This window comes from Scyliorhinus canicula, chromosome 7 (genome assembly GCF_902713615.1).
Source record: "Scyliorhinus canicula chromosome 7, sScyCan1.1, whole genome shotgun sequence".
Classification (NCBI taxonomy): Eukaryota; Metazoa; Chordata; class Chondrichthyes; order Carcharhiniformes; family Scyliorhinidae; genus Scyliorhinus; species Scyliorhinus canicula.
In genome coordinates, this window is record NC_052152.1 from 104,940,391 (window position 1) to 105,000,396 (window position 60,006).

The following is a 60,006-nucleotide window of genomic DNA, read 5'->3' on the forward strand; positions in this document are numbered from 1 at the left end:
TGTTATTATGCTAGCATCTCAAATAGTTAGACAAATATTTAACTAATAGGAAGGGAACAGAGCATCATCTCAACATAAACAAAAGGGGTGGGATTTCCCATTGAAGTTTCCCCAGTGTCATGGCCAGAGGGTAGTAATGGGAAAATTAGTCAGGGTGCACATCCATCATACACAGGACTTCCTTGGAAATGACAGTAAAACCGGATGTTGAACAGGGATTGTGCCAACTCACAGGCGATGCAAAAGCTGAAAATGGATGAGTTTAAAACAGAGTTTTCCAAACCCACATGGTTGAGGGTCGGGCAAAGACCCAGTTTATAATCATACAACAGGACTGCGAGACGTCATAAAGACACAAAACTTTTAATAATAGATATATTCAAACCATAAAATGGGCTTAGATCTATAATCTACCAAAGCTAGATTATAGCAAATTTACTGCTGTTAAATATTTAACCAGTTTGCATTATTTTCCAATTAGGCAGGGAGTTGCAAAAAAATACAACTCAACACTTAACGAAAACAAACTTTTATTTTGTTTTTTTTGAATGAGGTTAGGAGGTCTTTAATGTTCCTTTATTCTTTGACGTAAAGAAGGCGGATATATTTTTCATTCCAGTCTTGTCAACTTTTGCCAAAGATTTCTGCGCGGCTGTCATCTTGGAGAGCTAAGGGGAAAAAAATCAACATTACTGCAAAAATAACTGCAGAACTTCAATTACGTTATTTAAAGCTCTCAAAAAGTATCATGCCTATCCTGGGTTGAGCTGGTTTAGCTCACTGGGCTAAATCGCTGGCTTTTAAAGCAGACCAAGGCAGGCCAGCAGCACGGTTCGATTCCCGTACCAGCCTCCCTGGACAGGCGCCGGAATGTGGCGACTAGGGGCTTTTCACAGTAACTTCATTGAAGCCTACTCGTGACAATAAGCGATTTTCATTTCATTTCATGTTCATTTTATTAAATAAATAAGGTATTCAATATTGATTCGTACTGATTGAAGTGTTCTGTATAATGCAGCTCTTGGGAAATTTATAAATCATAGAATTTACAGCGGAATTGACCATTCCGATCTGGTCTGTTCTCCAGATCATTTTATATTCTTCCTTTTCAAATATATACAATTCTCAAAGTTAAGGGGGTGGATTCTCCATTTGAGTTGGCGCCAGGACTGAATTGCGAGTCCTGATGGGGGCGCCAGTGCCGGAGCCATTCAGGACATGTTAATGGGCCAGCACTCTCGCCATGTGAAACGAGTGGGATTCCAACTGACACAGGCGTAAGCCCCCAATGAATTCTAATGTTACTATGGCACGCAAGTCATCCCTTTCCCCACACCAAGCGGGCGCAACCTCACCACCTGTCTTGTAGGATCACCTCCTACATTTAGCATATATTGTCCATCCACAATTGTCCTTGGAAAGGTGGCTGAGGCGGAGAAGGAAACATTGAGGCTGGACATGAGGCCGTTTTTTTTTTAAAAAAAGGTTCGGCATAACTTCCTTGATATTGCAATCTACACCTCCACTAATAAAGCAAAGGATCCCATCTGCTTTTTTTTTTTTAAAAAACAGCCTTCTCCTACCACCTTCAAAGATTAATGTGCAAATACCCTCAAGTGCCCCTGTCCTTGCATTTTCCACACAATTGTACCATTTTGTTGATATTGCCTCTCACCTTCCTACCAAAATGTGTCACTTCACATCTGCATTAAACCTCATCTACCATGTGTCTGCCGATTTCCCCAGTCTACGTCCTCCTGAAAGCCGTTACTATCCTCCTCATTGTTTCCCACATTTCCAAGTTCCGTGTCATCAGCAAACTTTGAACTTAATTCCTGTATAGCCAAATCCAGATCATTAATATGTATAAAAAGACCTGTGGTCTTGCCACCAACTCTTGAAGAATATCACTGTATAATTCCCTCTACTCTTGCTTGCCACTATTTTCTGTTTACTGCCCCTGTGCTAATTTTGTATTCACACTGCCACTGTCCCTTTAATCCAGGGCTCGGCCAATGTTGCGGCTTGAGGGCCACCCCTGACTATGTAAATTGCACGGTGGGCCATAAATGCTCAAGAAATGAACAATTCATATTCAAACAAAGACGATATAATGGTTTTAAACCAATGGGCACGATTTAATGGAAATGAAATACTATAGCCAAATTTAGATGTCACTAAAATATGTGGGACAATAAGTTGCAATGAGGAAATGATATGGGACTGTTTAGCACAGGGCTAAATTGCTGGCTTTGAAAGCAGACCAAGGCAGGCCAGCAGCACGGTTCGATTCCCGTAACAGCCTCCCCGAACAGCCGCCGGAATGTGGCGACTAGGGGCTTTTCACAGTAACTTCATTGAAGCCTACTCGTGACAATAAGCGATTTTCATTTTCATTTTTTCATTTTCATTTAGTGCTACAACAGTGGAGAAGATGTGTGGAGAGATCAGTTCAGTCCATAAGAGGGTCTTTCAGGAATCTGGTAACAGCGGGGAAGGAGCTGTTTCTGAATCTGTTAATGCAAGTTCTCAGACTTGTGTATCTCCTGCCCAATGGAAGAGGTTGGAAGAGAGAATAACCCGGGTGGGAGGGGTCTTTAATTATGCTGACCGCTTTCCCAAGGCAGCGGGAGGTGTAGACAGTCAATGAATGGAAGGTGGGATGGCGTGATGGACTGGGCTGTGTTCATGACTCTGTAGTTCCTTACGGTCTTGGGCCGAGCAGTTGCGACACCAGGCTGTGATGCAGCCAGATAGGATGCTTTCTATGGTGCACTGTAAAAATTAGTAAGAGTCAATGCGGACATGCCGAATTTCCTTAGTTTCCTGAGGAAGTCTAGGCGTTGTGCTTTTGACGAGAGTGGACCAGGACAGATTGTTGGTGATGTGCACACCTAGGAATATGAAGCTGTCAACTTATTTTAAAAAACATAGTTGGATTAAAGATAGTCAACATGGCTTTGTAAGGGGCAGGTCATGCCTTACAAGCCTCATTTGAATTCTTTGAGGATGAGACGAGACACATTGATGAAGGTCGGGCAGTGGATGTGGTGTATATGGATTTCAGTAAGGCATTTGATAAGGTTCCCCATGGTAGGCTCATTCAGAAAGTTAGGGGGCATGGGATATAGGGAAATTTGATGTCTGGATACAGAATTGGCTGGCTGAAAGAAGACAGCGAGTGGTAGTGGATGGAAAGCATTCCGTCTGGAGGTCAGTGACCAGTGGTGTCCTGCAGGGATCTGTTCTGGGACCTCTGTTCTTTGTGGTTTTTATAAATGACTTGGATGAGGAAGTGGAAGGGTGGGTTAGTACGATTGCCGGTGACACGAAGATTGGTGGAGTTGTACATAGTGTCGAGGGCTGTTGCAGGTTACAACAGGACATTGACAGGATGCCGAGCTGGGCTGAGAAGTGGCAGATGGAGTTCAACCTAGATAAATGTGAAGTGATTCAATTTGGAAGGTCGAATTTGAATGCTGAATACAGGGTTAAGGCAGGATTCTTGGAAGCGTGGAGGAACAGAGGGATCTTGGGGTCCACGTACATAGATCCCTCCAGGCGGAATACTTCCCATCCACTACCACTTGCTGTCTTCTTTCATGTCATCAGCAAATTTATAGATCGAGTTGGAGCCGGATTTTGCCATTGTACATCAGGAGGGAAAATGTTTGTTCACACACATAGATGGAGCCAAACAAAACACCTTGCAGATATTTGGGATCTTCGTTCCATTCAAGGAAACATAAAACTTGCCTAGTATTTTGAACTGTATTTTTCCTTGAAGGTGGAATCACATTGGAGATCAAAGAGCTCAAGTTGTAATTCTTGAAGGAGTTTATCATAGTCAAATGAGAGAACGCTTGACGCCAGTTCCAGTGTCCTCTCTATTATCCCAAAGTCAGAGAATTTACAAGAAGGTGCTCTGTGCAAGTCTCTCAAAATGCTGCTGCACATCTCGGTCTTTTTCATGGTGGCACTTCCAAGAATTTCAGCTTTGGAAAGTTGGCAAACTATTTGCTCTTCATTTGTTTTGATAACAAGTCTAACTTGACTGTGAAAGCTTCCACAGTGGAATACGACTTGTGCACAAAGCCTTTCTTGCCTTGCCCCTTCTGTGCAAAGGTATTCACACCAATAGCAAGGCCACACATTCTGTTGGAATTCCTCAATTCATAGAAATAATTTTCTTTCCTCTGCAGGGGCCGGTGTAGACTCGATGGGCCGAATGGCCTCCTTCTGCACTATAAATTCTATGATTCTATTCATCTCCAGAAATCTGCAAATGTCATCCCTAACCTCCCACACTCACTGGAATACAGTTGCAGCCAGCAGACAAGTCCTGGTGTTCAGCCTCAGGGTCGTTGAGAAGGGACATGAATTGCTGATGATTAACGTACCAGTCCCATGTTGCTGATGAATCATGGCCATGAATCGCTATCAATTAGACTACAATAGACCCAGGCATAAGGCGAGTGTTTAAAACTGCCACTTTTAAGACCTTTGGAAACCATTGGTCCAAAATCACCTGTTCCTCCAAAGCATGCTACACTTAGCTTCTGCATAAACCTGAACTTTTCATTCTTCCTCCTCCAAGCTTGTGGCGGTGCTTTCTTTCTGAATCTGTGACTTTGTTCAATAGATTGTGGCTTATGTTGTTTCTAGGGTCGTATATCTTCCTACCTTTAGAGGGTGGTAAAAGCAATCATCAATTTCAAAAGGAAATTGGATATGGACTTCATAAAGAAAGATTTGCAGGGCAATGGGAAGAACAAGGAAGTGGGATTAATCAAACAGCTCAATCAAACCCTCTTCTGTGGCATGTCAGTGGGGTGAAAGCATCCTCTTTATTTTATATCATTAAATATCACCACTCACCAGCCAACCTCACTCCCTAATCTAATTTTTTCACAACTTATTTCATCCTCTGCAACTTTGGACAAAGTTACCGCCAGAAACTTGGTGATGTATTGAAAGAGATGATTGATCGGTGACAGATTTAGAACATAGAAATGGCAATTCAGTCCTGGCTGCCCACTGAAGAAATGTTCAGACCAATAGGAGACAGCACCACCTGACCCTGATCAAAAATCATTGCCCAAGAGCTGCTATTATAGAGATCACTTTCCAACCTGGTGCTCCGGTTTCCTCCCACAAGCCATGAAAGACGGCTTGTTGGGTGAATTGGACATTCTGAATTCTCCATCTTTCACCCAAACAGACGCCGGAGTGTGGCGACTAGGGGCTTTCACAGTAACTTCATTACAGTGTTAATGTAAGCCTACTTGTGACACTAATGAAAATTATTATAAAATGAAACATGGCTACAATTCAGTTTGGAAAGCACATTGCAAGGACTGCATTGTGCTTCTAAAGACTGTTTTCCATTATTAATGTTTATGGATAGGAGCTTACAAAACTATTTTACAAATTCGTTAAGTGATTGCAAAATAGTTGAACAGAATTTTAATGTTCAAACTGCTCACTGGCGAATTGTCCCCTTAGCTCAGGTGCATTCAGGCCAATTGTGTCGACGCCGAGATCAGCTTGGCATGAACTGGGCAGGGGGCCTGGGGTCTCCGGCCTGGGCAGGGGGTCTCCGGCCTGGGCAGGGAGCCCGGGGTCTCCGGCCTGGGCAGGGAGCCCGGGGTCTCCGGCCTGGGCAGGGAGCCCGGGGTCTCCGGCCTGGGCAGGGAGCCCGGGGTCTCCGGCCTGGGCAGGGAGCCCGGGGTCTCCGGCCTGGGCAGGGAGCCCGGGGTCTCCGGCCTGGGCAGGGAGCCCGGGGTCTCCGGCCTGGGCAGGGAGCCCGGGGTCTCCGGCCTGGGCAGGGAGCCCGGGGTCTCCGGCCTGGGCAGGGAGCCCGGGGTCTCCGGCCTGGGCAGGGAGCCCGGGGTCTCCGGCCTGGGCAGGGAGCCCGGGTCTCCGGCCTGGGCAGGGAGCCCGGGGTCCTCCGGCCTGGGCAGGGAGCCCGGGGTCTCCGGCCTGGGCAGGGAGCCCGGGGTCTCCGGCCTGGGCAGGGAGCCCGGGGTCTCCGGCCTGGGCAGGGAGCCCGGGGTCTCCGGCCTGGGCAGGGAGCCCGGGGTCTCCGGCCTGGGCAGGGAGCCCGGGGTCTCCGGCCTGGGCAGGGAGCCCGGGGTCTCCGGCCTGGGCAGGGAGCCCGGGGTCTCCGGCCTGGGCAGGGAGCCCGGGGTCTCCGGCCTGGGCAGGGAGCCCGGGGTCTCCGGCCTGGGCAGGGAGCCCGGGGTCTCCGGCCTGGGCAGGGAGCCCGGGGTCTCCGGCCTGGGCAGGGAGCCCGGGGTCTCCGGCCTGGGCAGGGAGCCCGGGGTCTCCGGCCTGGGCAGGGAGCCCGGGGTCTCCGGCCTGGGCAGGGAGCCCGGGGTCTCCGGCCTGGGCAGGGAGCCTGGGGTCTCCGGCCTGGGCAGGGAGCCCGGGGTCTCCGGCCTGGGCAGGGAGCCTGGGATCGCCGGCCTGTGCGGCTCAGTGTTCCACACTATTCGCAAATAAAATGGAAAGCGTCTAAAATAATTGAGAACGGACTTCTTCACAGATTCTGTTTTTCAGTACAGTCCAAACAATATCACGGGTGCAAGAGTCAAGAGAGGAAGCTCCTTACCTTTGTTTCTTTTGAATCAGAGTTGAACTTGGTGTAGTCTTCGTCAGCCTCCACTAGTTTGTCGGCCAGTTTTCTTTTCTGTAATGGCAGTTTATGAAGGTTTTTGTTGAACAAAGTTACGCAACACTGACAGGATGCATGCTTCATTGCAGGAAAAGAAAAGCTCTTCGCCAAAATAAAACCCTCTAAAATACGCAGTGGATGCAGGATCTCTACCAAGTGTTGAATTCGGGCAATTCATGCACAAGTAAAATGAATTTCATGCAGATCTTCGTGCAAAGGTTCAACTGAGCTGAACTAAACCAGCAATAACTTAGCATAATGCAGCATCTTTTCTTACTGTAGAAACGAACGTTTTCCCACTAAATATTCAAATTGCGTTACACAAAATCATAGAATTAGGTATAGATCTTGAGCATGCAAGTTCTTGAGCAGGATTTACTGCAGTATATTTTAACAGGGGTCGTGTTATTATTGCTTCTGATAACCAGAGATTCCTCATTTACTTACCTTGGGATACCTTTTGTACTGTTAATGAACGACCCCTCATTAAACTTAGCACAGGGAACATACCGTTTAATGGGGCTCTCACAAGCAAGTGAAATAATAGAACAGAACCATACCACTTCATGGCCCTCTTCTGATACACGTTAATTGACCCCCAGTTTGGCTTCACCTGCATTGTGGGGTAGATTCAGCACTAATGGAAAAACCTGTCTTTACTTGTTCAGAAGTCACGATCATGGTGAGCGAGAGAATGAGCGAATAGGTGTGCGTGCGTGTGTGTGAAAGTGTACTTCTATTATGACTGGCAGTAAAGCCATTCCCTAATGTAGACCGGTAAGTAGCAACAATGGTGAACGTTCATGCTGGACGGAGACAGCAGAGTTAGCCTCTCGCATTGCTAACTGTTGTCTAGATTAGTTGCCACAGACGCATCTCAGTCGCAGAACCCAGTGTGGGGAGGGTAGTAGTTGTACTGTCACCAGGAGCTTTATGTTACAAGGTTTTTGTTGTATTATTTGTTTCTTTGAGAAGCTGGCAATGCTAATGAGGCACTTCTTGCCTCTCCCTCATTACTCTGAACTTATTAGGCACATAGAAAGAACCAGAGACGTGGTAGATTTGGCAAGTTTCCATGAGGTGGATTGGCCATGCTAAATTGCCCGTAGTGTCCTAATAAAAGTAAGGTTAAGGGGGGGGTTGTTGGGTTACGGGTATAGGGTGGATACGTGGGTTTGAGTAGGGTGATCATGGCTTGGCACAACATTGAGGGCCGAAGGGCCTGTTCTGTGCTGTACTGTTCTATGTTCTATGTCCATCACTGGAGAATATCAGAGCCCCAGTTAGGTTTTGATCACAGTCTGGTAGCAGCTGCTAGCCTGGAAATGATTAGATTTATTACATTCAGGTGCTCCAATGCTATGATTACCAGCTGGATATATAAAAAGGGACACAGGATGCTTCATGTACTTGTTAAGAAAAACTGTACATGGAAGTCACATACATACAAATGGGAAACCAATCACTGAGGGCAGAATGTTACTTGGGCACCAAAACAACAGATTCACTGAGTGTCTCATTCAAAAGGCAGAGCCTTGGTCAGCACCTCTCAGTCAACACCATTTTATTATTATAAAATGACACCCCATTGCGACTGACCCTTGGTTAATGTCACATCCCAGGCGACTGTCCCTCAGTCAATGCCACACCCCATGGCGCCTGTCCCTCGGCCAACGCCACATCCCAGGCGACTGTCCCTCGGTCAATGCCACACCCCATGGCTCCTGTCCCTCGGCCAACGCCACATCCCAGGCGACTGTCCCTCGGTCAATGCCACACCCCAGGCGACTGTCCCTCGGCCAACGCCACATCCCAGGCGACTGTCCCTCGGTCAATGCCACACCCCAGATGACTGTCCCTCGGTCAATGCCACACCCTATGGCAACTGTCCCTCGGTCAATGCCACATCCCATGGCGCCTGTCCCTCGGCCAACGCCACATCCCAGGCGACTGTCCCTCGGTCAATGCCACACCCCATGGCGCCTGTCCCTCGGTCAATGCCACATCCCAGGCGACTGTCCCTCGGTCAATGCCACATCCCAGGCGACTGTCCCTCGGTCAATGCCACACCCCATGGCGCCTGTCCCTCGGTCAATGCCACACCCCATGGCGCCTGTCCCTCGGTCAATGCCACATCCCATGGCGCCTGTCCCTCGGCCAACGCCAAATCCCAGGCGACTGTCCCTCGGCCAACGCCACATCCCAGGCGACTGTCCCTCGGCCAACGCCACATCCCAGGCGACTGTCCCTCGGCCAACGCCACATCCCAGGCGACTGTCCCTCGGCCAACGCCACATCCCAGGTGACTGTCCCTCGGTCAATGCCACACCCAATGGCAACTGTCCCTCGGTCAATGCCACACCCCAGGCGACTGACCCTCGGTCAATGCCACACCCCAGGCGACTGTCCCTCGACCAACGCCACATCCCAGGTGACTGTCCCTCGGTCAATGCCACACCCCATGGCGCCTGTCCCTCGGTCAATGCCACACCCTATGGCAACTGTCCCTCGGTCAATGCCACACCCCAGGCGACTGTCCCTCGGTCAATGCCACACCCCAGGCGACTGACCCTCGGTCAATGCCACACCCCAGGTGACTGTCCCTCGGCCAACGCCACATCCCAGGCGACTGTCCCTCGTTCAATGCCACACCCCATGGTGCCTGTCCCTCGGTCAATGCCACATCCTATGGCAACTGTCCCTTGGCCAACGCCACATCCCAGGCGACTCCCTCGGCCAACGCCACATCCCAGGCGACTGTCCCTCGGTCAATGCCACACCTCATGGCGCCTGTCCCTCGGCCAACAACACACCCCATGGCTACTGCTCTCGGTCAATGCCACACCCCATGGAGACCGACCCTCGGCACACCACCCCATAGGTTCACCCTGATGCCAAAATGTCCTTTAGGTTTGTCGCTGGGAGTTGGTCAACCTGAGACAATGCAGTGCTAGAGGAGTAATGAGCCTCAGACAGTGCAGCATCCACAAGTACTGAACCTCAATGTCCTGTTCAGTGTATTATGAACTTGCATCAATATTTTATAGTTTTAAAAACCACAAAAGGGTACAAAAGATGGCTAATGATCACCTAACCTATCTCATGCATTGAAAATCTCCATCATCTCAAGATGGAGCAATAGGAGTTCTCCAGGCAGATGTTGGCTCAATGCCTTTTCCTGAAACTAATACAAAAGAGTAATTTCAAATTGAATGGACCTAATAAAATACAAATACACTGCTGTTTAAACTCTCAAGGTGTGAAAGCCATCACACAGGATATATAATTGACCGGCTACCCACCTTATTTGGAAAAGGACTTTGGACTTGTAACAGGTCAGGTGGATAGTCAGCCAAGTTTGTTGCCCACCTTTAAAACAGCAAGAATCAGTTCTGCAGAGGCAAAGACACCTTCAGGATGCCTTGAACCAACCTGGAGTTAACTGATCAGCCAAAGTAATGAACATCAATAACTTTAAAGGGAGAGAAGGGCGCTCCCCAACCTATTACAATTTCAAGTTTACCTGGGTACCATCCTTCTGGATATTCAACTACAAGACGCCTTGCAGCTTATTGGGAAACCTCTCCTTACAAGACCTTCACTTCAGCCAAAAGCATCAACTCATTCTAGAAACTACAGACCCGCCACAAAGAGATCCTGAGATCAACATACTTTGTAATCTTATTATTTTTCAACTTGATTTGTATCACGTTTTTGTGTGAGTAACAGTGTGAAATGTCGACTGAATCTTTAAAAATCTGAGGGCGGGAGAATAAACAACCTTCTTTATTTCTTAAAAACTCACAGAAAATGCTGGAATAATTTAAATTGGAACAATTACTCGGAGTAGGAGAAGACACGTTAAATAAAAAATCTCTGATCATGGACAGTAAGAAAACACATTAAAAAACTCTTGTCTGTGACACTCAAACAGATTGGGAGGGGGGGGGGAAAAGGGAAGAGAGAGAAGTTTTCTAAGACGCCTGGGTGGTGCAGCATCCACAAGAACAGACCCTCGGGTGATGCAGCATTCCATGAGTATACAGACCCTCGGCTGGTGCAGCGCTCCGCGGGTACTCTAGGGGCGGGGGGTAGGGTTTTGAGAATAGTTAAGTGGATTGGACATGTTAAATTGCCCTTAGTGACCACAAAAGGGTAGGAGGGGTTATTGGATTATGGGGATAGGGTGGAAGTGAGGGCTTGGTGCAGACTTGATGGGCCGAATGGCCTTCCTCTGCACTGTATGTCTATGTACTAATACAGATTCCCGGATGGTACGGCATCCACCACAAGTACCGATCCTCGGGGGGGGGGGGGGGGGGGGGGGGGGGTGCAGAATTCCATGAGTACAGATCCCAGGAGGGTGCAGTGTTCCACGGGTATAAACCCTCGGGCGGTGCCGCATTCCGCGGGTGCAGACCCTCGGGCGGTGCCGCATTCCGCGGGTGCAGACCCTCGGGCGGTGCCGCGTTCCGCGGGTGCAGACCCTCGGGCAGTGCCGCGTTCCGCGGGTACAGACCCTCGGGCGGTGCCGCATTCCGCGGGTACAGACCCTCGGGCAGTGCCGCGTTCCGCGGGTACAGACCCTCGGGCAGTGCCGCGTTCCGCGGGTACAGACCCTCGGGCAGTGCCGCGTTCCGCAGGTACAGACCCTCGGGCAGTGCCGCGTTCCGCGGGTACAGACCCTCGGGCAGTGCCGCGTTCCGCGGGTACAGACCCTCGGGCAGTGCCGCGTTCCGCGGGTACAGACCCTCGGGCAGTGCTGCGTTCCGCAGGTGCAGACCCTCGGGCAGTGCCGTGGGTATAGTCCCTCGGGCAGTGCCGCGTTCCGCGGGTACAGACCCTCGGGCAGTGCCGCTTTCCGCGGGTACAGACCCTCGGGCAGTGCCGCGTTCCGCGGGTACAGACCCTCGGGCAGTGCCACGTTCCGCGGGTACAGACCCTCGGACAGTGCTGTGTTCCGCAGGTAGACGATCGGGCAGTGCAGTGTTCCGCAGGGACAGACCCTCGGACAGTGCAGTGTTCCGCAGGGACAGACCCACGGACACTGCAGTGTACCGTGAGTATAGATCCTCAGGAAATGCAGTGCTCCACAAGTACAGACCCTCGGACAGTGCAGCATTCCGCAGGGACAGACCCACGGACACTGCAGTGTACCGTGAGTATAGATCCTCGGGAAATGCAGCGCTCCACAAGTACAGACCCTCGGACAGTGCAGTGTTCCACAGGGACAGCACCTCAGACACTGCAGGGTACCGCGAGTACAGACCCTCGGACAGTGCTGTGCTCCACAAGTATAGACCCTGGGGCAGTGCAGTGTTGCCAAGTACAGACCTCGGGCAGTGCAGCTTTGCCAAGTACAGACCTCGGGCAGAGCAGTGATGCCGAGTACAGACCCTCAGGCGGTGCCGCATTCCGCGGGTACAGACCCTCGGGCAGTGCCGCGTTCCGCGGGTACAGACCCTCGGGCGGTGCCGCGCTCCGCGGGTACAGACCCTCGGGCAGTGCCGCGTTCCGCGGGTGCAGACCCTCGGGCAGTGCCGCGTTCCGCGGGTACAGACCCTCGGGCAGTGCCGCGTTCCGCGGGTGCAGACCCTTGGGCAGTGCCGCGTTCCACAGGTAGACCCTCGGGCAGTGCCGCGTTCCACAGGTAGACCCTCGAGCAGTGCCGCGTTCCGCGGGTACAGACCCTCGGGCAGTGCCGCGTTCCGCGGGTACAGACCCTCGGGCAGTGCCGCGTTCTGCGGGTACAGACCCTCGGGCAGTGCCGCGTTCCGCGGGTACAGACCCTCGGGCAGTGCCGCGTTCCGCGGGTACAGACCCTCGGGCAGTGCTGCGTTCCGCGGGTGCAGACCCTCGGGCAGTGCCGTGGGTATAGTCCCTCGGGCAGTGCCGCGTTCCGCGGGTACAGACCCTCGGGCAGTGCCGCGTTCCGCGGGTACAGACCCTCGGGCAGTGCCGCGTTCCGCGGGTACAGACCCTCGGGCAGTGCCGCGTTCCGCGGGTACAGACCCTCGGGCAGTGCCACGTTCCGCAGGTACAGACCCTCGGACAGTGCTGCGTTCCGCAGGTAGACGATCGGGCAGTGCAGTGTTCCGCAGGGACAGACCCTCGGACAGTGCAGTGTTCCGCAGGGACAGACCCACGGACACTGCAGTGTACCGTGAGTATAGATCCTCAGGAAATGCAGTGCTCCACAAGTACAGACCCTCGGACAGTGCAGCATTCCGCAGGGACAGACCCACGGACACTGCAGTGTACCGTGAGTATAGATCCTCGGGAAATGCAGCGCTCCACAAGTACAGACCCTCGGACAGTGCAGTGTTCCACAGGGACAGCACCTCAGACACTGCAGGGTACCGCGAGTACAGACCCTCGGACAGTGCTGTGCTCCACAAGTATAGATCCTGGGGCAGTGCAGTGTTGCCAAGTACAGACCTCGGGCAGTGCAGCTTTGCCAAGTACAGACCTCGGGCAGTGCAGCTTTGCCAAGTACAGACCTCGGGCAGAGCAGTGATGCCGAGTACAGAGCCTTGGGCGGCGTCGCACTCCGTGGATACAGACCCTCGGGCAGTGAAACATTCTGAGAGTATAAACCTTCGGGAGGTGCTTGGTTCCGTGAGTACAGACCCTCATTTGATGAAGCGTTCCGAGTACAGACCCTCCAGTAGTGAAGCGTTCTGAGAATACAGATTTTTAAGTGGTGACGCGTTCGGAGAGTACAGACCTCGGCAGTGAAGCGTTGAGTGCACAGATCCTCGAATGGTGAAGCGTTCGGAGAGTAGATCCTCGTGTGGTGAAGCGTTCTGAGAGTACAGACCCTCGTGTGGCGCAGCGTTCGGAGAGTACAGACCCTCGTGTGGCGCAGCGTTCTGAGAGTACAGACCCTCGTGTGGCGCAGCGTTCTGAGAGCACAGACCCTCGTGTGGCGCAGCGTTCGGAGAGTACAGACCCTCGTGTGGCGCAGCGTTCGGAGAGTACAGACCCTCGTGTGGCGCAGCGTTCGGAGAGTACAGACCCTCGTGTGGCGCAGTGTTCGGAGAGTACAGACCCTCGTGTGGCGCAGCGTTCTGAGAGTACAGACCCTCGTGTGGTGAAGCATTCTGAGAATACAGACCTCGGGAGTGAAGCATTCTGAGTGTACAGATCCTCGTGTGGTGAAGCATTCTGAGTGTACAGATCCTCGTGTGGTGAAGCATTCTGAGAGTACAGACCCTCGTGTGGTGAAGCGTTCTGAGAATACAGACCTCGGGAGTGAAGCATTCTGGGAGTGCAGACCCTCGTGTGGTGAAGTGTTCTGAGTACAGACTCTCGTGTGGTGGCCCATTCTGAGAGTACAGACCCTCGTGTGGTGACGCATTCTGAGAGTACAGACCCTCGTGTGGTGGCCCATTCTGAGAGTACAGACCCTCGTGTGGTGGCGCATTCTGAGAATACAGTGCCCCGAGTGGTGAAGCATTCTAAGAATACAGACCCTCACTGTAATGGCTCCTCTTGCATTGCAATATCTGCCTGGAATATGCCTACATTAAGTCCAGGAGTGGGGGATGAAATCACAATAGGCTCCGTTACAAGGAAGTAAATACGTAGCATTACACAATGTATCTGAAGTGAAACAGCAGACTTTACCAAATGACTATTCTGCTGGCTCAATTTCTAAAAATGACTTCATGGAATATTTAAAAAGATTGGCATGTTCTACTGTTTCTGCCAAAACATTTTAAAATATGAAATATTATTTTATACATTACATTCATCGCTCTCGAACTGCTTGAGTAATAAATTTTAGTTGTACTTATGCCAGTAATATCATGCTACTACTTTTTAAAAGGTTTCTATAAAATGCCTTTCAGTAAATCATGACCAATACAATAGAAACAAACCTTTGATGGTGGCTCGCTCACTGCCGTTTTCGTCGAAACAGCTGGTAATCTAACAAACAGAAATATAAATATTAGTACGAAATCAGAAACTCCAGATGTTGTAAATATTAGTGCCATGAATAGGGCTGTGGTTGTAAGATGACTCCGCAGTTTTGTTAAATGTTACATCCTCCATGGCCTCAAGATGTCCCAAAGACCTTCACAGCCAATCAAATATATTTGAAGTGTAGTTACTGTTCTATGTAGAAAACATTGTAACCTATTTGTGCACAAGCTCCCATAAACAGAAAAGGAATAAATGATGGAGTGATGTGTTTTAATTATGGTAAAGGATAAATATTGGTCAGAAACTCCAGAATAACGCCCCTATGCTTCTTAGAGTTCTTCGAGTAGTGCCAGAGTATCTCTTATATGCGACTGTGAGGGCCCAATGAGGTGTCAACTGCACTCGATCCTAGGTGGCGGCTTGAACCCACAAACTCTGACTGAAGCAAGTGTCTGATTGAAGTGTAAGGACTCTATTTACTCTTCAGGACTCTCTCAGTTAAGGATTCACCACATCAAGACCCCCTAATTTTGGTGGGGTCACTCCCGGCGGTAAAGGAGTGGTGGAGTGAAGGGGCCTAGACTTTGTCCAAACGGCAGAGAAAGTGAGACGGGCGCATCAGAGACGCCCAACCCGTTGAGTCATCAGGAGAATTGGGGCAGAAGCTCCATGGGTGACCAGAGAAAGCAGTGGTGTGCCATTAGAACCAGGTTCTGCCACATCTTGCCCAATTTTGCCAGAATTTGTCCAAATTTCAGTCCCCAGCTTACAGTTGAACGTCCTAGAATGCCAATCATAGATTCTGTGTTTATCTGGCTCACTCCCAGTCTCATTCACCCTCAACATGCACCCTCACCCATCCTCACAGTGGATGAGTGTGGGTGGGCACCTTGAGCCTGGGAGTGAGCTGGGCACACGCACACTCTCACCCTTTCACACTCAAATAGTTGTCTTTATTTATTTATTACTCATTGCTGTGATTCTCTTTTGCTCGGAAAGTTGATTCTTTTCATATGTCAGCTGTTTTTAAAAAAAATACATCTTTCCAAAGTTCACTCATTGCCACCCCCGCCTCTGCCCAGATTGAGAATGATTGAAATGTGTGCCCCCACCCCCATGCGAAAAAGGTTGGATTTAGGGAATAGACAGGAAATTAGAGCACAGGCCACATGATTTTAGTAAATGGTGCCACGGGCCCAAGGGAGTCAAAGGGATTACTCCTGCTCCTAAAATGAATGTTCCTATGCACTAATCAAATTAATATCTGTTTTTTGTAAAGTGAAGGAATGCTACTGTTCATTCAAAACTTAGCAGTAAATAATTTCTAACTTTACTCTTCGATACTTACTCCAAGTATTTAAGGAATTCCACACTTAGATCAACAGGAATATAATCCGATAGCAAACCATGAGCATAGCGTAGATAATCCTCTGAAGGAAACAAAATTTTAAAAAAAAATTTTAAAAATTGGTGCACAACTCAAAGATCAGTAGCACGGGCAAATTACAGAGAAGTAATTAATTTATTGGTTAGTATATTCAGTAGTTGTCAGTGCTTTTTTTCTTTGGTTACTTTTTCAGCATTAACCGAACAGTTAAATAACCTTAATGTGAAAGAAAATAATTAAATATGACTGTTAGCCGACATGGGGGGGGGGGAAGAGAGAGAGAGAGAGAGAGAGAGAGAGAGAGAGAGAAAGAGCTGTTGGCTGCATTTATGAAGGAGATGGTGGAAGCGGATCCGTGGAGATTTTTCCATCCACGGGGTAGGGGGTATTCTTTCTTTTCACCGGTGCATATGTGTTTTCAAGGATCAACTTCTTTATTATGGCAAAGTCGTTGTTGTCAGGGTGGGAAAAGTAGAATATCCGGCGATTGTTACCCCGGACCATGCTCCGTATTTGGTAGATGTGATCCTGGAGAAGAGGCTGGCACAGAGGCCAGTGTGGAGGGTGGATGTGGGGCTGTTGGCGTATCAGAATTTTGGTGCAAAGATTGGGAAGATGATTGATAACCATGTGGGGTTTAGCAGGAATTGGGACGGTCTTGCCGTCAATGGTCTGGGAGGTGCTGACTGTGGTAGTGAGGGGCGAGATCATCTAATTTAAGGCTCAGGTGGACATGGAGGCAAGAGGGGAGCAGCAGCGGCTGGTGGACGAAACTCAGGAGTTGGATGGGAATATGCTGAGGATCCACTCAAACTCCTGGTGAGGAGGAAGGAATTGCAGGCACGGTTTGACCTTCTGTTCACAGGGAAGGCAGTTCGGCAGTTACGCTGGGCAAAGGGGTAGTGTGTGAATATGGGGAGAAAGCCAGTCGTTTGCTGGTGGGCTAGCACCGCGGGTAGGCAGCTGCACGTGAGATTGTTCGGGTCCGGGATGGGGCTGGGGAGTTGGTGCCGGAGCAAGTGAACAAGACATTTGAGGAGTTCTATAAAAAGTTGAATAGGTTGGAGTCCCCAGAGGATGAGTCCTTTTGGGGGGGGGGCACCGGGGCCAGATGAGCCCCCGGTGGACTTTTCTAAAAGGTTTTTGGATAGACTGGCGCCACTGTTGGTGGAAATGTTCAAAGATGCTGTGGTTAAGGGGGTACTCCAGGAGATGATGGGATGGGCATCCGTCTCGTTGTTGTTGAAAAAAGATATAGCCCTTGCAGTATCCAGTGCCTTCAGGCGTTTCTTTATATGAAAATTGCTTGTTGTCACAAGTAGGCTTCAAATTAAGTTAATGTGAAAAGCCCCCAGTTGCCACATTCCGGCACCTGTTCAGGGAGTCTGGTATGGGAATTGAACCGTGCTGCTGGCCTGCCTTGGTCTGCTTTAAAAGCCAGCTCTTTAGCCCTGTGCTAAACCAGCCCCTCGATATCAGGTGGAGTGGATCGTATTGTCTGAAGACTGACACCCATGATGCTGGGACCTCTGGAGGAGACCGAGATGGATCATCATCAGCCGTTTACCGTCAGCTGCTGGGGGAGGTGAAAATTGGAGGGTTTTGTTATTTTGTTCTGATTTGTTGGGTTGTGTGGTTAAAATGTTAAAAATCAAATTAAAATATATTTTAAAAAACTTTATTTATAAGTGGCTTTTGACCTGAAATGGGCTTTGCTTAATTGGAGAATGAGAAGGTATAAGTTAGAAGTTAAAGTGTTTCCTTTTATCGTTAGGAATTGTTTAACTGTTAATTGTAAGCTCATTTCTGTCATGTTAATGGTCCTGTGTTAAGAATAAAGTTTGTTTTAATATAGAAAATCCCGGTTTGTCAGTGGAATCACTCCTAGGGGTGAAGCACCCTTTACTCACAGTTTACAAATTGCTAAATTATTGGGGTTTCTCATCCAGTTTCCTAACATACGTTGGGCTCTGGTCCAGTATCCGATATCCTAAGACTACATTAATGACTACATTAATGCAGAGAAAGAATGTACTATAGCCAAATTTGCAGATGACACTAAAATAGGTGGGAAAGCAAGTTGCAATGAGAAAATAAAAAATTTACAGCTGAATATGGATACGTTAGGTGAGTGGGCCGAAGTTTGGCAGATGGAATTTAATGTGGATAAGTGTGAGGTTATCCATTTTGCTCAGAGGAATAAAAAGGCAGTTTAATATCTAAATGAGAGAAACTTCAAAATGTTTTGATGCAGAAGGATCTGGGTGTCCTCATGCATGAATTGCAGAAAGTTAGCATGCAGGTGCAGTTTGTAATATGGAAGGCAAATGGAATTTTGGCATTCATTGCTAATGGAAGGAGTATAAAAGTAGGGAAGAGTGCTGCAATTGTATAGGGTGAGATTGCATCTGGAGTACTGCGCACAGTTTTGGTCCCCTTCCTTGAGGAAGGATCTGAATGCATTAAAGGCAGTTCAGAGAAGGTTCACTGTATTGACTCCAGGAATGAAGGACTTGGCTTATGAAGAGAAATTTAACAGTTAAGGTTTACACTCACTGGAGTTCATAAGAATGAGAGGAGATCTAATTGGAGGTATATAAAGTGCCAAAGGAGATTGACAAGGTCGGCGTAGAGTTGATGTTTCCCCTTGTTGGATCACAAGAATGAGAGGCCATAGTTTTTGGCTAAGGGGTGGCACATTTCAAACAGAAATTAAGAGGAATTACTTCATTCAAAGGGTCATAAATCTGGAATTCTCTATCCCAGAGTACAGAGGAGGCCGGGACACTAAACAAATTTAAGGGAGAGATAGATAGGTTTTTAATTAGTGAGATGATGGGTTATGGGGAGTGGGCAGGAAGATGGGGATGAGGCAGAGTTGATATCAGCCCTGGTCATATTGAATGGAGCAAGCTCAAGGAGTTGAGTTGCCTACTCCTGCTCCTAGTTCTTATTATGTACCGTCACCATACAGACTGCAGCGGTTCAAGATGATTCAACATCACCTTTGCAAGGGCAATTAGGGACAGCCAATAACTCCAGTCTTGCCAGCACAGCCGTCTGGCTGCCTTAAAGATTGTGTGCACAAGTTAGCCTCTATACGTTACCGTGCACTTACGGCTATACAAAAAAATTTGAATGGGCTGCGTACTTAAACAAGTCACCCTCTTACTCACAAAAATAAATTTGACACTACATTTAATTGTCAGTGGCACCCACTTCCTACGAACGAATAAAAGATTGAATTTTTTAAAAAAATCTAAAATTCTGAGTATGCCATGGAAACTCAATAAAGGGAGAAAGAAGGAGCCAGAAAGATACCCGTGAGAACATGTTGAAAAAATTGAATAACATTATTCACATGCTGCTGACTTTATTTTTAACTTGTTTCTAAAGATACTGAATCAGCCCTGTTGGTCTCTTGACATGATCCTGACTTTTGCATTCCAGTTGTCTGTGCCCCGGTTAACTTGAGAGTCTTCCAGTTTTAAAAAAATGTCTCCATCCATGCCTACTTTCAAACTCAAATGAATGCCTGAATCACCCAGAATCACCCAATATCTATGCATCAAGACAAATAACCACTCTATAACTGGATACCAACACAACCCAGCCCCTCATTTTAGCACAAGCATCAAATGAGGTTTTCCTCGTACGGTAAATCTCTTAATCAAGAAACATGGGTCCAAAGTGGGCAAACAAAAAGTTAACAACTATTTGACTTCATGCGATTTCCCACAGCACATTCAAAGGCATCATTTGGGTTTGAATGTAAACATTTGACATTGACAGAGAGCTGGAGGGCTATCAAGTTATCTAGACACCTGTGCATTTACAAAGAAGGCACGTGGGCAAAATTCTCAGCACAAAGTACAGTAATTTTTCATCCCATCCCAGTCGCAGCTAATTACTTGCAGTGCTTCGGATCCCATGTCAGACAGAGCCTTGCATGAAGGAAAGGAAAAGTGAAAGGTTTACTGTGCAAAACATTGGGCTGGCTCAGGTATTTTTCTAACCAAGAAGCCCATTTGTCCTCACGCACCCCCCACCCCCCCGGTGGTAGTAGTCACACTACGGACATGGAACCAGTTCAGGCGTCATTACAAGCATGCCAAGATGTCCATAGAGGCCCCCATCTGCAACAGCCATAGGTTCACAGCGGCAAGAATAGGCACTACTTTTGGGCGGAAGACAGAGGGACAGTGAGAGCGAGGGACTTGTACACGGACAATAGACTGGCGACCCTGGGGGAACTCTCAAAGAGATTCCAACTCCCGAAAGGGAATGAGCTCAGGTACCTGCAACCACGACTTTCTCTGCAAGGAGACAAAAACTCTGACTCTGGCTCTTTTTCTTCCTTTACCCTAACAACTTAGCTAAAACTGTTTTTAAAAAAAATATTTTTATTACAAAATTTTTTCATTATAACACAATAAAACCAAAACACAGAACAAAAACAATTCCTAACTTATCTTCCCTCCCAACCCCACCCCTGAAAAGAAGACAAATTGTAACCAGAAACCAGCCCCCCCCCCTAACATCCGATGGTGACCAACTCCCTGAAATAGGAAATTAATGGCTGCCATCTCGAGTAGAGCCCCTCTGCTCACCCATCTCATGAAGTATTTGACCTTTTCTCCAAGTACAAAAACTCCAAAAGGTCACTCAACCAAGATGAAGCATTAGGCGGAATTGGAGTCCTCCAACCCAAGCAGAACTCAGCTCTGGACTATTAACGAGGCGAAGACGAGGGCATCCGCCTTCACCCCCGTCTGCAGCCTGTGTGTTCAAGACCCCAAAAATGGCCACCAGCCCCCCCACCTCCCCCCAAACAATGCTCGTACTTATCCTCCATTCCTGGGAAAAAAGCACTCACCCGTGCCCTGGTCAGATGTGTTCTATGCACCACCTTGAACCGAATCAAGCTGAGTCTAGCACATGAGGTGAAGTTGACCCTCTGAAGAGCCTCACTGCACACCCACCCTCCCCATCAAAAACTGGACTCGGCTCCCTCTCCCACTTCCTTTTACCTCATTCAACAGAGCTTGCTCCACTGATAAATGCGACCATAAATATCTTCCCTTCCCCAAACTCAGCCAGTGAAAAGGACCCTGAACAACAGAGAGGGCGGAGGTGCCTAGGGGAAGGAAGGAACCCCTTGTCCAAGAAGTCACGCACCTGAAAAACTCTAAATAAATTAGCCTTCGGAAGTTGGAAGTTACCCAACAAACTTTCAAAATCAGCGAACATCCCCAATATAAACATGTCCCAAACTGCTCAAGTCCCTCCTTCCCCCATGACCTGAACGACAAGTCCAAACCTGCCAGTACAAGATATGATTTCTGCAGATTGGGGCTAACATCGACATGAAGCCCAGCTTAAAATGTTGCCTGAACGGTCTCCATACCCTCAGAGTGGCCACTACCAGGAGGCTTGAAGTAAACGTTGCGGGGATAATGGAAGCAGAGCCATAACTGAGACCCTCAAACTAGTATCCCTACAAGCACTCACCACCATACGACCCAAAAAGAATCAAGATCCTTCAGCCGTCCATGAACTTTCTCAATGTTCGCAGCCCAAAAGTAAAACACCACATAATAATAATAATAATAATAATCTCTTATTGTCACAAGTAGGCTTCAATGAAGTCACTGTGAAAAGCCCCTATTCGCCACATTCCGGTGCCTATTCAGGGAGGCTGGTACAGGAATTGAACCGTGCTGCTGCCTTGTTCTGCATTAAAGCCAGCTATTTAGCTCAGTGTGCTAAACCAGCCCTCAAGTACTACCTTAGGTAGTACTAGCCCCCCAACTGCCTCTCCCTTTGCAGAAACGTCCTATGAGTCTGTGGGGTCTTGCCCATCCAAATAAAGGAAGTTATCATTTATTCACTTTCACAAAGAACAATTTGAGGAGGAAAACAGGGAGACACTGAAACAAAAATAAGAACCTTGGGAGGACATTCATTTTTACTGACTGGACCCTGCTCGCCAAGGGCAGAGGGAGGTTGTCCCACTTCTTTAATTCAGACTTGACCCCATTCAGTTGGTCGGTAACCAGAATCAGCTGGTGCGAGTCCAGATTGGGAATAGAAGCCAACAACTTGTTGACGAAAGCTGTATCATCCCAGTCCGGTGCATACAAATTAACCAGAACCAGTGGAGTACCTACCAATGACCCACTAACAATCACATAACTCCCGTTTGGATCCACCAAAATTTTAGCCCCCGAAAAAGATACTCTCTTATTCATCAAAGCTGCAGCCCCCGGGCCCTATCAAATCCCGATGAAATACTTGCCCTACCCAGTCCTTCCGTCACTTTGTCTGATTCTTGATCCACAATGGGTCTCCTTCAAAAACACATCAGTATTCAAACTCTCAAAGTACACAAACACCGTAGATCTATCTGCTGGGCCATTCAACCTCCTTACAGTCCAGGTGACCAGCCGAACAGAGGGCCGTCTACCCCCTACCTCTGAGTCAGCCATTCCCACCATGTGGGGCAGTCCAGCATCTACTCAAAGAGAGTCAATACCAGGCCCACCCAAAATGGCCATCAAATCTCCCATCAGAACAGAACAAAAAGTTATAGCCACCGTCAGAGAACTAACCCCCACCCACACTCTACCCGCCTCCCATCAATACCACACACAAATAAACCACAAACAGCACCAAGGCAAACAAAGGCCCCTATCATCACCCCACCACCTTCCTAAACCCCAAATAAATGAAAACAAAAATCCTAAAGTCATCCTTAAAAAACCCCCCACAGTGATGAGCTGCAGTTACCCTCACCACTCTGCTCCCGTTAACTAACTGCAGCTCGCAGGATGGCCCCCGCTCAGAGTAAAAACAAACCAAATAACCATAACACCAGTCCCCCACCCATATCCAACTTTAATAGCTAAAACAAAACAAAGAACAATGCTCCTCCCACAACCTAACTGAAAAAAATCGCAACAGACACCCCAACAAATCCTAAATATCACACGCACATCCCCCAAACAGACATCTCACAACAGACACAGTTCACAGTTAGCTCAACCCCAGTCCATGCATCTGCCAAAGGCCCCGGTCTCCTCTGGTGCATCAAAATAGTAATCTTTCGATTTGCAAGTTACTTGGAGGAGCGCAGGGTACACCACATCAAATCGAACATTGTTCCTGTACAATGGAACCTTGGCCTTGTTGAATGCTACATGTCTCCTAAGTCAGCTCCACTCCCAAATCCTGGTAGAGCCTAATGGTGTGGCCCTCCCGATGTCCCTTCGCCTACAGCATGACCCTCTCCTTTTCTTGGTAACTTTGAAGAGTGTGGAATTTTGCATTGACTTTATCAGACAACACCTTTCGAAGTAGCTTCTAACTTTCCGTCCAGCAGTCGCAGTGTTCAGACCAATCGCTGAGAATGTTGTTGCTCGCTCCCCGCAACACCCACCCATCCCAAAACGATAGCCGTGATCTCCATCTAGACCACCCATATTCTCCATCCATACAAACTAGGAGCCGGAGTAGACCACTCAGCCCCTCGAGCCTGCTCTGCCCACCATTCAATTAGATCATGGCTAATCTCATTGTAACCTCGATCCCATATTACTGCAGGCACCCAATAATCTTTTACCAACTGTTGTCTCCTGCCATCATTAGTTATTCTAATTGGCTGAGTTGAACATAATGAAGATGCAATGCAGCTGATGAAGTCCAGCATTTTCACCAGCCTTCCACACTATTTTAGCAGCTAGCAAAGAATGTAAAGCACTACAATAAAAAGGTTAACATTTACATGCATACATCATGGAAATAGGAGTATCCATATCACATACCCTGAACGGTGTCTATTGCTTATTGTTTATTTACTGATCAGAAATACAATTAGTTGGATTCCAAATGAGTTAATGCACTGCACTTATACCTGATTCCACCGAAGGAAGAAATCTGCATGTAAATAATTGTGGAATAGCTACTAACCTTCAGTTGCTTGTGTAGCTTGCTTATTCCTAATCAGTGTACTGGACTGCACACCTCCACCTACAGAGAGATTGGTGTTTTTCAGCGCTTTGACAGTCTGCTCAGCCTATTAGGAGCAAGAAACACAATCAATCAAAAAAATCTTGTTGCTCCACAAAGCAAAGTGTGGCCTAACCCAGCAACCAAATACTCAGCAAACCGTGTAAACTCCACAATCACTGCCTCAACTATCATAAGCTCAGAATGTCTCACACAAAGTGTTTTACAACCAATGAAGTACTTTTGAAGTGTAATTATTGTTGTAATGTGCAACAGGTGCCATTCGGGCTACCGTGTCTGCACTGTCTCTCTGACTGAGCAGTATGACTCCGTGCCATCTAAGAAATGGAGCGGCCATTTTGCACACAAGGTCCCACAGACAGCGATGAGCTAAATGACCAGGTGATTTGTTTTCTTTTTAAGGCATTGACTGAACGATAAATATTGGTCAGGACAGGCAGGAGAACTTCTCAGCCCTTCAAAATAGTGTCATGGGATCGTTTGCAATCCTCTGAGAGAAAGAACAGACATGGCCTCATCTGGATGCCTCTTCTGAAAGACGGCTCTACCAACAGTGTAGCATCCCTCAGTACTGCATCCCCTCAGTATATCACTGGAGTGCCAGCCCAGATTATGTGCTCAAGTCCCTAGAGTGAGTCTTAAATGCACAATGTTCTGAGAGAGCGGAGAGTGCTACCACAGAGACGTGGCTGATACCTGGTTAATTCAAAAATTAGTTTAACTGGAATTCTAACCAGCAGGCTGAAAGATCTAGTTGTACATAAAAGCATTCCCACTGTTTAAACTCTTCCAACCTACCACTAATGATATATTAGATCAAAATGATTCACAGCATGTTAACACAATGAAAACAGTGATTCATATTAGCAAGCATAATCAAAATGAATCTCAGCAGACTCAATCCAATGCCATTTAAGAATACACCAACATCATTCCTCCATTTAAATTAATTTTCAGTTATAAATAAACACAAATGACAGCACCATGAATCTTAAAGAGATCACAGAATGCATAGTAAGTTAATATTAAAACAAACCTTTCAAAACAACCAAATTCCTACGGTTAGTGTTGTTCAGAGAGTGACACCAATGATTCCCAATAGACAAGAATCTATTAGATCTGGTTCTGGAAAATGAAGTGGGCCAAGGGGATCAAGTGTCACCAGGATAGTGGTCTTGGTTTTAGGTTAACTATGGAAAAGGACACAGAGCGGGCTAGAGTAAAAATATTTAATTTGCAGGAGGGCCAGTTTCAATGGAGTCAGGATGGATCAGGAGTAGGCAAATCAGAATCAAAGACTAGCAGGTTAAACTGTAACAATGGCCTACCTTTAAAGGATAGTTCAGGTATTAAGTTAACTCCCACCAGGGGAAAAGGTGGGACAACCAAATGCAGAGCTTCCTAAATGATAAAAGAGAGAGAAAGATGAAGCAGAAAAAGGGTGCTTCTGGTAGATATCAGGTTGATAATACAATTGGGAACCTAGCTGAATATAAAAGGTTCAGAGGAGAAGTGGAAAAGGAAATAAGTGAAGTAAAGAGAGAGCATGAGAAGAGACTGGCAGCGAACAAAATAAAGCCATTTACCGCTAATCTGTTTACTGCCAGTCAACCAACTTTGCAGGAACTCACCAAGGCTCCTGAAGCAGCACCTTCCAAACTTATGACAACTACCATCTAGATCAGGGGTTCTCAACCTTTTTTAACCCATGGACCCCTTTTCCTCTTAATTTTTTTTTGTGGACCCCCATAGCCATTCCACAGAAAAAAAAGCTTCTTATATGCGTGGTAAACTAATCCTAAAGTCCATCTACCTTACCGTGAGGGTTGGAACGGATTAGCGGTATTTTCGTACGTTGCCAAACTTATTCTAATATGAAAAGTAATGAAAAAAACTTTTTACTGACTAAATTGAATTAAATTACTCTAAAAATAACCAATTCATATCAAATATACACAGCTTCTAGTGATTACTGTGTTAAATCATTCATTAAACTTGTCAAGGAGAAACGTGGCATAAGCGTCAGGTCAACCGTGGGTATTTAATAAGCTGCTTCTGTCATTAAAGGTCCTCCGGGCTGTTCCTAGGGGACAATAGCCCGGGCAATCTTCAACAACAACTGTCATTAAAGTACAATAAACCCATTTGTCATCAACCGGTATGGATTTTTTTTTTCTCAGAATACAGTACCACAAAAATAAACACAGCAAATGCACCTTTTTGGTTCTGAGCCCCTTCAGCCCTCAAGGTAAATTAGATAGATTATAATCTCTCTTTGACCTTTGTCAGTGCGAGAGAGAGAGAGAGAGAGAAAGGTGAATATTCATCATGAAAACAAACATTTTTTTCTTCTACTTGATTCTCAGTAATAACAATTGTTCTGAAGTAGAATTGCTCTATGGACCACTAAAATATCACCGTGGACCCCCAATTCGGTATTTCTTTTGTGTGGACCCCCAGTAATGTTACATGGACCCCGGTTGAGAACCACTGATCTAGATGGACAAGAGCAGCAGATACCTGGGAACCCCATCACCTGGAACTTCCCCTCCATCCCAACTTGGAAATAATCGTCATTCCTTCAATGTCGCTGCTTCAAAATCCTGGAACTCTCTCCCTAATAGCACAGTGGGTGTACCTACACCATATGGACTGCAGCAGTTCAAGAAAGAAGCTCACCACCACCTTCCCAAGAGCAATTAGGGATGGGCCTAATTCTGGCCTAGCCAGAAAAGCCCACATCCCGTAATATTTAATGAATTTTAATGAAACCTTCCTTTGGTAGAAGGATCGAAAGCCAGAAGAAACTGATTTAAGATGAATAGCAAAAGAACCAACAGTGACATTAAGGAAAAGCTTTTTTTACGTAGCAAGTGGTCATAGAATCAAAGAATTTACAGTGCAGAAGGAGGCCATTCGGCCTATCGAGTCTGCACCGGCCCTTGGAAAGAGCACCCTACCCAAGCCCACACCATCATTCTATTCCCGTAACCCAGTAACCCCACCCAACCTTGTTTTTGACACCAAGGGCAATTTAGCACGGCCAATCCACCTAACCTGCACATCTTTGGACTGTGGGAGGAAACCAGAGAGCACCCGGAGGAAACTCACGCTCACACGGAGAGAACGTGCAGACTCCATACGGACAGTGACCCAAGTTGGGAATCGAACCTGGGACCCTGGAGCTGTGAAACAACTGTGCTAACCACTATACTACCGTGCTGCCCACCAATTAGGTTGGGAATGCACAGACTGAGCATGCGGTGATGGCAGATTCAATCATGGCTTTCTAAAGGGAATTGGACAATTACCTGGGCAGCACGGTAGCATTGTGGATCGCACAATCGCTTCACAGCTCCAGGGTCCCAGGTTCGATTCCGGCTTGGGTCACTGTCTGTGCGGAGTCTGCACATCCTCCCAGTGTGTGCGTGGGTTTCCTCTGGGTGCTCCGGTTTCCTCCCACAGTCCAAAGATGTGCAGGTTAGGTGGATTGGCCATGATAAATTGCCCTTAGTGTCCAAAATTGCCCTTAGTGTTGGGTGGGGTTACTGGGTTATGGGGATAGGGTGGAGTTGTTGACCTTGGGTAGGGTGCTCTTTCCAAGAGCCGGTGCAGACTCGATGGGCTGAATGGCCTCCTTCTGCACTGTAAATTCTATGATTCTATGATCTGACAAATCAATTTGCAGGGTTATTGAGATCGGGCCGGTAAGTGGGACTAACTAATTGTTCTTACACCAAGCAGGCACGGACACCATGGGATGAACGGCCTCCTTCTGCTCTGCAACCATCACATTATTCTATATGCTACAGACCAGTGAAATACCCCACTGCTGAAGTCAATGGATTGCAGAATCTGCTGATTGGTTTGCACCCCCACCAAAGTTGAAAGTTCCAAGTCTGCAACCATTTTCACAGAAAATAAAACATTTATAATTAAATGCATTACCTTTTTCTTTAGCCACACTAGGGTCTTCTCTTTATTGTATTTATAAAACTTCCGATTACCAATTTCTGTGGAGGTAAATAGAAGAAGGCCATAAATGAAATGGTAACCAAGTATGAAAGGGAAATCAACACTGAAATTTGACTAAAATCAAGCATGTTCATGGAAAAGCTTGCTCCACTCAATCCAGGGCTTAACATCAGCAGGAACCTGTTTGCATTCGGCAACCACGTAGTGCTTGTGGTAACATGGGAGCAAATGTCCATTGATGGTTATATCCTTCCCCTGGGTTACATTGTTCCATGGGGTGAGTAGATGAAGGGATAACTTAATAGAGAGTTTTTTTTAATAAATTTAGATTACCCAATTATTTTTTTCCAATTAAGGGGCAATTTAGTGTGGCCAATCCACCTACTCTGCACATTTTTGGGTTGTGGGGGTGAAACCCACGCAGACACGGGGAGAATGTGCAAACTCCACACGGACAGTGACCCAGAGCCGGGATCGAACCTGGGACCTCAGCGCCGTGAGGCGGTTGTGCTAACCACTAGGCCACCGTGCTGCCCCTTAATAGAGAGTTTAAGATGACTAAAACGGAGTTGACAGTGGATAGGGAGAAAATATTTCCTCTGGTGAGTGGCTGTTGGGAGGTCAGCATTCGGATATTCCCTCTGCCTCACCATATCAGAGGCATCGTCAGGACGTTGAGTTGTCTCAAGTGTCTATAGTGGAAGCCAATGTGAACAGCCACACAAGCGATGGCATCAGAAAATGGTTCTAAATCACTGTCTATGTTTCCAACTTAATTAGAATAACTTGCATTTATGTAGCATCGTTCATCACCTCTGAATATTTCAAAGTGCTTTACAGCATTTACTTCTGAAGTGCAATTACTGTTGTAGTTTAGGAATAACTGTAGCCAATTTGCAAATAGAAAGATGTCCAATCTGTTTCAGTTATGTTTGTGGATGGCTGAATAGCAACAAAACACCGGGAAAAGCTGCCCTGCTCTTCTTTGTAGTGCCATAGGATATTTTACATCAACTCAAAAGGCCAAAAAGGACATCAGTTTAACATTTTGTCTGAAAGACAGCACTTCCATCAGTGTAGCACCCCATCTGTGCTGCACTGGAGTGCCAACCAAAGTCTCTGATGTGGCGTTTGAACCACACACTGAGTCAGAGGTGAGAAGTGACCACTGAGCCATGCTGACACCTCAAACACGGCTGTCTGATACAGCATCACATATTTCATAGAATTTACAGAGCAGAAGGAGGCCATTCAGCCCATCGAGTCTGCACCGGCTCTTAGAAAGAGCACCCGACCCTATCCCCATAACCCAGTAACCCCACCCAACATTAAGGGCAATTTTGGACACTAAGAGCAATTTATCATGGCCAATCCACCTAACCCGCACATCTTTGGACTGTGGGAGGAAACCGGACCACCCGGAGGAAACCCACGCACACACGGGGAGGATGTGCAGACTCCGCACAGAGATATACACCACACATCACTAAACTGCATGATCACAAATATGAGACCTGAATCCAGACAATCTAAGAGGGGCCACAGCATTTCAATGGCACTGATGACTTCAGAAATTTACATTTCTGATGAAGGGACTTTCAACCCTTGATCAAAGGGATCAGGATTCAAAATTCAGGTCAGAGCAGTTCAGTCCCAGAGGTAAATGTTGTACCCAGCTTAACTAAGACAGTATTAGAATCAGGAATAGGCTGACATCACCCACAATAACATGGGTTCTGAGGCTGCAGGCATACAAAATGAGAGCGCGCAGCTTAGGAATTCACAAGCAGTTCTCGGGTTCCAATCCATACCTTTTTCATCAGTGAGCTGAGGAAGTGATGGCAAAGTCCTCGTACAATTCAGTATGCTGCTGCAACTGGGAAACTCTTCATCCGTTACTACCTGATCCACTGGTTGAAACTTTCCGTGCTGTGAAAGATAGAAATTTTAAAAAGTTCTAGGTGACAAATTAAACAAATCAACAATTTTCAAGAGATTAATAGTTGCTGACATTGAATTCCCCCCCCCCTCTCCCAATTGTGGAATTATGTTTTTTTTAGCACCATTGATTTAATTTTAGCTCTGCGTAGTTTCCAGCAGATGTCTGAATAATCTGGGACAGGGATCTTCCAAACTTTTCTTTCTGAGCCAGATAACCATACACCACTTAACCTTGGGGGAAGGGACACACATTAATTATTTATCCTCTTTCCTATTGATTTGCATGTACTTCAAGTCTTGCTGTTCTAATCAAAGAAACGTGACAACAGGAGTGGGCCATCCATGCCTTTAATATCTTTTTCCTTGAGTCTTCTCTTGAATGTGGACATTTTTTTTTGAAAAATATTTTTATTCTCCATTTTCACATTTTCTTCAGAATTTACACCCCACCAACAAACAGTAAACGGTAACGAATACAATGTCAATCCCCTTATTAGCTACAACTATCCCATCCTCCCACCACACCCCAAACAACGGCCCACCTGACAAATTAGGCATCAAATAAAACCAAACCTCCAAAGGAGGAAAAAAGAAAAAGGAATCAGGAATCGCCCCTGGTCACCGTTGACATATATAGTCCACCCCCTCCCAAACCCCCCCTAATATTCAATGCCATCCAATCCCCGAAAGAGTACCGTAAATGGCACCCATCAACTGTAGACAGCCCTCCCTCCCAGACTTCTACCCTCCACTTCCTCTTGTAAACTCCTCCCCCCACTTCCTCTTGTAAACTCCTCCCCCCAACCTCGGTTCCTTCCCCCAACTTTTCACCCCGGCTAGACTCACCGAAACCTGTTCTACCGGGCTCCGATGGCCACAGCACCTCCTCCCACCTCACTCCCATTCACTGGCCGGCTTAAACCGGCCAGTGTGGAGGCCCCCACCCGGGTCTCCTGCCCCCTAGCCCGGTCCCAGGAAAAGCAAGAAATCCCCTTTAGCACACAACCCCAGCATACACACCTAAGCCCCAAAGAACCATCATTGCAAATTAAAGCCCCAACTCTTCCCTTGTCCAAATATACAGCATCGACTCATTTCGTACATACACCAACACACAGTGAAAAAATAAAGTTACATGAGGCTACATCGGTACACGACCCGCTCTCAGTACCATTTCTCAATTCTGCCACAGTCCTTCTGCCTTTGCAAACTCCTCCTCCGCTTCCACCGTCCCAAAATAAAAGTCCTTGGATTTGTAGGTCACCCTCAACTTAGCTGGATATACTATGCCACACTGCACCTTGCTGACGTACAGTGCCTTCTTCACCCGGCTGAAGGCAGCCCGCCTCCTCGCCAGCTCCACTGTAAGGTCCTGGTATATGCGTATACCAGCTCCAGCCCACTGCACCACCCGCTTCTGCTTTGCCCAGCACAGGACCTTCTCCTTCATGCTGTACCTACGGAAACACACAGTTACTACTCTTGGCGGCTCACTCGCCTTTGGTATAGGCCTCCACGACCGTGAGCCCGATCCAGCTTGTATCGAGAGGGATCGTCCCCCTCCCCCAATAGCTCCGCCAACATCGTGGCAAAATACTCAGTCAGCCTCGGGCCTTCCACCCCTTCGGGCAGACCATCGATCCTCAGATTCTGCCGTCTGGACCCGTTTTCCAGGTCTTCGATATTGGCTCGCAGACCCTTGTTGGTCTCTGTCACCTTCCGCAACTCCTTCCCCATCGAGGTAAGCTGATCATTGTGCTGCGATAATACCTCTTCCACTTCCTTCAGTGTCTCACCTTGCTCCCGCACCTCCGCCACTGTGCTTGATACCACCGCTCTCACCGGGGCAATCGCCTCCTCCACCAGCACTTTCAATACTGCCCCCTTCTCCTTCTTCATCGCTTCCATGTGCATTGTGAACTGTTTTTCAAGTTCCACAACCATCACTTTGGTCATTTCTTCTGCTGCGAGCGATTCCACCTCCCCTGGTGCTCCAGCCTCCGCTTTCCTTACAGTTCCTGACTTTTCCACTCACTGGCGGACTTTCATTAACCCCCTCTTTCACAGCCGTTTTTTCCCAAGCTTGGACAGTTCTCCTCCCTGTGCCTTCTTACAGCTTTTTCAGCCTCCATTGCCCCTGGGACTGGGTGTTAAAACCCCAAAATTTCTATTCTCGAGCGGGAGCCCTCCAATGTGCAGCTGCTTCCCGCCCGCCGTCACCGGACATCCTTGAATGTGGACATTTAAGGGGTCAGATGATTACGGGATAATGTAATAAAGAGTTTAAGATGACTAAAAGAAGTTGACGAAGATAGAGAGAAACTATTTAATTGGGTGAGTGAGCCATGTGATGAATATAGTAAATTGTTATATATTATATTCATATTTGTGGCAGCAATATTAACAACCCTGGTTTAAAATATATACAGACAATGTGTCTACTAAAGCTGTAATTAAGGAGTCGGAAAAGGTGAGGTAATGATTGATTCCAACCACTTGGTTGCAGATAAAGGGCTAATGGAATCATGTTGTGACTGCTAGAGGTTCCCTGGAATGTAGATAATTTATGAGGGAATGGTGTTTAGTCCTAGCACGCAGGTCATAGAGCGTAATGGAATACAGATGATGTAATTAATAGGAAGAGCCAGGTCTGTCTATATTTTTGCAGTCGTTGAACAGCAATTTGCCATAGGATTTGAGTCTGACAAGACAGAAGTGTACTGGAGCTGCTCTTGAAAGGGTCTCTGTATAAAAGTATGTACACAGATAAGGAAGTAACCGGTTTTTGTAACCGTTATTAGGTGCCATTTGAACTGTATTAGGTTGTTTCATTGGAATTTGTGGCAGGTGTAGGTAGGAAATGCAAGGTTTTCCTTTTATTTAAGAACTGTTTAACCAATAATTGTAAAGCTATTTCTTTGATGTTAATGTGGTTAATTCTATGTTTAAATTAAAGTTTGTTTTAACATAAAAGATGTCTACTGGTCAGAGCCATCACTCCTGGGGTGAAGTATCCTTTCCTCATATTTTTACAAATAGAAAAATTGTTTGGGGTTCTCATCCGGTATCCTGACAATAAATGAGTCTGATCCTAATAGTCCAGAACAAGGCGGCATCTAAGAATTAGGCCATTCACGTATGATGTCAGGGAGCACTTCTTCACATGATGGATATTGGAAAACACTCGCCACTTCCCAAAGCAAAAACTGCTGCGGCTGAGACAATTAAAGACTTCAAATGTGAGATTGCGAGATTCTCATTATGTAATGATATTGAAGGAATATGGAATCAGGCTGGGCAAATGGATTTAAAGCACAAGTTAGTTACAATCCAACTCAATGGCAGAACATGTTTGAGGGCCTGAATGGCTGATTGCTTTTCCTGTATTCAGCCTAATGTTTGAATCCCCAAGGCCTCACACAATCCTATCTCTGCCACCTTCCCATGATCTACAACCTTCTAAGTCCCCCTAATTCCTTTACCTCGTCATTGTTGACTATGTCTTCAGTTCTGCAAATCCCTTCCTAATCTACCTCTGATCCTTGGAGGCCATTTTTAAAAACAACCGCTTTGATCAAACCTTTGGTCACCTGTTCTAATGCCATTGTCATATTTTTGGTCTCTCAGGAGAATCAAAGGATAAAGGGAATTGGGGGGGGGGGGGGGGGGGGGGGAGGAGAACGAGTGGAGGCCCGAGATCAGCCATGGTCGTACTGAATGGTGGAAAAGGCTTGATGGGACACAGGGTCTTCTCATTCTCTTACTTCTTATGGCTTTGTGCTCCTTTGGCTTTGTGCTGATTTTTCTCTGATTATGCTCCTATGAAATGCTTTGGAACATGTTACTGTTTTAAAGTGCCATATAAGAAGCAAGTTGTGTTGTTATTTGTCCATCCTGATAATGTTGTGCTCAACATCACTTCACCTGCCTTAATGAAAATACATTGAGCGTCAGGCGAGACCAAAGCCAGCTGCCATCACCTTGCTCATTCTGACACCATTTGTTGTGATTGTTTCAGCGTGCCCACTATTCACTTGGCCAACAATCACTAATCTTGGGGAGTAGCATTCCTGAGTTCAAAGAACTCTTCCCTTACAGCATACCACAGGCCCTACCTTAGATTGGCCAGTGCCACCATTAGAATTGTTAACTTGTCACTGCCTATGTCTCAGCTGTCATTGTTGTTGAAGCAGGTTTTCTGTCACCCAGGTTTTTGGTCGGAATATGTGATGAAAACTATAACAAGAGGGTGAATTTGCAACTCTGGAAAAGCCTTTATATGGCATGACTGTCTTTTTAAAATAGTCTTACTGCCAGTGATAAATCTTTGGAATTGACAGGGGCAGCAGCAATGCCTAAACTCAGTTGGACTGGAGTCAGTCTAGTTGTAAGGAGTTAATCTCATACTAAACTGGGGCAGCACGGTAGCATTGTGGATAACACAATTGCTTCACAACTCCAGGGTCCCAGGTTCGATACCCGGCTGGGTCACTGTCTGTGCGGAGTCTGCACATCCTCCCCGTGTGTGCGTGGGTTTCCTCCGGGTGCTCCGGTTTCCTCCCACAGTCCAAAGATGTGCAGGTTAGGTGGATTGGCCATGATAAATTGCCCTTAGTGTCCAAAATTGCCCTTAGTGTTGGGTGGGGTTACTGGGTTATGGGGATAGGGTGGAGGTGTTGACCTTGGGTAGGGTGCTCTTTCCAGGAGCCGGTGCAGACTCGATGGGCCGAATGGCCTCCTTCTGCACTGTAAATTCTATGTAAATTCTATGTAAACTAGATTAATTCACTCAATTCAGCATTTCAAGTTCAATTGTGTGCAAAGAAAGATATTCTGCTGCAGGAAACTACGTGACTCACCTTTTCACTGGCTTGTATAAGGTATGGCAGTACCAAAAACAATGGGTCCAAGGGAGTAACAAACAGAAGCCTTCCATCTTAAAAAAAAAGAATAGGAATTAAGAAATGTTTTATCGTAAGAACTCCACAAATATCCCCATCCTCAAATGATAGAGGAGCCAGCCTATCTCTGCAAAAGTCACGACTGAGGCATTCCCAACAATTTGCAGCCAGAGGTGCCAAGTGGGTGATCCGTCTCTGTCTCCTCCGGAGGTCTCCTTCTGCACTGTAAATTCTGGTTGTAAATTCTGTAAGTTCCGGAAGTCCCCGGGCATCACCGATGTCAGTCTTCAGCCAATACGATTCACTCCACATGATATCAAGAAATGGCTGAAGGCACTGGATACTGCAAAGGCTATTTGTCCTGACAATCTCCCGGCAATAGTACTGGAGACTTGTGCTCCAGAACTTGCCACACCCCTTTCTGTTCCAGTACAGCTACAACACAGGCATTTACCCGTCAATACGGAAAATTGCCCAGGTGTGCTGTACATAAGGAATAGGACAAATCCAACCCAGCCATTTACCGCCCTATCAGTCTACTCTCCATCATCAGCAAAGTGATGGAAGGAGTCACCAACAGTGCTATTAAGCGACACTTACTCAGCAATAAGCTTCTCACAGACGCTCAGTTTGGGTTCCACCAGGGTCACTCAACTCCTGACCTCATTACAGCTTTGGTTCAAACATGGACAAAAGAGCTGAATGCCAGGGATGAAGTGAGAGTGACTGCCCTTAGCGCCATTCACGACTCCTCCGATAATGAAGCAGTCCATGTCCAAATGCAGCAAACCTGGACAATATCCAGCCTTGGTCTAGCAAGAAGCAAGTTACATTTGCGCCACACAAGTGCCAGGCAATGACCATCTCCTACATCTAACCATGACCCCTTGACATTCAATGGCATTACCATTGTTGAATCCCCCACAATCAGCATCCTGGGGGTTACCATTGATCAGAAACTAAATTGAACTAGCCATATTAATATTGCGGATACCAGAGCAGGTCAAAGGCTAGGAATCCTACAGCGCATAACTCACCTCCTGAACCCAAAAGCATGTCCACCATTCACAAGGCACAAGTCAAGAGTGTGATGGAATACTCTCCACTTGCACAACAACACTCAAGAAGCTCAACACCATCCAGGACAAAGCAGCCCGCTTGATTGCTCCTCCTTCCACAAACATTCAAACCCTCCACCAACGACGCACATTGGCAACCGTGTGTACCATCTACAAGATGCACTGCAGGAACTCACCACGGTTCCTTTGACACCTTCCAAACCCTCAACCGCTACCATCAAAAAGAACACAAGCAGCCTATCTGGGAACCCCACCACCTGGAGTTCCCCTCCAAGTCCCTGACTTGGAAATATATCGCCATTCCTTCGCTGCTACTGGGGCAAAATCTTGGAATTCCCTCCCCAACAACCTATCGTGGGTGTACCTACATCTCCGGGACAACCGTGGTTCAGGAAGGCAGCTCACCACCACCTTCTGAAGGGCAACTAGGGATGGGCAATAAATGCTGGCCTAATCAGCAAAGCCCACATCCCATAAAATGAATTATTTTTAGAAACAGTCATTCAAATACTCCCATCTGCAGCTGGTCACATCCTTAACAAAAAAATAAAATGACAGGTCTTTTTCAAAAACACGCTAAATAGATGTAGGTTGGGAGCTGCTCCTTTGCATCACCCAACTGAAAACCTCATCCTGCCAACAAGAAGAAATGGCACAACACTCCACTGCCCCATGCTGCCTTATAAAATGATCAACGATAATAAATGCAAGCTCTCCACTCCACAGAAGTGGAATTTAATAATCCTACTAAATTAACCAGGAAAACCTGCAAAACATCCAAAGCCACCGATACAACGGGGAGTTAATAATGCATGCGCAACTTAACAACAAATCCATTAGCACAGCCACATAACCATCACAAATGCTGTGAACATAAATTGCTAGGGTCGCTTTTGTAATGTATAAACTGCACAATAATGCCAAACTGTCTGTTAGAAGGGGAAATACAGTCACTGATCCAGGCTTTGCACTATTGCAGAACTTGGGCACACTTTAGAAATTAAGGGACTCTATGCACCACAAAGATTTCAGTGCCTGGGTAGCCTTAATAGCGCAAGAGGAAAAAGTCAGTCTGCACAAATTAGTGCACCAATTTTACTAACACGTGCTTCACGTCAACGGTTAACCAGTACCACAAACAAGTAAGTGCTATCAAAATTATCAGAGAGTGGAAGGTCATACTCACCATGCTGAACAGACTGACCAATAAACCAAGAACGATACTTTTCATCAAAAGCCTTCACTTCATATACCTGACGAGCATCACTATTAAAAAAATACAAAGTACCGGTGCCTGAAAAAAAGAGATACATTAATTTATACAAGTCCATTTTACAACCTTACGCAATGGTGTGTGTGATTGGAAGGATCAATCAATTTTATTGTACGGATTCAATCCCCATACCAGCTGGGGTTGTTCATGAAGGCCCACCTTCTCAACCAAATGTTGAACCTCTCAGACATGGTACAGAAAAACGCCCAAATTTTCTCCAACTTCGGACAGGCCCCTCCCACACCGCTCGCAGCTATCCTCCACCCCCTCAAACTGCCGACTCATCCTTGCCTTCGTTAAGTGCGTCCTGTACACCACTTCTAATTGAAATCGACCCCAGCCTCGCACACGAGGTTGAGGCATTAACCTTCCACAGCACCTTGCACCATAATCCCTCCTCCAACATCATCTCCAGATTCTCTTCCCACTTGACCTTTAGCCCTCCCATGGACACCTTATCCTCCTCCATAATCTCCTTCCATAAATCTCCAAAACGACCCCATCCTCCATCCCCACCAACGACAACACCTCCTCCAGCAACGAAGATTGGTTTCCTGGATAATTGGGGCTCATTCTGGGGTAGGTGGGACCTCTACAAACAGGATGGTCTTCACCTGAACCAGAGGGGTACCAATATCCTGGGGGGGAGATTTGCTAGTGCTCTTCGGGGGGCTTTAAACTAATTCAGCAGGGGGATGGGAACCTAAATTGTAGTCCCAGTGTACAGGATGTTGAGAGTAGTGAGGTCAGGGATAGGGTTAAAAGTTCGAAAGAGGGCACCGGCAAGCAGGACGCTGGTTTGAAGTGTGTCTACTTCAACGCCAGGAGCATCCGGAATAAGGGGGGTGAGCTTGCAGCATGGGTTGGTACCTGGGATCTCAATGTTGTGGCGATTTCGGAGACATGGGTAGAGCAGGGACAGGAATGGTTGTTGCAGGTTCCAGGATTTAGATGTTTCTGTAAGAACAGAGAAGATGGTAAAAGAGGGGGGGGGGGGGGGGGTGTGGCATTGTTAATCAAGGAAAGTATTACGGCGGTAGAAAGGACGCTTGAGGACTCGTCTACTGAGGTAGTATGGGCCGAGGTTAGGAACAGTAGAGGAGAGGTCACCCTGTTGGGAGTTGTCTATAGACCTCCGAATAGTTCCAGAGATGTAGAGGAAAGGATTGCAAGGATGATTCTCGACAGGAGCGAGAGTAACAGGGTAGTCGTTATGGGGGACTTTAACTTTCCAAATATTGACTGGAAATACTATAGTTCGAGTACTATAGATGGGTCAGTTTTTGTGCAGTGTGCACAGGAGGGTTTTCTGACACAGTATGTAGACAGGCCAACAAGGGGCGAGGCCACATTGGATTTGGTACTAGGTAATGAACCCGGCCAGGTGTTAGATTTAGATGTAGGTGAGCACTTTGGTGATAGTGATCACAACTCGGTTATGTTTACTTTAGCAATGGGCAGGGATAGGTATATACCGCAAGGCAAGAATTATAGCTGGGGGAAAGGCAATTATGATGCTATTCGGCAAGATTTAGGATGTATAGGATGGGGAAGGAAACTGCAGGGGATGGGTACAATCGAAATGTGGAGCTTTTTCAAGGAACAGCTACTGCGTGTCCTTGATAAGTATGTACCTGTCAGGCAGGGAGGAAGTTGTCGAGCAAGGGAACCGTGGTTTACTAAGGAAGTTGACGCACTTGTCAAGAGGAAGAAGAAGGCTTATGTTAGGATGAGACATGAAGGCTCAGTTAGGGCACTTGAGAGTTACAAGTTAGCCAGGAAGGACCTAAAGGGAGAGTTAAGAAGAGCGAGGAGAGGACACGAAAAGTCATTGGCGGATAGGATCAAGGAAAATCCTAAGGCTTTCTATAGGTATATCAGGAACAAAAGAATGACTCGAGTAAGATTAGGGCCAATCAAGGATAGTAGTGGAAAGTTGTGTGTGGAATCAGAGGAGATAGGGGAAGCGTTAAATGGATATTTTTCGTCAGTGTTTACACTGGAAAAAGACAATGTTGTCGAGGAGAACACTCAGGTTCAGTCAACCAGGCTAGATGGAATTGAGGTTCAAAAGGAGGAGGTGTTAGCAATTTTGGAAAATGTCAAAATAGATAAGTCCCCTGGGCCAGATGGGATTTATCCTAGGATTCTCTGGGAAGCCAGGGAGGAGATTGCAGAGCCTTTGTCCTTGATCTTTATGTCGTCTTTGTCGACAGGAATAGTGTCGGAAGACTGGAGGATAGCAAATGTTGTCCCCTTGTTCAAGAAGGGGAGTAGAGACAACCCTGGTAATTATAGACCTGTGAGCCTTACTTCGGTTGTGGGTAAAATGTTGGAAAAGGTTATAAGAGATAGGGTTTATAATCATCTTGAAAAGAACAAGTTGATTAGCGATAGTCAACACGGTTTTGTGAAGGGTAGGTCATGCCTCACAATTCTTATTGAGTTTTTTGAGAAGGTGACCAAACAGGTGGATCAGGGTAAAGCTGTTGACGTGGTGTATATGGATTTCAGTAAGGCGTTTGATAAGGTTCCCCACGGTAAGCTATTGCAGAAAATAAGGAAGTATGGAATTGAAGGTGATTTAGCGGTTTGGATCAGTAATTGGCTAGCTGAAAGAAGACAGAGGGTGGTGGTTGATGGCAAATGTTCATCCTGGAGTTCAGTTACTAGTGGTGTACCGCAAGGATCTGTTTTGGGGCCACTGCTGTTTGTCATTTTTATAAATGACCTGGAAGAGGGTGTAGAAGGATGGGTTAGTAAATTTGCAGATGACACGAAGGTCGGTGGAGTTGTGGATAGTGCTGAAGGATGTTGTAGGATACAGAGGGACATAGATAAGCTGCAGAGCTGGGCTGAGAGGTGGCAGATGGAGTTTAATGTGGAAAAGTGTGAGGTGGTTCACTTTGGAAGGAGTAACAGGAATGCAGAGTACTGGGCTAATGGCAAGATTCTTGGTAGTGTAGATGAACAGAGAGATCTCGGCATCCAGGTACATAAATCCCTGAAAGTTGCCACCCAGGTTAATAGGGCTGTTAAGAAGGCATATGGTGTGCTAGCCTTTATAAGCAGGGGGATTGAGTTTCGGAACCACAAGGTCATGCTGCAGCTGTACATAACTCTGGTGCGGCCGCACCTGGAGTACTGCGTGCAGTTCTGGTCACCACATTATAGGAAGGATGTGGAAGCTTTGGAAAGGGTTCAGAGGAGATTTACTAGGATGTTGCCTGGTATGGAGGGAAGGTCTTACGAGGAAAGGCTCAGGGAATTGAGGTTGTTTTCGTTAGAGAGGAGAAGGCCGAGAGGTGACTTAATAGAGACATAAAAGATAGTCAGAGGGTTAGATAGGGTGGACAGTGAGAGTCTTTTTCCTCGGATGGTGATGACCAACACAAGGGGACATAGCTTTAAATTGAGGGGTGGTAGATATAGGACAGATATCAGAGGCAGTTTCTTTACTCAGAGAGTAGTAGGGGTGTGGAACGCCCTGCCTGCAACAGTAGTAGACTCGCCAACTTTAAGGGCATTTAAGTGGTCACTGGATAGACATATGGATGAAAATGGAATAGTGTAGGTCAGATAGGCTTCAGATGGTTTCACAGGTCGGCGCAACATCGAGGGCCGAAGGGCCCGTACTGAGCTGTAGTGTTCTATGTTCTATGAAGAAGACGGTGCCATCGGAACGTTCAGAAGGCCGTTCTCGTGAAGTTCTGCACCTGCATATATCTGAAGCCCTCGGACGCTGGAGACCATACTTCACCCCCAACTCCTTCAAACTTGTGAACCACCCCTCCCAAAACAAATCCTTCATCTCCTTCACCCCTTTCTCCTCCCAATCCCAGAGCCTCGTATCCATCCTCATTGGCTCAAACCCATGATTGCCTCTTATCGACATCACGCTCGAGTCTGCCTTCAACTTAAAATGCTGTCGGAATTGCCTCCAAACCTCCGGCATGGCTACCACCACAGGACTCACCGAGTGCTTTCCTGGGGCGAACGGTAGCCAGCCCCTGTAACCCAGACCCTTCACAGGAACCTCCTTCCATCCACGCCCATAAAGCCTCCATCTCCCTATTCCAGCCCTGCACCTTCTCCGCATTCATCACCCAGTAATAGTATAACAAGTTCTGAAATGTCAAACCCCCCCCCCCCAGCTTTGGAGCACTGCTTTCCTTAACCTCACCACCGTCCCTGCCCACACAAACAACAAGACCAGCCTATCCACCCGCTTAGAAAATGACTTTGGTATAAAGACCAGCAGACAGAGAAACAGAAACGAGAACCGTGACAGAATGTTCATCTTCACTGTCTGTACCCGGCCTGCCTGCGACAAGAGACTATCCCACTACAAAAAGTAGGTTATAGTATCATCTTAAAAATCACCATGGCCCATGCCCCAGCACCCACACCCGGCCCAGAGCACCCCCACCTCATGTGGCCTGGCACCCACGGCCCGTGCCCCAGCACCCGGCCCAACGCCCAAGCACACACATCTACACCCCATAGGGCCCAGCACCCACGGCCCGTGCCCTAGTACTCGTGCTGTACTTTCAAACTGAGACCAATCCAATTAATATCAGTGAAGTCTGAAGACAACTTTGTTCCACTTGAATTTCATTTAAAACATTTTACCTCCAAAATCACAGTTTCCTTTGTATGTCAGACATAACTATTTTGTGCTGTTCGTACAAGAAGCAAGAAGGACTTGTTGACGCATTGGGTCGCACCCCTGCCTCTGAGCCAGAAGCTCCGGGTTCACGCCCCACTTGAGGACTTGATGGCCAAAGAAAGCGCGTGTATAACGCTGCCAAACGGGATGAGCATCAATGTATAAATCCTTCAAACACATGCCAATGCCACGCAGTAAGACTGGGTGAGATTTCTAGTCAGCCATTTGATGGAAAGAAAATTGGTGCCTTTACTATCACTAATCATAGCTCAGGACTACAACATATATGTAAATGCGTATGTTGCCACTCTGTCTCCTTAAGGGGTCGTTTCCCACATTTGGCCGGACGGTCAGTGTGGATCTGATTGTTGACAGCCACAGGGTCCCATTACTGTTCAAGCTGGCGCGGTTTCTGGACAAGTCTCCTTGCCCTACCCAAGGTGGAGGTTATGGCTTTGTGGGTCAGACCTTGAAGGAAGAAATCATAAATATGCTTTGTTGATAAAAGCATTTAAGGAAAAGCTAGAAAAACACGTGGCAGATAGAAATGAAAGGACATGCTAACAGGGTTAGTTGAGGAATGTGGAGCATATACGCTGGAAAGGGCCCGTTTGGCTGAATGGTCTGTTTTGTACTGTAAATTCTTTGTAATAAACAATGGCCTATTACGAACAGACTCTTGTGCCTTCACTGATCTACAAATCAACATTATTTACTCACTTGGGATCCATTTTTCTCAATACCCTTACCTGAACCCAGTGCCTTAGACCGCCCAGCCATCCTGACCCTTACCTAACAAAAACATCTAATCATTCTCAGTTTTGAAAGTTACGGGGCTAGATTCTCCGATTCTGAGGCTATGTCCTGACACTGGTGTGAGAATGGTGGCATTTTAAGCCAGAAAATTTGGGGCAAAATGGCCGACGATCCTCCGTTTGGCTGGGGGCTAACAGCCGAACAGCGTAGAGCTCGCGGCTCTAGCTGCCAATAGGGCCCGGAGAATTGCCGGGTTCATGGCCGCGAATGCGCATTGCGGCAGCCGTGCCGTGTAACATGGCGCCAGCCACTCACGAACCCGGCCTGCAAAATAGTGCACCCCATTGGCCGGCTCGCGAGCCCCGGAACACCCCTCCACAAAGTGCCCCCAACCCCTGAAAAAGACCCCCTGCCCGCGGATCGCCCCTCCCTCCCCCGACTGTTTCGGCACTAGACTGAGTCCGCAGCCACCACACTGAGTTTCCGACGGATGACAGCACTGACGCCATTGGGGGCGGAGCCTCGGGCAACGTCCTGAGGCCGTCGATACGTCGCACGCCATACTCTATGAGTATGCCGCTTTGGAGGGTGCTGAGCATCGCGAAAGCAGCACTGCCCCGATTTGGTTGGAAACGGGCATTCTCCGGCCGATCGCCGAACGTGATTTCAGCGTCGGCGACTGGAGAAACCCGCCCAAGGTCTTTTGGGAAAGAGAGCTCAAGAATATAGGAAACTGTTGAAATGTAGGAAACTGACAATACTGTAGTGAACTGGCGACTACTGTATTTTTCCATTCACTGCAAGCATTGTATGGCGAGGTTTCTTTATTTGTAGGAATTAACTTATTATTCATCTGCCTCAATAATGAACTTGTTGTTTTTCATGCAAATAAACCATTACCAACACGTATGTGTATTGCATGTGAAGCCTGGTCAAGTAATGATCTACTTGCCTGTTTTGGGATTGCGTAGTCTGGTAAAAACGGGTTCACTGTCAGCCTTTTCTGGTGCTTCAGTGGCAGACTCTGAAACAGGAAAGTTGGGGTAGGAAAAGCAAATCTAAATTAGTCAGCTATACAGAACAAGTTTCAAAAAGCTTTCTGTGCATAACATAATCTTCATGCTGTGGACTCACCTCAGAAAAAAGTGACCAGATCTCTGCTAGCTAAACTAGACAGCATGCTCAACATCTCTTTCTGCACATGATAAACTGTGACATGGCCTTGTCGGAGACCGGATTTCAAATACCACTTTTGTATTGATGCAAGGCGGTTTGGAGTGTACCTCAATGCAAGGCAATTCTGTAACTCAGGAAACTACCTGGTGCAGGGTAGGTACCACTGAGGTGTGGGCTGCCCTTCCTGCGGGCGCCTCACAATGGTTTGAGCTCCCCCGAAAAGACAGGATGAATCCATCACAATAACTTGCATTTGTATAGCATCTTTAACAGAGTGAGACATTCCATAGTACTTCATAGGAACACAAGCAGGAAAAATATGATACCAAACAACATGTTGAAGTGGGTTTTAAGGAGCAACTTAAAAGCGGAGATAGAGAGAGAGAGAGAGAGAGAGAGAAAGAGAGAGAGGGTGAAAGGTGGAGAGGCAAAGGGAGGGAATTCCAGAGCATTACCCTGATCAGATGAAGACACTGTCACCCATGGCGTAGCAAAGGAAACAGAACTTCGATGTATGAAAGGTCTTAAAAAAATAAAGAACATCTTCAACTGAAAGCATTGCTGTCAGTATCTGATCCCAAGTGCTTGACAATGAAAGAGCGCAAAGAAGATTTACTAGACTGGTGCCAGGGATGATGGGCCAGCTATGGGAAGAAGGTGGAGGAACTGCAGCTGCTCACCTTCCAGCAAGGTAGATCAAGGGGACATTTATTAGTGGTGTTTAAAATGATCAAATGTTTTGGTCGAATAAAATATGGAGAAAGCGTTTCTACCAGCTGGAGGGTCAGCAATCGAAGGTCATGCAAATTAGCAAAATAATCAAAGTGGAGCCGAGGGGGAATTGTTTTAAAACAACCTGTTAAGACCCAAAATGTACCATCTGAAAGGGTGGTGGAAGCAGATTCAATAGTAAATTTCAAAGGGAATTAGGCAGATTCTGGAAAAAAGAAAAATACTCCATGACTGTCGAGAAAGAGCAGCAAAGTGGAACTGACTGGACAGATTTTCAACAGAGCTGTTGTAGGAACATTGAGTCAAATGGTCTCATTCTGTGCTGTAAATCCAGTCCATCACCTTCTCAAGGGAAATTAAAGGGTGGGCAATAAATACCAGCAATGTCAAGTCCGAAGAATAAATTAAAAATAGGAAATACTCTTTCCTTCTGAAAGTAACATCCAATAACTTTCCAAGTGCTATTCTGGTCAAAACCATATGAGCCTGCACATCAGGCGATGCTTAACAGAGTTGACCATTATGGTGCAAACCATCACTTCACGAGATAGACGGCCGTATGTATCTGCCTGGGGGCTGATGAGGCCCTTTATAGCTTTCCTCATTATAGCCCTTGTTGATATTCACCACAAAACCTCTTACCGTATACAATGCTTTAAATTGCTTCTGCTCAAATTAATTTTGCTTCTGGTTATTTGACTGTTTAAACATTTTTATTTTGCTAAACATGCTGTCCTCTTTTACATTTCCCCCTGTCGTATTTTAAACTTACAGAAAACATTAAAATATTTGAACAAATCTATAATTAAGAATTACTGTTTATATTTAAATATCTACTTCTCAGGATATTACATATGCATACAATCAATATTTAAGGTCTATAATACATGCACATATCTATATTGAGGGAATATATTGTATATTTAAAAATCCATATTAAACAGTTTATTTATTTAGATATATATTTGGGCAGCATGGTAGCACAAGTGGCTAGCACTATGGCTTCACAGCACCAGGGTCGATTCCCCATTGGGTCACTGTCTGTGTGGAGTCTGCACGTTTTCCCCATGTCTACGTGGGTTTCCTCCAGGTGCTCCGGTTTCCTCCCACAGTCCAAAGATGTGCAGGTTAGGTGGATTGGCCATGATAAATTGCCCTTAAGTGTCCAAAAAAAAGTTAGGAGGGGTTATTGGGTTACGGGGATAATGTGGAAGTGAGGGCTTAAGTGGGTCGGTTCTGCACTGCATGTTTCATAGAATTTACAGTACAGAAGGCCATTCGGCCCATCGAGTCTGTACTGGCTCCTGGAAAGAGCACCCTACCCAAGGTTAACACCTCCACCCTATCCCCATAACCCCCACTCAACACTAAGGGCAATTTATCATGGCCAATCCACCTAACCTGCACATCTTTGGACTGTGGGAGGAAACTGGAGCACCCGGAGGAAACCCACGCACACACGGGGAGGATGTGCAGACTCCACACAGACAGTGACCCAACCGGAATCGAACCTGGGACCCTGGAGCTGTGAAGCGATTGTGCTATCCACAATGCTACCATGCTGCCCCATGTTCTATGAATACATTTACTTTGGGGCTTTTTAGCAAATATAAGGAGTTGATGTGAAAAAGTAAATAATTGTGAGTTTCCAGTTTTCTAAAGGACTAGGCCTGTTGCTAAATATTCTGAATGAAAATTTGTCAGAGCAACTGGCAGAGAACATAAGGAACTAGAGCAGCTTCTTGGAAGGGAATTGTCTCCCTCTGATTCTGGTGTTCAGCTCTGGACTCTAGGACTGTACACTTCAGCAAAGACATCCTGGATTCATCTTGCACCACAGGCATTTTTGCTGCACATGGCAAAAGAGAGGAAACAAAACTGAAACACTTCTCTAAAAATCTTCCGATTGGAAATACAAAGCAAAATGTGCTTGCATTTGTACAGGACAGGTCACCATATAAGGATGTCTTAAAAGTACCTCATGGCTAATGAAATACTTTTGGAAGCTTGGTCCCCCCATAGTGGAGAGAACAGTGGTCAATTCCCACACAGCAAAATCCCATAAAAAGCAAGTAGACAAATGCCACATATGGGTAGCACAGTGGTTAGTACTGTTTCTTCACAGCTACAGGGTCCCAGGTTCGATTCCCGGCTTGGGTCACTGTGTGTGGAGTCTGCACATTCTCTGTGTCTGCGTGGGTTTCCTCCGGGTGTTCCGGTTTCCTGCCACATGTTCTGAAAGACGTGCTGTTAGGTGAATTGGATATTTGGAATTCTCCCTCTGTATACCCGAACAGGTGCGGAATGTGGCAACTAGGGGCTTTTCACAGTAACTTCATTGCAGCGTTAATGTAAGTCGACTTGTGACAATAAAGTTTTTTTTTTAATTAATTTGTTTTAGGTAATGTTGATTGAGGCATACATATTTGGATAGGGCAGGGAGAACGCTGCTGAAATTTCCAGTATCTGCAGTATTTTGCTTTGGTAACTCTCCTGTTCTTTTATCGATAATGTGCACAGGATCGTTTATCAGCAAGGCCCTCGGTTTTAAAGGTCTCATTCAGTAACAGGCACCTCTGACAGTACAGCACTCGCTCAGTGCTGCACTGAGTGTGAACCTGGAGTGGGGCTTGAATACAGGGAGCTGAATGGGAGGAGACGGTGCTCCCGACAGAGGCAGAAACAGCGGCACCCAAACCCCTCCCCGCCCCTGTTCAGCCAACGCCATTTTCTGATTACCTTGTGCCAACAGCACCCACTGGTGACAGGGCGAATCCTTCCGTCTGTTTCTCTTGCTGGACATTGTTAAGCTAGTGCGAGGAATGCAAGGGGAGGATTGTATCTCCTCACGGATACAATGTTCCTCTCAGTTTCCCCCGCTCAGAATGGCGCCAACCTGTGCCCAGCTCACACCACGGGGTGGGAGCCCGACCAGCATCTTCATGCCGAACAACGGAAATCCTGGCCGACAGAGGCGGAGGGAGGCCGGCGGTAACAGTCAAATCTACACTCGAATCGTGCCATGCAGCTAAACTAGCTAAGAGCCCACACGCCCTGTTTATCCATGACGATAAACAGAATTAAACCCCTCTCTGTGCTCGAGTTGGTACAGTCCTACTTAAAGGGACCCTTCATCCAAAACAGACTCGGTGCAAAAGCGACTGTTAAAAACAATTGGGTTATTGAGGAGCAGTCCAGGAAACTGCTCAAAAGCTGACCATAAAATGACAATAAAAGAAGGATCCTGATTTTTCAATCTGTAGAATGTAAAAGTTAGTAGCTACATAAGTTTTGCACTTTAAGGTGGAGATTTTCAAACAGTCGTTCACTTGTACTGAAGTTACATTTTAATAATAAACACCTCCTTTATAAATTAAAGCCTAACCCCTAAAGCGTTAATATAAATAAGGCACAAAATTGGTGATGTCTTTCTAGGGTGATGGTTGGGTTGGGACATGCTCCCTGAGAAAGTTTTGCATTTTTATATTGCACATGGAGCATTCCCCTTCATTTGAAGCAATTTTAAACTTTCCAGTTGATAGGTATTTTTTTAAACAAAAATCAAAATGGGATACTTGGGCTTAACAGACCTTGTCCCCCCAAATTTATCTCAACAGTCACTCTTCTGCATCCAAGCCCACCCCTAGTTTGCAAGGCACTTGGAGTTGTCAACACTGATTGGAAATATTCCAGGAGGCATGATCATGTGAAACTTGCTTGCAGTTTGCAAATGTTATTTCATTTCCCTTATTTAGTCCTCTGTTATTGAGTATTTTTGCTCTCAGTTTCGTGCAAGCTGTTGCTGTGTGAAGTTCCAAGAACCAGGAACCCACCCGTAAGCAATAACAACAACTTATATTGATATAGCACCTTTAATCTCATGAAACATCCAAGGCAAGGCACAGATACGTTATAAAGGAACATTGGACACAGCACAGATGCCCAAAAACTTGATCAAAGAGGTAGATTTTGAGGAATTTCTTAGCAGAGAGGGTTGGAGAGATTTAGGAAGGGAATTCCAGGATTTGGGACCCAAGCAGCTGAAGGCATAGCTGCTGGTAGCACAGCGATTACAATCAGGGACAGAGTAGCAGAAAGTAGACAATGCCATGGAAGGATTCGAGCACCGATATCTCAGAGGTTTGTGTGGCTGGAGAAGATTACAAAGATACAGAGGGGTGAGGCCATGGAGGGTTATGAAAATTGATGCAAACCAACATAGATGAACCAGCACAGGAATTTGACCTGATGATAATGACGATGAGAGGTGAACGGGACTTTGTGCGAGTAATGACATGAGCAGCAGAGTATTGATATGAAATGTACACTGAATGTGGAAAATCAGCCAGCTAAACATAAGAATCGTCAAATCTAGAGGTAACAAAGGCATGGATGAGGGTTTCAGCAGTCGATGTGCCGAGGCAGGCACAGGGTCACTTGATGTTATAGTGGTAGAAATAGATGGGGCTGGATTCTCCGATTTTGAGACCTAAGTGCTGACGCCGACGTGGAAACTGGTGTTTTACGACGGGAAGAATGGCGCAATAGCAGCACCAATTCAGCAACTCTAAATGGGTTGGCACCATCGCCACGTGGAACGCAACTGGTTCCATGCAAAACGGTGACGGATTTGGTGGGTTTGTGATTGCCGCACATGAGGCTCACACGTCGCAGCCACACATAAACGATCCATCCCCCACACACCGTCCCAGCCAACAAGATGGCTGCAAGGAGAGCAGCGCCACGGTTCAGGGATGCTGAGCTGGACATCCTCCTGGACGGCGTGGAGGAGAGGCGGATGACCCTGTACCCGGGCCAGGGAGAAGGCCACCAGGCACCACTGTTTGCCGTGCCTGGGCGCAGGTGGCAGAGGCAGTTAGCACAGTGGGCAATGTCACCCGGGGTGGACAATGTCGCCCGGACTGGCCAACAGTGCCGGAAGTAACTCCACAACCTCCTCAGGGCGGCCAGGGGGAGGAAGCAGCACCGAGCCCCTGGCACCCCCCGCCCCTCCCCCCCACACACCCGCCTGCAGGTGCTGGATGTCCACCGTCATCCCATCCTGCAGTCCCTGGGTCTCTACCCCCCAGGGGATGGCCAAAGACCCAACCTGCCCCACATGCCAGCACCCATGCCAGCCGCAATGGCCAGATGCCCTGGCCACTGATGCCATCATCTACCCAACCCCTGGACTGCATGCGTTGGAACTGTGTCGTTGTTTGTGTTTGCGCCCCCCCCCCCCCCCCTCACCTTCCAGGAGAAGACTGCAACATATGGATGATAAGAGAAGAGTGTAGATGGGTTTTAGAGTGGATTCACAGGTCGGCACAACATCGAGGGCCGAAGGGCCTGTACTGCGCTATAATGTTCTATTCTCACAACCGCTGGAGTGGGAGAAGCCAGAGGGGACCACCAGGTCTGTGGCCCCTCACCGTGCCCAAGCAGAGGGCACTAGACGTGGTCGGCGGCCCGGAGGAAAGGGAGGTCGTCGACGCGGAGGTCGGTGGCAGGTGAGCAAGTGAGACCCCGCTTGCGGATCCCCATGACACCCGCCCTCACCCCCCGCAACCCCTCACCCCCCTCACCCTGCACTTTTCACCCCTTCAGCCCCCCTCCCCCCCACCCGTTCTGCTCTCCAACCATACATGCCGTCTTGTGTTTTACAGGACCTGCTGGAGATGAGGCCGGTCCATCCGGAGCCCCCAGCCAGTGCCAGAGCCGGTGCCCCCCAGACGGCCAAGCACTGGCGGGGAGAGCAGCCCAAACACCAGCCCTCAGCCCGAGCCTCAGGACAACCCGGAGCTCGGGTCGGAGGAGGACACGGACTTTCTGTCATAGCTGTCACCATCACCCTCCAGCATCCCAGAGACTATCACCTCCGTTGGGCACATGAACGAAGAGGCTCCTGGGACACTATCTGCTGCGCACCACACATCGCATCCGGTACAGCAGGTGAAGGTCGGAGCAGCCGAGGGGTCGGACGGTCAGAGGGCAGGCCAACCCCAGGAACCAGCTGCCATACAGATGGGTCCCGGGTTTTTGGAACATTCGGTCCCGGCCACAGTGCAGATGCAGTCAGAGACCCAGGAACTAGAGGATGGAACATCAGCGAGCATCCAGCACCTGCAGGCGCAGGTGGAGGAGCCCATCGCGTGCAGGAATAGTGGGTGGTGCCGGTCATTCGTGCCACCCTGGCCGACACTGCACGGGTGGTGTCTGCGGTGGAGGCAATGGGTCAGATTGTCCAGGGCCTGGGGAATTCTGTGCCGGCAGGGAGCCGAGGCCCAGGACACGACTCCCCTCTCGCAGGCAGCCATGTGCCAGAGCCACCTGGAAATTTCATGGCGCTCCTCAGCATGGCCCAGTCACAGCAGGCCATGGCTGAGAACGTCAGCGGCATTGCCCTGGCGCTGGCTGGTGTAGTGCAGACACAGAGGGAGGTGGCCCAGTCACTGGCTGATGTGGCACAGACCATCAGGGTAGCTTCACAGTCGCAGATGTGGTACAGTCCAGATGTAAATTGATGCACGATCAATAACTCCCAAAGCGAGATTGTAGGACAATTGAAGGCTTTATTGAACTTGATGTTTCCCCCAGCAGCGCAGGTACAGAATGCAGCAGCTAGGGAAACACAGACTCTTATACTCCGCCTTATTGGGCGGAACCAGCAGGCAGGCTTCACCAATGATCTTACAGTATCAGGTATCTCCAACACCAATGATCTTACAGCATCAGGTACCTCCAACCTAGGTACCGTAATACCCCTAATAACGACTACCACATTCACCCCCTGTTAAAAAAAAGAGTCCGGCGGGGGTGGTGGTCACGCTTTATACAGTGGTGGAGGTTATGGCGGTTCCCATCGGTGGTACAGTGTTTTGCCTTTTACATGTCACACAAATTATTAACAGGTATTTATTTACAGGTACATTTCATAATGAAGCTATTAGTCGATCGGGGGCCCTGGTCGTCCTTTGTGATCGTCGCAGTTTCGGTGGTTACGGTCTACCGGCAGTCTCGGCTACAGGGATGGTGCAGGCGGGAGGGATTCAGATTTCTGGATAACTGGGGCTCTTTCTGGGGAAGGTGGGACCTCTATAGACAGGATGGTCTACATCTGAACCTGAGGGGCACCAATATCCTGGGGGGGAGATTTGTTAGTACTCTTTGGGGGGGTTTAAACTAATTCAGCAGGGGCATGGGAACCTGGATTGTAGTTTTGGGGTGCGAGAGATTGAGAGTAGAGAGGTCAGGAGCACAGTTTTGACTTCGCAGGAGGGCGGCGGCAGTGTTCAGGTCTGTGGTTTGAAGTGTGTCTATTTCAATGCCAGGAGTATACGAAATAAGGTAGGGGAACTGGCAGCATGGGTAGGTACCTGGGACTTCGATGTTGTGGCCATTTCAGAGACATGGATAGAGCAGGGACAGGACTGGTTGTTGCAGGTTCCGGGGTTTAGGTGCTTTAGTAAGGTCAGAGAAGGGGGCAAAAGAGGGGGAGGTGTGGCGCTGCTAGTCAAGGACAGTATTACGGTGGTAGAAAGGATGCAAGATGGGGACTCTTCTTCCGAGGTAGTATGGGCTGAGGTTAGAAACAGGAAAGGAGAGGTCACCCTGTTGGGAGTTTTCTATAGGCCACCTAATAGTTCTAGAGATGTAGAGGAAAGGATGGCGAAGATGATTCTGGAAAAGAGCGAAAGTAACAGGGTAGTTGTTATGGGAGACTTTAACTTTCCTAATATTGACTGGAAAAGATATAGTTCGAGTACATTGGATGGGTCGTTCTTTGTACAATGTGTGCAGGAGGGTTTTCTGACACAATATGTTGACAGGCCAACAAGAGGTGAGGCCACTTTGGATTTGGTTTTGGGTAATGAACCAGGCCAGGTGTTAGATCTGGAGGTAGGTGAACACTTTGGAGACAGTGACCACAATTCGGTGACCTTTACGTTAGTGATGGAAAGGGATAAGTATACCCCGCAGAGCAAGAGTTATAGCTGGGGGAAGGGCAATTATGATGCCATTAGACATGACTTAGGATGTGTTGGTTGGAGAAGTAGGCTGCAAGGGTTGGGCACACTGGATATGTGGAGCTTGTTCAAGGAACAGCTATTGCATGTTCTTGATAAGTACGTACCAGTCAGGCAGGGAGGAAGGGGTCGAGCGAGGGAACCGTGGTTTACCAAAGAAGTGGAATCTCTTGTTAAGAGGAAGAAGGAGGCCTATGTGAAGATGAGGCGTGAAGTTTCAGTTGGGGCGCTTGATAGTTACAAGGAAGCGAGGAAGGATCTAAAGAGAGAGCTGAGACGAGCAAGGAGGGGACATGAGAAGTCTTTGGCAGGTAGGATCAAGGAAAACCCAAAAGCTTTCTATAGGTATGTCAGGAATAAAAGAATGACTAGGGTAAGAGTAGGGCCAGTCAAGGACAGTGGTGGGAAGTTGTGTGTGGAGGCTGAGGAGATAAGCGAGATACTAAATGAATACTTTTCGTCAGTATTCACTCAAGAGAAAGATAATATTGTGGAGGAGAATGCTGAGACCCAGGCTATTAGAATAGATGGCATTGAGGTGCGTAGGGAAGAAGTGTTGGCAATTCTGGACAAGGTGAAAATAGATAAGTCCCCGGGGCCGGATGGGATTTATCCTAGGATTCTCTGGGAAGCCAGGGAAGAGATTGCTGAGCCTTTGGCTTTGATTTTTAGGTCATCATTGGCTACAGGAATAGTGCCAGAGGACTGGAGGATAGCAAATGTGGTCCCTTTGTTCAAGAAGGGGAGTAGAGATAACCCCGGTAACTATAGGCCGGTGAGCCTAACGTCTGTGGTGGGTAAAGTCTTGGAGAGGATTATAAAAGATACGATTTATAATCATCTAGATAGGAATAATATGATTAGGGATAGTCAGCATGGTTTTGTGAAGGGTAGGTCATGCCTCACAAACCTTATCGAGTTCTTTGAGAAGGTGACTGAACAGGTAGACGAGGGTAGAGCAGTTGATGTGGTGTATATGGATTTCAGTAAAGCGTTTGATAAGGTTCCCCACGGTCGGCTATTGCAGAAAATACGGAGGCTGGGGATTGAGGGTGATTTAGAGATGTGGATCAGAAATTGGCTAGTTGAAAGAAGACAGAGAGTGGTAGTTGATGGGAAATGTTCAGAATGGAGTTCAGTTACGAGTGGCGTACCACAAGGATCTGTTCTGGGGCCGTTGCTGTTTGTCATTTTTATAAATGACCTAGAGGAGGGCGCAGAAGGATGGGTGAGTAAATTTGCAGACGACACAAAAGTCGGTGGAGTTGTAGACAGTGCGGAAGGATGTTGCAGGTTACAGAGGGACATAGATAAGCTGCAGAGCTGGGCTGAGAGGTGGCAAATGGAGTTTAATGTGGAGAAGTGTGAGGTGATTCACTTTGGAAAGAATAACAGGAATGCGGAATATTTGGCTAATGGTAAAATTCTTGGTAGTGTGGATGAGCAGAGGGATCTCGGTGTCCATGTACATAGATCCCTGAAAGTTGCCACCCAGGTTGATAGGGTTGTGAAGAAGGCCTATGGTGTGTTGGCCTTTATTGGTAGAGGGATTGAGTTCCGGAGCCATGAGGTCATGATGCAGCTGTACCAAACTCTGGTACGGCCGCATTTGGAGTATTGCGTACAGTTCTGGTCGCCTCATTATAGGAAGGACGTGGAAGCTTTGGAACGGGTGCAGAGGAGATTTACCAGGATGTTGCCTGGTATGGAGGGAAAATCTTATGAGGAAAGGCTGATGGACTTGAGGTTGTTTTCGTTAGAGAGAAGAAGGTTAAGAGGTGACTTAATAGAGGCATACAAAATGATCAGAGGGTTAGATAGGGTGGACAGCGAGAGCCTTCTCCCGCGGATGGAGGTGGCTAGCACGAGGGGACATAGCCTTAAATTGAGGGGTAATAGATATAGGACAGAGGTCAGAGGTGGGTTTTTTACGCAAAGAGTGGTGAGGCCGTGGAATGCCCTACCTGCAACAGTAGTGAACTCGCCAACATTGAGGGCATTTAAAAATTTATTGGATAAGCATATGGATGATAAGGGGATAGTGTAGGTTAGATGGCCTTTAGTTTTTTTTTTTCCATGTCGGTGCAACATCGAGGGCCGAAGGGCCTGTACTGCGCTGTATCGTTCTATGTTCTATGTTCTATGGTTATGCAAGCGCCGGCTCGGGCATCCGTGACTCCGGGAGCCTGGCTTCTTCAGCTTCATCACCCCTGGGTGGGGCTAGTGGAAGGACCGATCCCCCTGGGAAGGGGGCAGCCGTGGGGTGCACCTGTGGGAGGGTAGGTGGGGTTGGTGAGGGGGGTGTGGGTGGGGATCCAGCAGGCGCCAGGTCCCGGAGGGAGACCGTATCCCGCCGACCGCCGGGGTGCGCCACATAGACGTACTGAGGGTTAGCGTGAAGGAGGTGTACCCTCTCGACCAGCGGGTCCAACTTGTGCGTCCGCACGTGTTTGCGGAGCAGAATGGGTCCAGGAGCTGCCAGCCAGGTTGGGAGCGAGGTCCCGGAGGAGGACTTCCTAGGGAAGACACGGAGACGTTCATGAGGTATTTCATTGGTCGTGGTACACAGTAATGATCGAAGGGAGGGGAGTGCATCAGGGGGGACCTCCTGCCAGCGGGAGACTGGGAGCTTCCTGGACCTTAGGGCCAGTAGGACGGTCTTCCAGACCGTTCCGTTCTCCCTCTCCACCTGCCCATTTCCCCCGGGGTTATAACTGGTTGGCCTACTCGAGGCAAAGCCCTTGCTGAGCAGGAATTGACGCAGTTCGTCGCTCATAAAGGAGGATCCCCTATCGCTGTGTATGTAGGCGGGGAAACCGAACAGTGTAAAGATACTGTGGAGGGCTTTTATGGCGGTGGCTGCTGTCATGTCGGGGCAGGAGATGGCGAATGGGAATCGGGAGTACTCGTCAATCACGTTCAGGAAGTACGTGCTGCGGTCGGTGGAGGGAAGGGGCCCTTTGAAGTCCATGCTGAGGCGTTCAAAGGGGTGGGAAGCCTTCACCAGGTGCGCTTTCTCTGGCTGGTAGAAGTGCGGTTTGCACTCCGCGCAGATTTGGCAGTTCCTGGTAACGGTCCTGACCTCCTCGATGGGGTAGGGCAGGTTGCGGGTTTTGATAAAATGGAAGAAACAAGTGACCCCCGGGTGGCAGAGGTCATCGTGGAGGGTCCGGAGTCGGTCCACTTGTGCCGCAGGATAGGGCGTCAGGAGGCTCGTTTAGCTTCCCGGGACGATACAAGATCTCGTAGTTGTAGGTAGAGAGCTCGATCCTCCACCGTAAGATCTTATCGTTCTTTATCTTGCCCCGCTGTGCATAATTGAACATGAAAGCTACCGACCGTTGGTCAGTGAGGAGGGTGAATCTCCTGCCGGCCAGGTAATGCCTCCAATGCCGCACAGCTTCTACTATGGCTTGGGCCTCCTTTTCAACTGAGGAATGGCAGATTTCTGAAGCGTGGAGGGTGCGTGAGAAGGCCACGGGTCTGCCCACTTGGTTGAGTGTGGCCGCCAGACCTACGTCGGAAGCGTCGCTCTCAACTTGGAAGGGAAGGGATTCATCGATTGCGTGCATCGTGGCCTTTGCGATGTCTGCCTTTATGCGGCTGAAGGCCTGGCGGGCCTCTGCCGACAGGGGGAAAACCGTGGATTGGATTAGTGGGCGGGCCTTGTTCGCGTAATTGGGGACCCACTGTGCGTAATATGAAAAAAAAACCCAGGCAACGTTTCAGGGCCTTGGAGCAGTGTGGGAGGGGAAACTCCATGAGGGGGCGCATGAGTTCGGGGTCGGGGCTTATGACTCCATCGTGCACTATGTAACCTAGGTACCATAATACCCCTAATACCGACTACCACAGAGATGATCCATGGCCACGAACGTGCAGACCCTTGGTCGAGACCAGAGGGGGCCTCCAAGACTGGCAGCGCCAGGTGGCGGGGGGGGCCTCGGGATGGCTCCGCTCACAACCCCGTCCCATGGAGTATCCCGGGGACCATCGGGCACCCCGAGGGAGGAGGAGGTGCTGGGGCCCGTGCCGGTGACCCCTGCAGGGGAGGTGCTGCAACACCGCAGCACCTCGGACTCCCCAATCCTGTCCCTGGTGCATCTGGTGGCCAGCGGGAGGAACGGGGCGGCATCAAGCCACCCAGAACACCAAGCAGCGGCCAGACCCATCCAGGCCAGGTCATCCCAGGAGACGTGCACCAATGGGGCCCCATGGCGCAGGGGAGGAGTCACAGCAGCCCACCTCCACTTCTGCTGTACCATCTGGGGAACCACCTAGGTGTAATGTTAGGGCCCGTAAGGCCTGAAAGTTAGACACCAGTTATGTTGGCATGGGTGCTGGGTACATTTGAGTTATGGGGTTAGGGCACAGACTGTGTATATATCTCCGCACAATAAATACCTGTTAACACCATTAAACCCTGCCTCGGTGCTCTGTCCGCTGTGTGTGGGGGCCCCTCCAGAGTGTTCCAGGCATCTGAAGCACTGCTTGACCACACTCCTGGTCACTGTATGGGCGTCATTGCAGCAGGTCTCCACATCCGTCTGTGGCCTCCGGATAGGCGTCATCAGCCAGTACTACAGCGGGTAACCCTGTGGCCCAGCAACCAACCCCGCAGCCGGTGGTGGGGCCCCCTCAAACAGGTCGGGGATCACCGAGTGTGCCAGGGTACACTGCCTGGGTATCGGGCGCAGACGTGCATGATGTGCAGCTGATGATTACAGACCAGTTGTACGTCCATTGACTGGTACCCCCTTCGGTTAGTGTAGAGCGGTCTGTTATCCGCTGGTGCCCGTAGCGCACACCCTAGACTCGGGGCATCTTGGCGAGGGCAGCAAACCCCGCTGCCCGGGCATCCTGGTGGGCCCGGTGCACATGGAACTGGATGTACTGATCCACTTGGGCGTATAGGGAGTCCATGATGGCACGGATGCACCTGTGCACCAATGTCTGTGAGATCACAGATAGGTTCCAACTCGGCACCTGGAAGAACCCTGTTGCGTAAATGTTGAGGGCGACCATCACCTTGATGGTCACGGGAGAAGGTGTCCTCCACTCTGCGGTGCCAGGTGTGCCATCATCTAGTAAATGTGTTGCACTGTCTCCCTGTGCTCATCCACAATCTCCGACGGCATGCCCTGTCCGGCAGGTCCTCGAGTGACATGCGGCGCCAGTACACGTGGGGTCTCATGCGGCGCCTCCATTACACCTCCTCCTGGCTTGTTGGGAAGCTGGCTCTCCAGCCTGTGCGGCTGTCACCTGCTCCTCTCCTGCCAGCTCTGCTGCTGCAGCTTCCCCCTCCTCTCTGGGCGGCCCCCGCTCACACAGCCACAGGGTATCTCACAGGGCTGCGGCCATCACACAGCGGATTTACATAGAATTTACAGTGCAGAAGGAGGCCATTCGGCCCATCGAGTCTGCACCGGCTCCTGGAAAGAGCACCCCACCCAAGGTTAACACCCCTACCCTATCCCCATAACCCAGTAACCCCACCCAACACTAAGGGCAATTTTGGACACTAAGGGCAATTTATCATGGCCAATCCACCTAACCTGCACATCTTTGGACTGTGGGAGGAAACCGGAGCACCCGGAGGAAACCCACGCACACACGGGGAGGACGTGCACACTCTGCACAGACAGTGACCCAAGCAGAGAATCGAACCTGGGACCCTGGAGCTGTGAAGCAATTGTGCTAACCACCATGCTACTGTGCTGCCCGAGAGGAGGAGGAAATCGGATATGCAGAATTACCAGCAACAGGGATAAACTGAAGTTGTTGAACTCACTGTTCTTGAATCGGCTGGATGGGGCACAAATGCTGTAGGATGTTCCTTTGAATAATGGGCAAATGACGATAAGGGGAATCCACAATGCTACCGTGCTGCCCCAGTAGGTAGGGACAGTGGGAATCTCGTTCATCCATTCATGTGCGTCACTAATTAGATGACGAGGCATTTGGGTATTAATTACACTCCGGAGAGCGCCTTGTCCGAGTCTTTACGTCGCTCGTCGACTGTTTGTACTACCACCTAGCATGTTACCACAGCCGGAACTGTGTGGTGGACCAGGGGGATCTTGTTCAGTACTAAATGACCTTTCATTCCGCGGGTTCTCAAGCGTGGCATCACCACCCACCAATTGCGAGCTGTAGACCGGTTAGTTATAAACGATATGTCCGGAGACGGCCAACCCTTTATACAAAGAACAAAGAAAATTACAGTATAGGAACAGGCCCTTCGGCCCTCTCAGCCTGCACCGATCCAGATCCTTTATCTAAACCTGTCTCCTATTTTCCAAGGTCTACTTCCCTCTGTTCCCGCCCATTCATATACCTCTCTAGATGCTTCTTAAATGATGCTATCGTGCCCGCCTCTACCACCTCCGCTGGTAAAGCGTTCCAGGCACCCACCACCCTCTGCGTAAAAAACTTTCCACGCACATCTCCCTTAAACTTTCCCCCTCTCACTTTGAAATCGTGACCCCTTGTAACTGACACCCCCCACTCTTGGGAAAAGCTTGTTGCTATCCACCCTGTCCATACCTCTCATAATTTTGTAGACCTCAATCAGGTCCCCCCTCAACCTCCGTCTTTCCAACGAAAACAATCCTAATCTACTCAACCTTTCTTCATAGCTAGCACCCTCCATACCAGGCAACATCCTGGTGAACCTCCTCTGCACCCTCTCCAAGGCATCCACATCCTTCTGGTAATGTGGCGACCAGAACTGCACGCAGTATTCCAAATGTGGCCGAACCAAAGTCCTATACGACTGTAACATGACCTGCCAACTCTTGTACTCAATACCCCATCCGATGAAGGCAAGCATGCTGTATGCCTTCTTGACCACTCTATCAACCTGCGTTGCCACCTTCAGGGTACAATGGACCTGAACTCCCAGATCTCTCTGCACATCAATTTTCCCCAAGACCCTTCCATTGACCATATAGCCCGCTCTTGAATTTGATCTTCCAACATGCATCACCTCGCATTTGACTGGATTGAACTCCATCTGCCATTTCTCTGCCCAACTCTCCAATCTATCTATATTTTGTTGTATTCTCTGACAGTCCTCCTCGCTATCTGCAACTCCACCAATCTTAGTATCATCTGCAAACTTGCTAATCAGACCACCTATACCTTCCTCCAGATCATTTATGTAGATCACAAACAACAGTGGTCCGAGCACGGATCCCTATGGAACACCACTAGTCACCCTTCTCCATTTTGAGACACTCCCTTCCACCACTACTCTCTGTCTCCTGTTGCCCAGCCAGTTCTTTATCCATCTAGCTAGTACACCCTGAACCCCATATGACTTCACTTTTTCCATCAACCTGCCATGGGAAACCTTATCAAACACCATACTAAAGTCCATGTATACGACATCTACAGCCCTTCCCTCATCAATTAACTTTGTCACTTCCTCAAAGAATTCTATTAGGTTTGTAAGA

At 48.1% G+C, this 60,006-nt stretch overlaps 1 protein-coding gene across 1 annotated transcript; it reads right to left on the reverse strand.

Moving 5' to 3' along the window:
- Window positions 1-344: 344 nt before the first annotated feature.
- On the reverse strand, window positions 345-47,566 carry rnaseh2b (ribonuclease H2, subunit B). The gene is made up of 11 exons (XM_038802594.1): window positions 47,262-47,566; window positions 43,567-43,638; window positions 37,103-37,210; window positions 34,796-34,872; window positions 29,807-29,924; window positions 27,969-28,033; window positions 23,961-24,066; window positions 15,954-16,035; window positions 14,560-14,608; window positions 6,614-6,691; window positions 345-668 (listed from the first exon to the last, which is right to left on the reverse strand). Exons 1-11 carry the CDS (start codon window positions 47,323-47,325, stop codon window positions 555-557), a joined length of 933 nt encoding a protein of 310 aa, XP_038658522.1. The 5' UTR covers window positions 47,326-47,566; the 3' UTR covers window positions 345-554.
- Between the last annotated feature and the right edge of the window lie 12,440 nt (window positions 47,567-60,006).

Bases quoted from the DNA above. Each gene is read 5' to 3' on its own strand.
- rnaseh2b (XM_038802594.1), bottom strand. From the start codon at position 47,325: ATGTCCAGCAAGAGAAACAGACGGAAGGATTCGCCCTGTCACCAGTGG. The intron at 29,925-34,795 runs GTGAGTCACGTA...TATCTTTCACAG, and splicing joins TTATACAAGCCAGTGAAAAG to CACGGAAAGTTTCAACCAGT. The intron at 669-6,613 runs GTAAGGAGCTTC...TTTTCCCCTTAG, and splicing joins CTGATTCAAAAGAAACAAAG to CTCTCCAAGATGACAGCCGC.